Below are 72,089 nucleotides of genomic sequence, written 5' to 3' on the forward strand. Positions count from 1 at the left end.
TGGCCAGCCTTAGGATGTTGGGGTTGAGTCTCAGGTGAAGGTCAGGGCCTCCTCTATGGACAGGCCTTTGCAAGATGGCCCATCTGTTCACAAATGAAGCAACGATTTGGGAGGCTCAAATACTCCACACTCTATTGGAGCCAACCACCACTCACCCGAGGTAGTAGAATGACCTTTGGGAGGGTCTGGATGTCCCAAACCAAAATACATATTGTGGGCATGCCAGTTGTCTTAGCAGCTACAGAGGCTGCCGTGCGAGGTATCTCCAAGACAATCCCAATCTCTGAGCCAATTCTCAACAAGAGAGGAAGGTACTCCCTCCTCAAGCCGAGGAAGCAGACAAAGATAGGAAGGTCTTCCTCCTCAACAAGAACATCAGTAGCTGGGTCAAAACCATGGTGCCACTGTCAAAAATGAGCTCGAACTGCTCGGATGGCCAGGGGGCTCATTGCAATGACCTTGGATGCCTTCTCAAGGGTCTCAAACTCTATCTGGTAGTATCCACGTCCGAGAAGCTGAACGTCAAGGATCTTGCCCACCTCTACTATAAGGCGGGCCTGGAGAAGATCAAGCATCTCTCCTTTGCTAGGTCGGGTGTCGATGATCTTGTAGATGATGAAGGTTGCATGGAGGTGCTCCACCTCTACTGTGAGGCTTGCTTGCTCTTTTGGCAAAAGAGCAAGTATGATGGTGGGCTCTACAAGGTCGAGCAAAGGGGCTTCTTGAGATTCCCTCTAGGGTGGAACATGAGCCTCCACCTGTGTCTGCTATACTCTGTAGGAACAAGAAGCAAAAGGAGACTACCCTTTGAAAAAGCCCCGACAAGCAATGTCACAAAACCAAACCCTTTGGAGAAGGTCAAGAGATGCCTTCAAGGGGGAGAGGTGTCAGCGAATGAAACAAGGGGAGGGGGGGGGCAATGCACAAAGGGGGGGAGTGGTAGGCAGGATGGCAGTGAACGAGAGGGGCAGTGCAAGGGGGGAGAAGGCAAGGGAGCAGGGGGGGAGGGGGATCAAGGGGGCAGCACGAGAGGCTTGAGCGAGGGGGGTAGCGCAGCGCAACATAGGACTGTGGACGGGACAGCAACAGCGAGCTCTTCCAACGTCATCATGCTCCCTTAATTTTCCCCAAGCATAAGATAGTGGTGCTCCTTTGCAATTGCCTTCCTCTTTTAGAGGTTCCACCATGGTTGCTCTAGGAGGGTCCTTACTTTCAATTCTCTTTGGAAATTCTCTTTTAGAGCCTCCACCATGGTTGCTCCTTTGCAATGGCCTTCCTCTTTTAGAGCTTCCACCATGGTTTCTCTAGGAGGGTCATTACATTCAATTCTCTTTGGACGTGCTCAAGAAACATGTACTTGCTCCCCATCCTTGAAACACTTGTTATCTTTACGATAACATTCAACCTCTTTAGGTGAAAGTTTGTGTTTACCTTTGTAGCCTTTTTCCTTCACCTTTGCTTTATTGTTGTTGTTGTTGTTGTTGTTGTTGTTGTTGTTGTTGTTGTTGTTGTTGTTGTTGTTGTTGTTGTTGTTGTTGCTAACCTTGGGAGAATTCTACATTGCATTGTTCTTCCCCTTTGGCTCAGCTGGTTCCTTAGCTTTTGTTGGCTTGGAACCCTTCTTACTCCATGTTGGAAGTGAATCCTCAAGGCAACCACAGTGTGATGTATGACTGCCGAGATAGTTTTAGATTTTTGCGAGTTGACATACTCATTCATCTCCTCAATTAGGCCGGCACAAAATTGTTGCTTTTGTTCTACAAGGTCTATCTTCTTGTAGACAGTGGCTTTGAGATGTAACTCCCAAAAATTATCCACATATCTTTTAATAGACTTGTATGGGGCCATCTTCAATCTTTGCCATTCCGTGAGTACTTTATCTTTGGCATCACTTGCAAGTAATTGCTTCATAATAGCCATCATCAAAGCTTTCCATGTCTTTGGAGCTTTACCTTGAGCATGTAGGCCCACGATTGATGGGCTGACTTTTGGAAATGCATGGAAACATTTTGAAGCTTTGAAGATTCCAAGAAATCTTCATTTCCAAAAGCCGCATCAAGTTGTTGGATAAAAGCAAACGCTTTATCAGTTGCTCCAAAGGTTGCATCATAGATAAGGAAAGTGATGTTCTTTCCTTCCTCTTTCAAATTTTTCAACTTATGTGACCTCTTCAATGCTGCATAAATCCTCCGTTTACCCCCTCTCTTTTCTTCCTTAGGTTGTGAGTCACTGCTCTCCATGTTTGAAGATGGTGACGACAGAGAGGAAGAGGAAGAAGAAGGTGAGGATGGTGAACGTTTTATTTGCTTCTTCCTACTTGGATTTCTCTCTCCCTTCTTTATATTTCCATTAAAGGGAGTGCTTGATGACTTCCTTGTATTTTTGGGAGGGCTAGGTGACCACCATTCCCACCATCTTCTTGGGGTGGTATCACTTTTAGAGGTAAGAGGGGTGTTGCTTTCATATCTCTCCCTTGAAAGTTCAAGAAGCACTTCTTCTTCTTGAATAGTTTTCCTTGAAGGTCCTTCCGGTATCTCCTCTTCATTATTACCCAAAGAGATTCCTCTTTTAAAGGTCTCACTAGGAGGCCTCGTAGGAACTCTCTCTTCTTGGGTACTTGGGAAAACTTGAAGGGTTTGTATTGGAGGTCTCACTAGGAGGCCTTGGAAGAACTCTCTCTTCTCAAATAATTTTCCTTGGAGGTCCTTCTGATATCTCCTCTTCATTATTTTCCAAAGAGCTCTTTTCCAAGTTTCACTAGGATGCCTTGTAAGAACTCTCTCTTCTTGGGTACTTGAGGAAATGTTAACCCTCACGGACACCCTATCACCTTCGACGGACGTCTTATTATTTATTTGATTGAGTCATGGACCGGGCTTGCCGGTCCAATAGGTGTGTAGGTGATTGCCAATGACAGGCACACCACTTATCTTATTTTTACAGTAGTTTGACAATGACCTGCCACTGTGGACGCCCATGTGTGAATGGTTCAAATTCTTACAAAAGGTCCATTTGACCTAAAAATAATCATTCTTTGAGGTGCAAGCTAAGAAGTGCTCTTGCTCCATCTCTATCTCCTTCTCTTTCGTGTGCCCATGTGTGTATGTGTGTGTGTATGCTTGAGAGAGAGGGAGAGAGAGTGTGTGTGTGTGTGATCGAGCATTGTGCCGGCATCGACAGCGGCGAGGCAGTTGAGCGTGGCATCGTTGGCGGCTCCTTCTTCTTCGCAGCACAGGATCCTTCACAACAAAATCATTGAGTGGTGAGTGACACACCATTGTTTCTTTGAGCTTGCTAGGACTGTTTAGTTGTGTGCTTGCAGCCTTTCGAGGCTCGCACACAGTGCACATGCAAGTTCCCAGCTTCCAACACGTGCTGTGAAGTGCACATTTTTGGCAACGTTGCTGGGGATTGCCTTGCACTAAGCTTGAGGAGCACTCAGTGCTACCTCACAAAGCCTTCACTTTTGTCATTTTTGGTTTTTTGTTGAGTTGTGTGAGAACTAATAAGTGGTTGCAATGGGTAGTATTAGTAGGTTTTTGTAAGCTCTGCTAAGTGTTGCAGTGTACTTGTTTTTGTTAGATTTGTTAGATCTGTAATGTGCAGGTGCTAGCAGTTATGTTAGTTAGTTATGTCAAATCGGTAATGTGCAGTAGACGGTGAGTAGATTGAGTACTCTGTGGGTGAGTAGTGTTGCTGTGTTAGGAAAGGACTAGGTCAGTAGATTGAGTACTCTGTGAGTGAGCAGTGTTAATGTATTAGGAAGTGTAGACAGTGTGTAGCTTACTGTGTTAGACAGTGTGTGAGCAGAGGTAATTAGTGTTAATTAATTGTGTTAGCTGCAAGGAGGATAGACAGAGCTACTAGGAGCTTTTGTGTGCGCGTGGAAGCTCAACGTCCACACAGCAACATTATTCACAGAAAAAAAATTTTGAAAATGACATGGAATACTGGAGCCTACATGGCCATGGAACCAAGACAAAACCCGAGCTAAACATGCCCAAACACAACCCAACATGAGAAAACAACCTCATGTTGGCTGAGCATAGCCACCAAACAACCCTCACTACTTAACACCTATCCCTGGGAGAAACTGGGACCGACTATATGAATCTAGAGAGATGCATGAAATCTAATACCCCCACTTAGCTCTCAGGAAGGCAAAGGGACTAGGAATCTGGAGAGAGTAATCTGCAACTGTAAAGAGAGGGTCTTGTGGACGAGGATATTTGTTATATAACTCCGAGGTCAAACAATACAAGGCGCCATGGTATCATCCAACCACTACCCTTGAAAGACGTTCCGGAAGAAAAATATTGTCCGTTGAAAGTAAATCAAGCTCTACTAAGAATCTCCTTGAGTCAACTTACTCACAAGTTGCACAACCAGCATCTCCAAAATGTATTGCTACTGACCACTCAAAGAGAATGCACCAAAATTGAGGGTAAAGGCATAAACTACTAGTGTTGGAATCATTTGCCAACTCTCAAGCGCTCCACCCTTGATGAAAGAGTAAAAAACCTACACCTCTGGTCATATACCACACGCTAGAATCTCCAAGCTGCTACGCAAAGTCCAAAGAATGGAACAACCAAAGCTACCGAGAAATCAAACTATCCGATGGCGAAGAACCAAAGAATTGCACCAATCACCATGTACAATGTTGAACTAAAAACTAAATCTTAAGGAACTTCATCAAACCTAAGAGTAAAAACTACTATTGATCTTCATCTACCTAGAAAACCATCGGAGAGTATTACCCCGCTCTCAAAGTGAATCGAAAACATACCTCCAACAGAAAGGGACACACATCAATATGGCTACTACAACTAATGCAGCAAGATCAAGAGACCTTGCACCAATCCATGTAAGAAACAAGGTGCTACCAAAAGCCACCAAAAGATTGTCAATCATGTCAATTGCACATGAAACCACTAGAACCGAAGGGAAGTAGTTCTGTGAAAATTGACTCCCAAGCTAGCTCCACATCCCCCTCCAAAAGGAGAACACCCAAACCATGGATAACTATCATAACTCTCCAACAGTCTCTACCAGTGTAAATGGATCACCCGAGGTAGGTGAATCCAAAAGGAAAATATACCTGTGGAACCTAGAACCAAATTTGAAAGAACCAACAAGATTGTCTCCCCACTGAAAAGAATACGTGCTAATTGTAAATGGTTCCTGCTCCAAGAAGGACAACTATCCACCTGTACGTCACAACAGGCCAGTCTAAGGATAAAGGAAGTAAGTATGTCCTGAATGGTACAGTCTCCAAGGATCAATCTGGAAGACAGGGCATAGGAAATACTAAGAAGAGCAATCGTCACATCACAAATCCGAAAGATGAAGCATCTACCGAAGTGGCCCAAGAAAACATCCGCCAAGATACTAACCACATTGTGGGTTGAAGTACACTATCCAAAGCCACAAAAAATAGTCAAAGAAACCAAGGATTAGAAGACACCATTCATGGTACTCCGCTGAATGGAGCATTGGTCATCGTCTGAACATAATAACTTGGAATCCCATTGTGAAACAAAGGTATCCTCAAAAGTACGTTCTGAGGTAAGAACCGACTCAACTCTCCGTCAAAATGGAGAAAACACTATCACTAAGCTCCATAGCTAAAGCCGGGAGTTTCTCCCAAGATAGAAAGCCCCCTGCTCGATCCTGGGAAAGAGAATAAGTACCATAGAAAGAAATCCGAGACAACCAAGAGTAATATTGTTTCCTCTATAATTGATTAGCAAAACATGAATCTCAAAGAACTCGAGACTCAAAGAGAATCACACCATTGATAAATTCGAGCTGCTAAGAATAGAAAGATCATGTTTGCCAACGAATCTGTTGGGGTCCAAAAAGGACACAGCTACTCAAGAAAACTCCGTAAGATCAAACCAAATTTCTGCCACTCCTTTGCATCTGTTAAGATCAAAACTATAGGCACAATCCAATACAATATGCCAAACTCTATACAAACTCGGAAGAGCACATATACTCCCATTGTCATAACTAAATTCCTTAAATTCTTTACCAAATCTGTCCTTTGTACTTCTATTGAAGAGAACATACCCACAACTCAACTATGCAATCAATATCCAATACACCACATGACACCGATACTCAAAGGAAGAGTAAAGGAACCAGCTAGGGAAATTACAACGAGCTAATGAAGAACATTCGGGCTGATCTATAATATGCCAAAAAATGGGCCAAACACCATGAGGAAAGTACCTCCTATACTGCTAGCAGTGGCCAGATCTCACTTGAAGGATTGTCCCGAGGTTGGAGCTCTCCAAAGGGATGTATGGAAGAAGCATTCAAATGTTACTGACTACGGGAGTAGGAACTAGATGCCCCCGCTAAGTGTCAACATTACGTGCAAACCTGTCAACCAAAGGATCTTGACAAATTTGTTGTCGAACATCAAGAAAACCGCCCATAAGAGGTTGCAAACCTGTTCAAAAATTGGTGCTGACAAGATCACAACATATTGTAAACTTCTCCCACAAGTGGTACTGACAAGCTCACAAAAGGGCAAAGGAATGACCAAATCTGTAGGGCAAGAGAACATGGAGATAGGACAAGTCCACACTCCAATAAAACCTCCTTTGTCGGGGATACTCAAAAGTTGTCTTATCCCCCTCTGCCTCTCAAAGACGACTCCAACACATGCACTGAAACATGCACTTGAATTTTTGCATACCGGATGAAAAATAGTCACCTGATGCTGAAAGTAAATGTTCCATCCTTAGATAGACAATGAAAAATTAAAGAGCATCCTCTGCTTCAAGAATGAAAGAGATCCTCCTCTATCATCCACAATCCACAATCTAGTACAAAAGTACAACTAAATCATCAACCTGCTACCAATGAGTTAGGTAGCTCCGTCGACAATTCCAAGACGTGCATTTGCAAAAGGCATAGCAGATCTACCAATCCATCTCCTCGAAGCAAACAGAGCCATAGAAACCTGCTCCAAAAATGTTGAAGAAGATCCTACTGTTGTCCAAACACTTCTCTCTGAAGAAGAAGCTCAAAATAAATAGCTCCCCCTTTGGATCTTACAACCGCATGCTTGCTCCCCTTGCGGAAAGGCACGGCAACACAACTCCATCCGGGAAGATCAAAGAAATATGGCATTGCTACACATCCTGCAACCTCCATTGGTTCCCATCAATGAAGAGAGGTCGAGGAAAACAAGGGTAAAGACAGGGAAGTTGTAGACAAGGGTCCCTAGCCTCCACATACCCAAATTTGCCCCAACCTTGGAGAAAAACCAAGAAAAACAACAAAATTCTTCTATCTCAATCAAGTCCAAAACGGCACCGGATTGGCCAAATTTGAGCATCCAAGTTGGTCGTGTCACCTAGGGCTCTAATATCATGTGAAAGGTGGCAGCGGAAGATGCAATGAAGACAAGAACTGACTCGTGATCCGGTGGACACCTCAACTCGATCTAGAACACCTACAATGCCACACACGTGAACAAGGCACCTGTGGAGAAGAGAGATCACATGAACAAGGCACTTTTGGAGAAGAGAGATAACTAAGGTAGAAAGAGGCAAGAGAGAGAGAGAGAGAGAGAGAGAGAGGAAAGACTCTCTATGCTAATAACAAGATGCTCATACAAGTGACCAAGGGTGATCCCACATGCCCAATGGATAGACCCATGGTACACACAACTGTGATAGCTACTAACACCGCCATCTGCTCAAGCACACGAGACCATTGACACAGTCTCCACATGGGTATCACCTCCAACATACTCTGAGAACAGGGATTTGGTGCACCACCTCCTCATGGCTAGATCTAGATCTTGATCTAGATCTTAGATGAGAAACTCTGCCATTGCATGATCACAAGCCCTATAAAAAGCTTCCATAAGGAGGTGTTGCACCATAGAAACAATATCCAAGCACTGCCTCTACTGCCCATGAAAAACGTTGGGACTGAGCTGCTGAGAAAAAACGTTGGGTTGATCCACAACAAAATGACAGCTAACCTGCAGCAAAACGGTGGCTACCTTGCATATACTACCAACCCCTCTTGGGGCACCCAAGGGAGGGTGCATCCCTCTGGACTCTATTACTATGTTGTAAGAGGTGAAACCCCCCCCCCCCCCCCCCCTCCTCTCGCAGCCCGCTCTACACATATAGGCCTAATTGCAACCTACCCGGCCTAGACTCTCAGCCCACGACCCTAGAAAATGCCCCAAAAACAAGAAAAATACCAAAAGTGGAGACTATTAGCGCATAGGGTCCTAGGAAAGTGGGCGGAAAATGCTTTAGGGGTGTTGGAGCCTACATGGCCATGGAACCAAGCCAAAATCAAAGCTAAACTTAGCTAAACACAACTTGACATGAGAAAACAACCTCATAATGTTCAAGCAGAGCCACAAAACAACCCTTACTCCCTAAAACCTATCCCTAGGAGAAACTGGGACCGACTATACAAACCCAGAGAGATGATTGAACTCTAACAAAGTTACATCTACTTGGACACATCTATGTCTCCTTTGACAAAAATATCAAAAATTAACATAGAAAAGTGTCTCAAGGCAAGATAACTGTTGCAATGAGATCCCAAATGACAACTAGGAAAGGATACTAGCGTACAAGGACATGACTTCATATGGGTGATTATAGAGTGGTTGACCAAGATGTGTACATTCATATCCATGGAGTCCATAGGACTTTCAAAATAGCATGGTTATTTGTAGAAAATATGTAAAGGTTTCTTGGTTTGACTAATAATAAAAAAAAGTGATCATGATTATCCAAAATTTAAAACTGACTTTTGAAGGGTTGTATCTTATCCAACACATTATTTAAAATTTGTCAAACTCCCTTAGATTCGCCTTAACAATTTTCAAAAATTGGGGTCCCCTACTACTGAAGTTAGCTCGCCAAAATGTTCGGCAAGCACGAGATCGACGCAAAAAGTATGCTAACGAGAAGCATTGTCAAGTGAAGGCACATGGAGACAATCAAAACTTCTAAGGACCAAGACAATTGGGCGTAAAAGCTTTGATCGAGTTCATCCTGATTCCTAAGGCAAGGCCCCGGGCAAGTCCCGCTAGCTAGGAGCAACACAGACAACATGGATGGAGACATCTAGTAGCACGAGTACAAAAATTGGTCAAGAGGAGCGGTTGCTGTCACGCAGTTATTCCAGACCAGGGAGCTTGCATGGTCGTGTTCCTCTTACCCTCTCCCCCACACACGTGATGTTGAAGTCTTAATCCAAATTCATGAGTCATCTGCCATGAATCCTTATTGTTGGTGTCAGGTGAGAAGGGCAGAGACTCATTTACCCATGGGAAAATCGCCGTAGAACGTGATGCTTCGAGGCCGGAGTCACCTCACAAATTTGGATCAGAAGAAACATAAAGTATTTCAGCTGATGAGTCCTTAAAGTGATCATGGGCTACCACAACTGGCCATTGTCTCCAATCAGGATTCTAGATTCTTACGTGATGTGTGCAGAAAACTACTCAAAATACTTCATACTCAGCTTCATTTCTCATCCTCATATCACAAACTGATGGCCAAACGGAGAGAGTTAGCCAAGGCACTAAAGACTCGAAACAGATCAGAAGGATTAGGTAGAGCACCCCATCTCAACAGCATGCCGCAATGAACACTTAACCAACGTCTGAATTTGACAACAAACACTATGCAAGGCTCAAAATTTACAAGTTTAAGGGCTCCATACAACCTCACATCCTAATACAAGGAAAACCAGTTGCTTAAGATCTTCTACATAGCTAAAGAAACTTTACCAGTCAATTTGATCGACCCCAGTATGTAGCTATGTAAGTACACGTATCATTGGGTATGTTCTACAGTAAGAATTATGATGTTTGATGCTATTTCATCAGATTATCCAAGGAGAGCTCGCTCTATTTGGTTTCTGCTGTGTGAACTTTCTCCGTAGCTTTCTGACCCACTTCGCCAGCAGCCTTTGTGACTTTGCTCAAGGCACCAGAGACCCATGCTGCACTAGTAAAAATATACTTGTTTTTCATGAGTGCCGAGCCAGCACTGCTCACCTTCTGTTCAGCTGCCATCAATGCTGAACGGGTCTTCTCCAAGACCTGATATTTTTCATCAATTGCCCTAACATGCTCATTCACCACAGCTGTCCCCGTGCTTAGCTTTTGAGAAAGCCCTATTTTCCTGTCTAGAGATGATACAGTGGCAGTAGCATTCGCGGACAACTGGTGCTTCTCATCAAAAGTTTTGGCCTTGTTCATGGCATCCTTCCCAAGATCGTAACCTTTGGCTAGCATGCTGTATATAACATCTTGAGCTCGCGTAGCTGCACTTCCGACACTACCAGCAGGTGGCTGCACATTGTTAAACATGAGCAATGTCCAATGTCATCAATTGGAAATCATAACCAGGTTTAGCAAGTGGCTACCACATCTGAGTTTGCATGCTCAACACTAGCCGATGGATGATAATCCTCTACTTCTGTGATACTCACTACCTGGTCCACAATTGTCGCCCCCTGAAGTCCAAAGCACACAAATACACTTAGAAATTGATGAAGCAACAGCTTGAAATCTGTTGACCGAGGCAAAAAGGGATTGAAGAGCAGTGTTTTCGCTCAAAGACAAACACATCCACACACACACACACACACACACACACACACACAGGTATGTAAGTGTCTATTAGACACCAAAGTCGGACTCTAGGACAAAACAATGTCCATGTGTGTGTCCTCTGGGTATTCAGAAAAATAAAAAAGTTGCTAGATGAATTACTACTTTGCAAGCAACCGTTCTTGTATATTACTAGATGACTTGCTAGGACAAACAAAAATTGCTAGTTGACTTACTAGTTTGAGAACACTGATATGTAAGATCAAACTAGTAACTGAGTCAACTCCTACATTGAACTAGCAATTTTCTTACCATATTGAGACTTAAATTTCCATATGGCTATTCAACTCTCCATATAGTAAGAAAATCACTATATGTAGCATGTAGGAGTTGTCTCTTTTTTACTAGTTTGCACTCTTACTAGATGTGTGTGTTGGAACTAGTAAATCATATAGGCAATTCTCTATTTTTTACTACATAGTAAGCTGTCCAAAGCCCCTTGTGTATGAATGGCAATGCGAGGGCATCTTCAAAGGCTGAAAGTCCTGAAAATATTACCTGCTACAAAATAAACTACAATAGATAGAGAAAAGAAAGAAGGAAAGCTTTATTAACGTCTTCTAAAGGCCAGATTTGGCCTATGGTACAAAAAAGTACATGTGTGTGTCCTCTGGGTATCTAGCATAAAGGAAAAAAGTGCAAATAAGCCTGCTACAAAACAAAGTAGACTGACGTGGGGATGTGTATGTGTATATGAGGGGTGAGGGGGATGGAGTCTAACTGTAATGGATGTTGAACTATATGCCTAGAGAGAGAGAGAGAGAGAGAGAGAGAGAGAGAGACTTACGGATAATAGAACTGCTGTGTCCAATGACTCTGGATCCTTAAATGTCACAAATGCAACTTTCAGTCCCTCCTCTAAACTGTGGTATCAAAGCATCCCGAAGGATGAAATGGAAGTTAATAATCTCTTCTGTCAACTACATGCTGATTGAAAAAAACCAGTCCCTCATAAAATAAACCCATGATAAATGCAGCACTCTCTACCAACCTTCTTACCTCTGCACATCAATGCTTTCTATCGCCCCTGAAAAAGAAAAGAAGTCATGGATATCTCGATTCGTCGCCTTTTCTGACAGATTACTGACTTTAACTGTTCTGGTCTGTAGAAAACAAAACATCTAGAGTTGAAGTTCCAATCATACAAACTTCACAACTTTTGAAGGCAGATAGCAAACATATAATTAAATATATAGAGAGAACCCACAACAAAAACTGGCTTCTCTATAGACTTGCATGTACCCACTATTATCAACACCACTCCCAAAATACCATAAAAAGAGGAAGTTGAGACTCCACTTCCCTTTTGATATTGTTTTGCCCTTTGAGTCACAAGAGGGACTACAAAAACACTTGAATGCACTAGAGCTGTTTTGTACAATCAGAGATCTCATAGCAAGCCTTGGTAAAACCAAGACCATTACCATCCACACATCAGCCAAGTTACGGATACTAGTTAAATATAGGTCTCTGCTTCATATCTATATTTGGGGATCATTTCACCAGCCCTACAGGGGGAGTCTCCATGTGTCAGGCCTCTGGACTAATTGACGTGAACATATGCCTTCATCAGCCCTGCTTGAGAGGCAATGCCACCAGGCACACTCCCAAGAGCCACACACAAAGTGCTGGCTGACACCTGCATTGCTGTATGCGGCCCACTCTTGACACCTTTTTCAAAAGTGGCAGTGGAAGATGCACAGGGATGGCTGAGAACAGTGGAAACAAGTGCATAACTCTCGTCTCCGATGACGGACAGTAGTAATTCTCCAAACCTGGAACCTCCAAGACAGTCCATAACCAAGATGTGCCATCTAGCTGCAGTAGGCCTCACGCCATCTCAAGTGAATCTCATCAATCGGGTAATCCTTCAGGTGTTTCGCAAATTTCAGGTCTCTGGAGTACTTGATCAATCTTTTCACACACGTGTAAACCTGCAGTTGACGGTTGTACTCCACTCTGTCAAACTCCCCCGACTTTGTCTGCCCCCCCCCCCCCCCCCCCGACTATGCAAAGGTCCAATAAACCAAGTCTTGGATCCTATGATTGAGGTTCTACCCTTGTATCTACTCACATTTTAGGTTTCAAAATTCAAAACTTCTACTTGAGCACTTAAGTTTACATCCTCTTCTTTATATCATTCTTCCTCGTGAGAAATATCTATCGGTGGTAGTGCAAGAATGTAGTTTACATGAGCACATCGTTTGTTTACATCCTCTTGCTAAAAATACTTGTTTGGGTTCATCGCCATAGGATATGCTTGAGCAAAGTCCCAAACACATCTTGGCTTTTCATATTCATCAAACGTGATAATGACATTGTGAGAATTGCACTTAAGAATAGGGCCATAGACTTTATAAACTATTGGGTTCTTTATGGCTTATGCCCCTTAAGACAAAGCGATGAAGATGGAGCACGCCCGATGCACGATAGACTAAAAGTAACAAGTCCAGGGCAAGGACACGACGATTCTTTGCGAGAAAAAAATATTGACTCCTCTGTCTCTATCAGATTCTCTGCGAGAACCATGTGTGTTGCAGAAGGGATCAGATCCTTCGTAGAAGAAGAATCTTTCTAAGCTCTAATACCACTCTTACAGGCTTGGACACTCCCAAGTGAGAAATCAATAGCAGCACACGAAGAGAAACTGCAAAATCATTGAGCTTTACGAGAGAGAGAGAGAGAGAGAGAGAGAGAGAGAGAGAGAGAGAGAGAGAGAGAGAGAGAGTCGACACGGCACGGCGGAGTTCCACACCCAGAAGCATTGGCCCCAAAGACTGGAGCCCCTTTCGGTATTTCTTTAGTATTATGCTCGCAACAGTACAACTCCCAAGGGTCCTCTGCTCTCAGACTCTGCATCCAGATGCTCTGCAAAGTGAGAGGCCCAAGTGCTCTTTTAAACTTACATGGGATGCCTAAAAGCAGAGCCCAAACGCTCTTCGGTTCAAAAGCACAAACCCCCAAAAGCAACTGCTCCCGAAAAGCCCACGAAAAACTGCTAAAATCTGCCAACGGATTTTACGAAAATCCGTACAACCTGCCACATCAGCAGAACGCCACAATTTTCGGGTTTCTGCCACGTCAGCATGTCAACACGATTTACGAGACATAGTTCAAGCTTTCGATAAACTGGGTTTAGGCCCTTGGCCAGTGCTCTTTTAATTCATAAATTCTTTAGGGCCCCATCAGCCCATCTTCTCAATTCACTTTCTCTTGTCCTCTCGGCCATTCCTTTCCAGTTGAGTACGCCATGTCATCACTTTGTGACAGCATCCCTTCTACTGTTTACAAGTGCCAAGAGGACCACTCTCAAGGAGCATCTAGACACAGACTTTCAGAGAGCTGGACCCTTCGGGAGTTGTATCTTTGTGAAACAATAAAAAAGAAATACCAAAAGGGACGTCGATCTTGGGGCCAGTGCATCTGGGGACAGAACTCTGCCATTCCGTGTGGACTACTAACCATGGAGGAAATTGATGAGATTCGCCAACGACCGATGCTAGATTTTTTGTGATTCGGCTATCCCAACTAACCGCCCTTTTTTTTTTTTTTTGCTTAGTTTTCGGCTTAGCTCACATCGACCAATCTAGAGTCCCATAATATATATCTTTGTCTTGTACTGTTGATTAGGTTATTTTGTTACTCTGACTTTGTATCAGATCCACCACCTTGTAACTTTTTGGTCTCATAGGTCACTATGGCCTTTTGAAGACGTTAGTATAACATTTCATTTCATTTCTCTCAACTCAGTTATTTGCAAATTTCGTTTGTGTGTGTCTCTCTCTCTCTCTCTCTCTCTCTCTCTCTCTCTCTCTCTCTCTCTCTCTCTCTCTCTCTCTCTCTCTCTCTCTCTCTCATCAGTTTTAGTTTTAGTTTTAGTGTTAGTTCTTTGTAAATTTGTAATTTCTGTACTTAGACATGATATCAGATTCACCAATTGTAACTTTTTGGTCTCATAGGTCATTTTGGCCTTTCGAAGACGTTAATATAACATTTCATTTCATTTCTCTCTCTCTCTCTCTCTCTCTCTCTCTCTCTCTCTCTCTCTCTCTCTCTCTCTCTCTCTCTCTCTCTCTCTCTCAGTTCAGTTATTTGCAAATTTTGTTCGTGCGTTGCTATTGATTTATCGCTTGGAGTGTCAAAACCTGTAACACTTAACAGGTTTAGACAGCTTTGTGGGAGATTTGTCGAAGTGTCCGATCGTTTGTTTTCAATTGAATAAAGAAATACCGCAAGGGACACGAATCTTTGTCACGCGCATAGTGACAATCTAGTTCTTGGAAGCATTCGTGTTCGCTTTCTCCTCACTATTCTATGCATAATTAACAGGTAATTGAAGTTATACCGCCCTCTACTGTGTACTGGCCGGTTTTTTTATAATCTCTGAACTTGACCACATATTTGTGGACCAGCAACCATGTCACGATTGTGACTATGTTAACAGTATTACATCTACTCCTAGTTGCAGATACGCGAAGTGCCATGCCAAGGAGGACCCCTACACTTGGATGGTCACACCCCTTTGCCCAAAAGACGTGTCTCTTTGCCAAAAGCCGCACTCCTTCGACTGGTCACATCCCTTCACTATACGGGTACTGGTGCGACTCTTCGCCCAATGGTTGCAGCTCTTCGTCGAAAGGATGTTGTCTGTAATGAAATTGGCCTATTTAATTTGAGAGTAGCGAAAATTAATGAGAATACTTTTGAGAAATGACTTTGTGAGCATAGCGGGTGAACATAATTGAAGATAGCAACATAATCATAGTAATTAGTTAACTTGGCATGAACAATACTTTTGCAAGAGAGAGAATTTAGAGAACATGACAACAGTTGAGAACCGGATTTATGTGGAGCCGGTCCCCCCTCCAATAGGCATTTGTATTATGATTTCTCCCATTAAGAGAGACTTGTTACAATACAATCTTTGTGTTCCTTGTGACCTAGGTGATGCAATGAAGATGGAAAGCTTCATGCATCACAAACATAACATAAACTTGAAGAAAGCTTTAACTATCCCAAGCCTCAGTCCCAAGACCTCAAACACCTTCGAAGGTGGAGAGAGCTAGCAGGGAATGAGGGTAGGGAAGAGGAAGAAGAAACATTTCGTAGGAGAAAGAATTAGTTCCTCACTTATCATAACTCTTGTTGCTAGCATACATAATAGCATAGTAATGAAGAAGAAGGAGATGGCAAGCTTAAGCATTGAAGCATGGCTCTTGGTTGGATTTGCACTCCATTTCCAAGAGTGTTGGTGTAGGCTCTCAACCTCTACTTGCTTGGAGAAGGAGAGGGAGCTCTTGCACTTTGCATAGCACACAATGAGAGTGTTTGTGAGTGTGTGTGGGTGAGTATACCCCCTAAGCAACCCCCTAGCTTGCTTGGGTCAACCCCCCCTTGTAGCTCATGCTTGAAGCTCATTGGACCCCTCCAAGCCTAGCCAATCACAAGCAGGAGGCATTACAAGCAGCAAGGGTAACCTTGAGACGAGTGTCCCCCTTTCCCCTTTGAGAGAGAGGGCTAGATAAATGCTAAATCAATTAATTAAATCTCCTAAATTATTATTGGACCCCTTGGGTGGCCAACCAATAGGCTTCAGGCACACCATGAGGGCAACATGAGGAGGAACTTGACAAGTGTCCCTTTTGCTTTCTTTGTACCATGCATGCCTTGTGTGAGTGTGTGGGTGTTCTCTCTCATCCCCCCTCATGTAGGGCTCGCCCCCTCCTTATAGGGATTGAATCTTTGACTTTTTGACACCTCAACCCCTCATGCATAGGCCCAGTTCCCACCACAAGCTTGGCTCATAAGCACTTTAAGCTTGGGGTGGGTTCTCACCTCAAGTGCAACCCTAGCATCTCAAGCATGTCAAGCACCTCAAGAATCTCAATAATTAAGCACCTCAAGCACCTTAGTCATCAAGCACCTCAAGAATCTCAATAATTAAGCACCTCAAGCACCTTAGTCATCAAGCATGACAAGCAAGACAAGCACCTCGAGCTAGGTCGGGTTCCCGCGCCTCAAGCTCAACCCTAGGTTACCTAAGGTCAAAGGCCTTTTACACACATTATTGGAGGTCTTCAATGAAGCTAACCCTAAGGTCTTATGCTCCATTTGTTAGCCTTGCTCTTTGATAGACCATCTCTCATTTGGGCCCCTTTACCATTGGCCCCGTGTTGAGATAGATCTATAAGCACATGTCTATATCTTAACACTTGTTTCCGTTTATTCTCCCACATTAAGTGATCAATTTAATATGAGAAAATCATTTGGGTTGGTTAGATATTAGATATTAGATTTTATGGCATGTCTTTACGTCTAAAGTCGTGTCTCTTCACCAGGAGATGTGTCTTTTCATTTGTCTCTTCGTCTCCTATATAAGGAGCCCTTGTGTCACACATTCAATCAATCAAACACAAAGTCTTCTGAGTCTTGTTTCTGAGTTCAGTTTAAGTTTCTAAGTCTTAATCATGAGTTTAAGCACTTAATTAAGGATTAGCACCTAGAGTCCTTACAGTGATATCAGAGCAAATTTTTTCCCAAAACCGAAGGTTGCGAGCCTCTCACCCTTGCCGCTACACTCTACCCTCTCCCGGAGTTGCATGGAAGCCGAGGAACGATGGTACACACCCAACTATGAGCATGAGGTAACATAACCTTTTTCGTTCCAATTCTCTAAATAAAAGACAGCACAGAGACGTGTGTGTGTGTGCGGCGTACCCGAAAAGTTCGCACCCCTTCGTCAAGTTACAACTCTTGGCACCCGTGTGCTCGCACTCTTTCATGTGAACAGGCACACTCCCGATAGGCAAGTGTCTCCTCGCTGGCTAGACACCCCTTCGTGATGCACCTCTTCGTGATGAACCCCTTCGTGATGCCTCCTCACCAAGCATTGCCTTCTTGCACTGGCTGCTTGTGACGCTTCGTAGAGTTTATTTTTACGCAAAGTACAATACCCAGCAGCGTTAAAACAAAAGACCCTTAATTTTCCAAGTTGGCCGGTCAGCAACCCATTAATGGGTTAATGCAAACACCCTTCTCAGGACCCACAACTTCCAGCCTATGTTGCAAGAAACGGCTGCTAAATGGGAGGAAGCGCGTTTCTCCGTTTCTAGCAGCCTCTTGCATTTCATCTTGCCTCGAAACGTGTTGAAACGTGTTATTAAAAAAAACCTAAGGTTAAAAATTTAATTTGTCTGCCTCTCTCTTTCAACGTGTTCGAACTCGGCTCCCTTGATAAAAAATGGAGCCCTCTTTTAAAAAATAAGTGAGCCCTCTTATCCACTGTCACCTGAGAAACACAAAACGTTTTCCAGAGACTGGAATTCTTTCTCTGCACAACACTCACAGAGCTCCAAAGCTTCACAGAAGTCTCCTCTCGGTGCGATTGCATGCGAAGAAAGCTTCCATGTGTACGCATTAATGAAAGAGGAAGACCCTATGGCTTTTGATTTATGTAGATTATGAATCTAGTTATTGTTTCATTCATGTGTTGATGCAGATCTTGTTAAAAAGTTTGCTTCAATGTAGGTGTCGATATATGTTTGAATTTTTATGTTGTTGGCTACTCTCAAATGGGTGTATCCCCGCCGTTTCCTTGTTCTATAGAATGCGTTTCTGTTCTTTTTGACAGGTCGACGTTTCCAGTTTGGAAACATACTGTGTAACACAGCTTCCAACAAACATTTACATCTTTTTTTTTAAAATGCATATATCCCAACGATTGCAGAATTCCTACGCTGCTCTCATTCACATCGCTGGCAATTTTGGTCCCCTATTGCTCCTTTCCTGCACGCGGTACACTCCCTTGCAATGGCCAACGTGAACCGGTGGACACCTTTCCCCTACTTCTCGTACATAGACGAGATACCAAAGAAGAATTACGAGTGTACCTCTCCTGCACACAAAGTGTTCGTGATTCCATATTTTTTTTCCGAAGCCTTTTTCAGAGTTGGTACCCAGACCCGTTCATGCCGAGCCGGCTCTTTAAGATCCATTACCAGCACCAGATGCAAACCCCATCTAGCAGAAGTATTGTGGATATGTGGCATATCGTCACGCCACACAGTTTCAGTTACTCCCACTGAGCAATCAAAATGGCCGCGGAGGACCCGATAGCAATTCTCAAAGTGCAGATGGCAGCACTTTCCAGGAGCCTCGCATCAATTCACACTCGCTTCGAGCAGATGCAGACACAAAACACTTCTCGGAGTCATCCTACTGCTTGTCGGACGACTACTGCTGCTTATCCACCATCTTCTTCTGACGCTTCAGTGGTTGACCAAGAAGAACCACTCAAACCAAAGGCTTCGAAACTCAAATTTTCTCACCCAAAGCATGGTTTCTCAGAGACAACTAGACACAAAGTACCTTCGTGCAAGCAATAAAAGTCTCAACATGAATATTCTTGGAAATGCTACAGTTCTAAGCAACCAACTTCTTATTAAAATCATCAGCAATAGAAGTAACAACATGAAGCTTCCAAAGGATCGTTAGCGATATCAAGATGGGCTTACTTAGTTGTAAGGTGCAGTGGAATGAATGTTGAACTTTGCTCAAGATGAGTGCTCCGAACTGTGCTCAAGGTTTTTCTTACTTACGGAAGGGAGAGCCTTCCGTTCTTTAATGAGAGTGTGCAATGGACACAAACAAAGTGAATGGACATTGTGCGTGAAGGTGCATGAGACTGAGAGATAGAGAAGAGAACACGACACCAGAGACGTTGTAAAATCCTCCTCCGAAGGCCCCACTTTCTATGGCGAGAGCGGTCTACTTATGATTGCACAAATCTGCCGACGATGTCGACGACGATGAGGACGACGACGAGCTAGCTGAAATCTGAAAATGCTAAGGGCTGAAATTTTCAAATGTTTATCTGCTGAATTCTGACTCTATGTCGGTGACGATGTCGATGACGACGATGCAACGACGACGCGCTGAAAACACAGATGCTGAAATCTGCGTTTTCCGGGCTGAATCTGTAAACCTTGCGGAATCTGACTGTGCGGCGAGGATCTGCTGCGGGAAGGTGAAATCTGCGAGGTTCGGGACTTGTTCTATGATGTCTAAGTGCTGAAAACTGAAAATGCTGATGCTTGTGTTGGTTCCATCGCCAAGATCTGCAAAAACGCTTAAGTGCCTTGCAGATGCAAAAATGCTAGGGCTGAAAATGGTCAGGCTGTGGAGAATCCGCTAACGCTGGGGTTTCTGCTTGTTTTGCTATCGCCGGGAATCTGCAAGTGCAAAATGTTGGCTGATCTGGTGCAAAAACACTAGTTTCTGGTGAGAGAAAACGCCAGAGTTGTCGCGGGGGTCTTGTTGAGAAGTTGCCTGTTGAGCAAGGTGCTCCTGCTGCCTCTTCTGCCAGAAACTGCTAGCTCTGGTTTGCTTATATATTATCTTAGCAAAATTGCCCTACCTACTTTCCAACAAAAGTCACTTAAAAATAATAAGTGAAAAATGTCAAAAATAGGAGAAATAGGTTTTATGCACTAGAAAATTCCCTTGATGGATTCTGATGGATTCTGATGGGAATGTTGATGATCATGTTGTGTGCAACCAGAGGATATACATCTAATCTCAATGTGAAACAATAGACTAAGGCATCTCGATAGCCGAAAAATGTGTGAGAAATAATTTTGCCAAATGATCAACCTTCACTATCTTTTTTACTAGTACAAAATGCGCTTGTTTGTTGAATCTAACCACAATAGTCCAAATACCATGATGCCCACTCTGAGCCTTGGCACAATCAAAGATGAAGTCCATCATTATACTCTCCCTTAATAGATCTGGAATTGGTAAGTGTCGCCTCGATACCCCTATGTCCAACAAAAGGAAGATCGTGACACTTTGCAACACCTTTTGCCTCAAACCACATGTCACACACAATATAGTTTTTCGCATCAAGTAACCTTCCTTGAGAGAATATCATGTAACTGTCTCCCCACTCTGTACCCTTTCGACGATCTCACCAAAATCTGGGTCTGTCGCATACTACTCCCCCATCACATCAAAGTCCGATGATGCACTAGTGTCAAAGCAGATATTTGTGGCCTGGAAGACAACGCATCTGCCACTATGTGGAAAGATCATCTTTATAAGTCTGAGTACAAGAGAACCATGGAGATGCCAAAAATAGCCTATCTCACAAGATGTACAGGGCTCAAAGAAACCAAGGGTGGATATGAAAGAATCCACCAAATGCACCTCCTCAAGGTGGGGTATGAGAGGAGTGCAAGATGAACCACTATGGTGGGGAGCAATGCCATTAAATGTTACCTCCTCACAAAAGTGAAAACATATGGGAGTGAGCCCATCATCCGAGAAAAACAAGCAAGCGCTCCCCGGCTTCCCTTGAGGAACCTGCTACATCCCACTTAGCTACGTTGAGTGTGGGTTCTTCTTTCCCTTTAGATAGACAATTTGAAAATGAAACTGTGATAATATGTTTCCTCGTCTTATATGCTTTTCCAAAAACTTGGAATGACTTCTAAGAGCTGCTTTTCGAAAAACTGTGCAACCCTCTCTCGCTTTGCTCCTCACTTGATCACTCCAAAGGCTCTACACGCCATCGGCTTTTCACCTTGTCTACGCTCCCTTCCCACTTTAAGCATTGAATTAGATGATTTGTACAATGGGAAAGAGATTGCTTATGTACATTCCAAATGAATTTGCTCGACACAATTTAACTCGTCAAATAACTAAAAATAATAAGTTAATAGTTAAGCTAAACTTTGGGCATCCACTCGAGTGTTATTATTCAACAAGTGTAAATATTCAAGCAAGCACAATATTTTAGCAAACCATGGCCAAATTTTAGGTCTTAATCCTTGATAGTTCAGGTGTTCACATTGTGTGTGTGTGTGTGTGTGTGTGTGTGTGTGTGTGTGTGTGTGGATGCATGTGTGTTTGAGTCCATCAATCATGACGAGTAGATGTAGGTGTGTGTGTGTGTGTGTGTGTGTGTGTGTGTGTGTGAGAGAGAGAGAGAGATAGACATTGATGTGTGCATGCAAATGTACGTGGTCAAATGACAATCTGTGGGACAATCCATGGAGGAGGAAGGTGTGTGACAGTGTGCAAAATTAATAAATGAGAACGACATGGCTGGTATGGTAGGGGGAGGCCTGACAATCAGGTGTTGTGTTATGCAAATTATCAGTGTTTGGGCTCTCTCTCAGTGTGCTAGAGTTTGCAGTTCACCTCTCTCTAGCGTTTTTGGTTGCAGGCATCAATCCTCTCTCTGGCATTTTCCTTTGAGATCTCTCTCCCATTCACTAGCGCTCCCTCTCCCAGGTTGTCCTCACTACTTTGCGGTGGTTGTGCACCTTCAGCGAGATCCAGTGCCCCTACGGTGGGCGGTACGCACTTGTGCCTTGACGGCGAGGAGATCCACCGTGATAGATTCAAGATCTATTGGCTGCCCGTGACAGAGAGGTGTCTTGATCGTGGTTGCAGACGAGTCTCTCATCCAATTCACCTTCTTTCCTTTGCAGCTTTGACATGGTATCACAACCACGGCGTGCTCTTTAATCGGATCGGTGATTTGAGAGAATTTGTGTTGCTGTTTCTTCGCGACGAAAGAGGCAGTTTGCTGTTTTTTCTGCGTTTTTCACTCTTTTGGGGCTAATTTCGGCTGTAGTGGACAGATTTGCAGAATTTTTTATCTTCTACTTCAACCTAACCGTATCACATGCCCAAATTCAACGACACCATCGAGAAGAGTGATGATTCTAACACATACTCAGCCCATGGTGACGAAGGACACCATGAGGATGGGATCGGCGGCCGCGGCAACATTGTCAATGACGAATGGGGAGATTGGTCCCAGTTCTATTCCGGCATAGGTGTCAACCAATCAAGATACCTATACTCCCTACCTTTCCCTCGGATCAGTGATTGAATGGAGACAATTATGCCATTTGGAACACAACCATGATGGCGGTCTTTGACTCTTACGAGCTTGGAGGATTTGTCTCGAGCAACTTGCAAAAGCCAAAGGACCCAAAGGGAGGGAAGTTATGGGAGCTGGGAGCATGTCAATGCTCATATCCGGTCCTTCATTATCCTCAACAGTACACCCGTGGTGGTTTCCCACATACGGCTAATGCAAGATGCGAAGCTGATGTCGGATCAGCTTTCTTCTCTTTATGATCGAGTTTCTCCAATGAAGCGGATAGCCCTAGAGGTGCAGTTGAGAACATTGGATGCGAAGCACACTTCCATGCAGGATCATATCAACAAGATGCAGCAGCTTCAAGGGGAGATACTTCATATGGGAAAGCTTATCAATTCAGAGGACATGGCCATTCAGCTTTTGGCCCAATTTCCTCCCCGGTACACCGACTTCTACTCTTCCTTGATTACCACTGGACGATAGAATACTATCACTTGGGAGGAGTTAGTTCCAATGGTTTTGGACCAAGAGGAGTAGTTCCAAAGGCAAAAAAGTCAAGCTCCGAGGCCTTGACCAGTTCTTCCAACAACAACAAGAAGCAAAAGGGTAAGAAGAAAAGCACCGACACCAAAGACAAGAAAAGTGATGTCGAGCGTGACGCCTTAAAGGCGGAGCGGCATTGCAACAATTATAGTGAGAAAGGACATTATTGGAGGAAGTGTCCAAAGCGAGTTGGAGAGGCTTCGACTTCCTCGGTGGCAGTAGTACAGTCAATGGTCTTTGTTCATTTGGAGATTCTCCCTTCGATTAACTCTCCGAGGACATCAGAGGCCATGGTGACACATTCGGGTCGAGATAGTCGTGATTGGATTCTTGACGGTGGTGCCTCCCGGCACATGACACCCTCGAAGAATCTATTGTCCTACATGCGACGACACTATGGTACCATCTTTATTGGCGAGAAATCTGAAATTCCCATTCACAAAGAGGGTTTCCTAGAGCTCATTTCCGATGGCAGAGAGGGTATGCATACCTCCAAGGTACTACATGCTCCAAAGCTAGGTTTTCGTCTTATGTCAGTGCACGAGGTGTGCAAGCTTAGCATGGAGGTGATCTTCTCAGAGGACTCGGTATCTATACGGGATCGACACATTGGTATAGAAATCAGAGGGGGCTCCGTAGAGAACGGCCTCTATCAGCTCCATGCTCTTTCTTCATCAACTCGGATACCCACAGGTAATTTATGGCATTACAAGTTTGGCCATTTGAACAATGATGCCCTTCCACTTTCTTTTCGTGAGCAAATACTTCAAGGCTTACCAAGTGTAGGGAGTAAGCATGGGAAATGCATTACTTGCATTCGTGAGAAACAACATCGTGAATCCATCCCGAGGCTTTCTACACGCCGAGCCACTACCGTATTGGAGTTGGTTCACTGTCACAAAGTGATGACGTGGCTGCCAGAGAAACCCTAATTCTGAAAACCCTAATTTTTGCCAAAAAACCCTAATTCCAGAAACCCTAATTGCTGAAACCCTAAATTCTGCCATAATCAGTAACCCTAATTTTAGGCATGACACGTGGCAGCAGTGCGGACACCCGCAGATTGCGGCGGAAATTGCGGAGGCTGATTTTCTGCGGCAGATTTGCTTTTTTGACAGTTTTTGGATACTGCTTTTTCCTACGCAAAGGATGGGGGAGAGAGAGAGAAGCTTTTGCTTTATTTTTTATTGGCTCAAGAGAGCTTGTGAGAGAAAGAGCCTTTGTTTTATTTTTAGGCTTTTTATTTTCAACTTTTGGGGCTTTGCTTTTGGCATCCCTTGTAAACAAATAAATAAGTGGTTTGGGCTCCCACTCTGCGGAGCATCTGGACGCAAAGTTGAGAGTGAGACCCAACCACTCTTGTACTTTGAACTCAGATTAATACAAAAAGAAATACCGAAAGGGGTGCCAGTCTTTGGGGCCAATATCTCTAGGCATGGAACTCCGCCGGGCCAGTGTAAATCAATTGTGAACTGTGAACTGTTTTGAAGTGGTTATTTGGTGCTGTTGCGGTAGATTCTTGACTTGGAGTGTCCAAGTCTGTTACAGTTTTCACACTGACGTTTGTGGACCTATGCAGACCCCTTCCCTCGGCAAGGCTCTTTACTATGTTATTGGTAGATGACTTAGCCGTTTTACTTGGGCATATTTTCTACAACATAAGCACGAGACATTTGGCCTCTTCAGGAATTGGCGTACTCTTGTGGAGAAGGAAAGCAATCATGTTTTGAAGACCATTCGGTCGAACAACGGTGAGGAGTTTACCTACAATCAAAGTAACCAGGAATGCGGAATGGGAACGGCGACGGGCCTCCCCGCGGAACGAGGGAACGAAGAGGGGTCCGAAACAGGAACGGTGCCAAACGAGGCATAAAAAACATCCAAATATTGCAATTTTAGCTTTGTGTGATTGAAAACAAGTAGTATTAGAGTCCTTTGACTCTAATACTCACAAAAAACTTGATTTTCACCATTCAACATTACTATGGCAAACGTGACACGTGTGCCGTGTAGACTTGAGAGCTTGAGAGGGAGAGAGGGGGAGAGGGAGAGGGAGAGGGAGAGGGAGAGGGAGAGAGAGAGAGACAGAGGGACAGCTTGAGAGAGATAGGGAGAGAGCTTGTGCTATGTAGACTTGAGAGTTTGAAAGAGGCTAGAGCTTGAGAGTTGAGACTCGAGAGGATAGAGCTTGACTCTTGAGCCTTGGCCCTTGAAAGCTTGTGTGCATTGTGAAGGTAAGGGGTGGGGGGAGGGGCATTTTATAAGCCAGAGGCTAACAAGATAGAAAACCAAAATCTGAATATTTGGCTCACAAGACCAAAATCTGAAAATTTGGCCGTTACGGTTCGTTCCGAATCGTCCCGCACGATCTGTTCCAGTATAAACTGCTTGTCCTGAACGGCCAGCCGTTCTGAAACATTCCCTAGCTTGCTTGAGGCCTGGAACGCCGTTCCAATGTTCCCCTCCCCCTAAATGGGCGTTCCCCGATAACTATGCCTCCAATGCTTTCATTCAGTTTTGTGCAGACCATGGTATCAAGCAAGAGCTTGCGAATACCAATACACCTTCAGAGAATGAAGTTGTGGAGCGGAAGAATACGACAGTGGTCCAGATGGCACGGACCATGCTTGAGCATCGAGATTTGCCTTAGTCCTTATGGGCTGAGGCAGTTGCAACGGCTCTCCACACTATAAACTGATCTCCAACCTCTTCAGTTCCAAAGATGACACCATTTAAAGCCTACTTTGGTAAGAAGCCCGACGTCTCCCATTTTTGGATTTTTGAGAGAGATGCTTATGTTCATGTACCGAAGGACCAAAGGGGAAAGTTTAACCCCAAGACCCGAAGAATGTTATTTGTCGGCTACAACCCTCTTTCAGTGGGATATCTATCGCCTTTATGATCCAGAGAAGAAGGAGATTTCTCTTAGCCGTGATGTTGTCTTCAACGAGACATTAGCTTCAAAGGGGGCTTCCGCTTCCAAGCCTTCCACGACTCCTCCCGATTTGCCGATTCTTGGAGACCCAGAGTTTGATTTTCCCTATGATGAGCCCTCTTCTCCTACCCCTGTCCCTCAGGCTACAGAGAAGCATGCACCCATTCCCGATGATGCCATTGACAGTGGTTCTCATCACAGTGCCAAGGTAGAGACAGATATGCCAGTCATAGTTACCCGGAACGCGGAACGGGAACGGCGACGGGATCCCCGCGGAACAGGGGAACGGCTAGGGGTTCGGAACGGGAACGGCACGGAACGGGAGGTATAAAAAACACCCAAATAGTGCATTTTTTAGCTTCTTGTGTTTAAATACAAGGAGTATTAGAGTGCTTTGACTCTAATACTCACAAAAAACTCGTTTTGAAGACCATTCAATCTTGCTGACTAGATGATGTGTGTGTGTGTGTGTGTGTGTGTGTGTGTGTGTGTGTGTGTGTGTGTGTGTGTGTGTGTGTGTGTGAGAGAGAGAGAGAGAGAGAGAGAGAGGGAAAGACGAGAGAGAGTGAGAGGGAGAGGGAGAGATTTGAGAGAGTGGGAGGGAGAGGAAGAGAGCTTGAAGGCTTAAAGCCTTGAGCCTTGAGAGAGTGAGTCTTGAGAGGGAGAGATCTTGAGAGTGTGAGAGGGAGAGAGCTTGAGCCTCGAGAGAGTGAGAGGGAGAGGGAGAGATTTGAGAGAGTGGGAGGGAGAGGAAGAGAGCTTGAAGGCTTAAAGCCTTGAGCCTTGAGAGAGTGAGTCTTGAGAGGGAGAGATCTTGAGAGTGTGAGAGGGAGAGAGCTTGAGCCTTGAGGATTAGCTTGTGGAGAGAAAGGGGGAGGGGGGTGCATTTTATGAGTCCTTGAGGCCTTGCACACTTCAAAAAGAAGCCCAAACATTTACTTCAATTTTTTCAATTTTTGCCAAATTTGTTTGTAGCCGTTGGCCGTTCCAGGGGCATTCCGGAACGTTTTGGGGGCGTTCGGAACGTTCCGGAACGGCCGTTCCGGTTTGCACTGGCCACCCGGAACGTCAAACGTTTCGGGACGTTTCGGAACGTTCGGGAAGGGAACTGCCCCCCCGGAACGCCGGAACGGGGGCTAGGGGGCGTTCCCCGGTAACTATGATGCCAGTAGCTCCTCCCATGGGGAGAAAGCCCAACAAGTTGCCAAAGTGGCTATTGGAGACCTTGCGAGATTCAGCAACCTCAGATTTTCCACCCGATAGACGTGAAGCCGGTACCACACAACGCTCCCAGTTCGATTGGCTCGATTGGCTGAGGTGGATGAACCTCTACTTCAGGTGAACTATGCATTGATATCTACAGTGATCAAGGATAGAGTTCCTCTTACAATTGAGGAGGCACTTTCACAACCAAAGTGGAAGTTGGCCATGCAGAAAGAGCTTGATTCCATCAATTCAATAGTGAGACCAAGTCGACAAAGAAGCTACCATGGACACCCCAGTAGTGACCACCAACTGGATACACCTCGGTGTTGCTCTCCTCCACTTTGTACCGGAAAGTAATGCCACCTTGAGCATCGGTTGCCTTTGTAGAAACTTTGAACTGTAGACCATACTATGTCCAATAATCCCCATTCGTGAACTCTGAACACATCACATCCAAAATATAAAACTCCAAGATAATGAACTGTTGGAACACATCCTATCCATAATCTGACCAACAACAATAAATTGGCGCACCCATCCATAGTGTTTTAGACGTCTGATTGGTTCCTTGCCAGATACATGTGCATTGAACTCCGACCTACAGGTCCAAACACCAATAACTTGAACTCCAACACAAGGGTCCAGATTAATTATAGGGAGCATTGATTGCTTGCCCCTCTCTGCCCCTCACAAGCCTCTCTCAAGTTGAAGCTAGTGGTGACACCTGTCGTTTGACTAAAAATCTGACGTCGAGGCCGCTGTGGCCACTGCCACGAGTGCCATGCCGATCTCCTCTGTCAAATCTTCATTACCGTAATCTCTTTCCAGCTTGCCTTTGTCGTTGTCTTCAAGAAAATTCTGGCTCTGGTAGCCAGCATTTCAAAACGTTGCAGGGACTAGTAAGAGGGAAAAGTACACGCGCCGGCTAACAAAAACGCTGGCATTTGATATGACACTGCAGAGGGTGGTGGATGCCGGCGATGAGATCTCTTCCTCTTCTCTTCTCTTCGCGAGCTGCTCCTGCACGTCGAAGGCCTTCGTTCACCGAGCTACAGCAAGCTCTGATACCATGTCAAAGTCGACGATGCGGAAGCGTAGAGACCAAGGGGAGTGAGCACACGAGAGAGAGAGAGAGAGAGAGTCTCCTGAACCAATCAACCTTGGCAATGAATAACTAAATATGTATACAATGGAGGCAAGGGGTTGCTTATATAGCAATCCCAGTAAATTGCCTTACCCAAGACTTTGACAAATAAGTAAAATAAATACCTAAAAGCCAAACTAAATAATGGGATCACATTGGGCAGTTCACTTGAGATGCCAAAACTTTAACAGGACCAAGTGATGGTTCTTTGGATAAGCACAAGGCAAGGCTCGTTGCCAGAGGCTTTTCACAGAAACCCAGTGTAGACTACAAGGAGACCTTTACACCCAGCGCACAAATGGCAACCATACGGATTGTTTTTACCCTTGCTGCCTTTTTTGGGTGGCCGATTTTTCAAATGGATGTAGTTTCAACTTTCGTCATTCCTCAATGGTGATTTAAAGGAGGAGGTTATGTGGAGCAACCTCCAAGGTTCGAGGATCCGGACTTTGCAAATATGGCTTGTAGATTGCTCAAGGCCCTCTATGGCCTCAAGTAATCCCCTCGAGCGTGGTCCCAGAATATTGATTCCTCTCTTTTCACAGATCTTCTGCTGATCCAGACTTGTATATTTACCGTGAGGGAGAGTTAGTGACACTTATTATCCTCTATGTCGACGATTTTGTGATTACATGTAGCCATGTTGAGCACATCTACAGTATTATGGCAACCTTGGCAGAGGAGTTTGAGATGACAGATCTTGGCTTGCTTCATCGTTTTCTTGGATTGGAGGTGTGGCAGACAGAGGGGAGCATCTTCCTCTCTCAAGAGTGGTACATCCACGAATTATCGGAAGCATTTGGTATGACCAAGTGCAAATTTATCTCTACTCCCATGGATCCCAATTAGAAGTTGTCACAGTTTGATCTTCCTCTTTTAGCAGATGCGTCAGAGTATCAAAAACTGGTTGGTTCTCTCATTTGGGTTCTCAACACCTGATTTGATGTCAGTTTCCCATTTCCTTTATGCAGAAACCGCCAAGTTACACTTACAACGGGCCCTTAGGATCCTGCAATATTTGAAGGCGACCAAGTCATTTGGCATTCAGTATGCGGCTGGAGGTTCAGATTCCCAGGTCATTCTACGAGGATGGAGTGATTCAGATTAGGGAGGTGATCCAGATGGACGACGGTGAACCACAGGTTTTACCTTTTCTTTTGGCTCAAGAGCACTTTCATGGAGCAGCAAGAAACAGCCAATTGTTGCCTTGTCTTCCACAGAGGCAGAGTACCGTGTTGTTTGTATTGCTACATGCGAGTCAGTGTGGATTGGAGGCTACTTTTGGAGATGGGCTTTCCGTAGCAGCCAACCATTATATACTCAGACAACCATAGTTGTATTGCCATTCAAGGAACCCGCCCGGTGTTCACGCCCGGACCAAGCATATAGAGATCCAGTATCATCTTGTTCGTGAGAAGACCAAGGATGGCTCTATCTGACTAGAGTACATCCCGACTTCAGATAACCCTACTGATATCTTCACCAAACCTCTTCCACAGGCGACATTATCCAGCTCCCTTGAGCTGCTTCCACGTCCTAGAGCTGAGAGGGGGTGTTAGAGTTCATCTTCCTGTCCAGTGATAGCTCCAGTGTCTCCCAGGAGCAGATTAGGGAGTGAGGGCTGTTTTGTGGCTGTGCCCGGCCGTACTTGAGGTAGACGTACCTGTTTCCAGCGGTGCACATCACAAGTTTGCTCACCCAGTAGGCTGGCACGAGACGGGACCCTCGTTCCTAGGGTTTTCCGGGGTCGGAGTCTCGAGACATCTACAGTCGTGCTACTAAATGTGTCATTGGTCACTTTTAGTGAGTCTATATATTTATTAGCTATTTTAGCCATTTTCAGGATCGTGGGGTTTTCTGGCTTGGTAGGGCAAACTAGAGTTTGTCCTATATAGGCAGCCCGTCACCCCCTACCCCTTGTACTTTTGGCATGTTGTGTTATGCAAATTACCAACGTTTGGGCTCTCTCAGTGTGCTAGCTTTTTCTCTCTCTAGAGTTTTTTGTTGCATTTTCCTCTGCGATCTCTCTCCCATACACTAGCGCTCCCTCTCCCAGGCTGTTCTCAACTCCTCGCTGCTTTGCGGTGGTTGTGCACCTTCGGCGAGATCCAGTGCCCATACGGGGGGCGGTATGCACTTGTGCCTCGATAGCAAAGAGATCCATCGCGATAGATTCGAGATCGATTGGTTGCTCGGCACTACGAGGTGTCTTAATCATGGTTGCAGACAAGTCTCTCATCCAATTCACCTTCTTTCCGCTACAACTTTGACAATTTATTCCCGATTCACCTTGAGAGTGAGGTGATATTCTCTCGGGTGGTGTTCCAAACAATCGAAGATCAATTACAGTTTCATTCTCAATTTCAATGAAGTTCCTACAGATACGGTATGCATTGTATCATTGTATATGATGGTTGGTGCAATTGTTTGGTTCTTCGTCCTCGGACATATAGTTCCTTAGTAGCCTCAGTTGCCCCTTTCCTTGGACTTCCGTAGCAGCTTGAAGTTTTTGGCATGTGGTATAGAACCGGAGGTGCAGATTTCTGACTCTTTCCTCGAGGGTGGAGCACTTTAAGAGTTGGGAAATGATCCGGATACCTAGAGCGGTCAGCAGCAGTACCCTATCTTCCCTAGAGTGCGGTTCATGCTTCTGTGCTCATCCGTGAATGAATCATGTGCATCGTGCAATATGGATTTCCTATGAGAAGGTAACACACAAAGACGGTGACGAAATACAACAAACCATCACGAATGAGACTCGAAAAATGCATACTGACTCTTCATGCAAACAAAAGATACTTCTTGAATGGGTACTACAAACCTTGACTGAAGAGCCAAGATCTGTCCTTCGTGACTGATCGTATTTGCAATTGGGTTAACTTTACTAGGAACATAAGCAATCAAACCACCAAATTTTTCACAAGACTGGAACCATCTAGCTTAAAGGTCGCTCTAAAGTGTACTCGGTACAGACTAGAGCCACTTGAAGGCTTGATGACCCTTACAAACAATTAAAATCCCTATCATGCCAAAAATGTGTTGGAAATAGGGTTGTAGGGAAACACACACAACTTGGAGAAAGACGAAGAAGCTCAAGGCACGCAACAAAGAGTATGTAATGCTTAGTCCACAATGAAAGATAAGATAGCCCTAGAGTGATGGACACGTATACAATGCATGAAATGCCGAGGCGATCCTAAGTGTTTTCACACATATCACTACCACATATGTATCGTAACAAACCCCCTTGGGAGTGATGGGCACATAAGAGTATAGGGAAGTGCCATGCCCTGAGGACATGATCAGTCCACAAAGGGGAGTAAGCCCAAAGCTTTACAAAAAGCTTCAAACTTCTCACGAGCCAATGCCTTTGTGAAAAAATCTGCAAAATTGTCCTATGTTGGCACATAATTCAAGCTGATCTCTCTTGTTGAGGGTCTCTCACTGACGTAGTGATAATGCACCTCAATGGGCTTTGTGCGAGCATGAAAAACTAGGTCCCTTGCAACTGCCGATGCGCTCTGACTGTCAATGTAAATGATGTTGGCAATGTCCTGTCCAACACCCAAATCAGCCATAAGGCATCTGAGCCATACACACTTAATTGTAGCTGTGAAGACTGCCCTGTACTCAACCTCACAACTGGAATTGGCCACATTAGGTTGCTTCTTGCTCAACCATGATATACATGAACTGTCGAGCATGAAACAAAAACCGCTCGTAGACACTCACGTGTCATAACAACCAGCCCAATCTGTGTCCAAAAAAGCATGTAAATCTGGCGGCAATGATCTCCCCTTGGGATAAAACAACCCAAGACGTAAAATGCCACTCAAGTAGCGAATGATCCGCCAATGCTTAGACCCTAGGCTATGCATAAATTTGCTGACCTGTGAGACTGCAAATTGAATATCCAGCTTCATATTGCATACATAAATAAGGCATCTAACAGCAGTTTGGTAAAGAGTGACATCGGCAGAATCACCAGCATCATGAAGACTCAAGTTCAAACTTGTATCCATGGAAGTGACAATAGGCTTGCAGTCTTAAGTCCAAACTTACATAGCAATGTCTCTATGTAACGTGTTTGACACAAGGCAATATGTGTCTCATTCGTATGTGTCTCATTCGGACCAGTGATCAACAAATCATCCACATACAAAACAACAATGAGAAGTACATCACCCTCACGCTTTACATACAAAGTACTTTCTGTTGAACTGTTACGAAAGCCTCGTTTGACCAAATGAGTGTCAACTTTCTTATACCAAGCACGAGGAGACTGCTTCAACCCATACAAAGCTTCTTACATTTGCACACTTATCCTCTTATCCTTTCTTGACAAAACCGCGAGGCTGCGTGATATAAACTTCCTCAAATATGTCATGATTCAAGAAAGCAGTAACAATGTCTAATTGATGTACATCCCATCCAAAATGGGCTGCAAAGGCACATAGAAAACGCACATTAGTCATACGACAAGTGGGAGCAAAAGTCTCTTCATAGTCTATACCTTTTTGGTGCGCAAAACCTTTTGCAACAAGTCGAGCCTTATAGAGATCAATCTCACCATCCCACTACGTTTCAACTTGTGAACCCACTTCGTAATAATGGCGTTTTTGCCAGGAGGCAAATCACATAAAGTCCATGTGTCATTCTCTATAAGTGCATCATATTCTGATTGCATGGTAGCCATCCAATTTTCTGAATTGAATGGCAAAAGACGAACGTTCCTTAACACCACATAAGCTAGAAACAGCCAAAGTATACGAATCTAATACATAAGATGCATGGCGAGAATCTGAACGAGTACGACTAAACAAAGGTGCATCCAATTTATTGTCACGCAAAGTATGCCCCAGCCATTTTGGCATACCTCTAGCCTGCTCATTCCCAGTCCTTTCCATATCAAGTACATATGTACATCTGCATCAATAATAGGTTGATCTCTAACAGAAACCCCCATAGGCTGTATATTTGCCTCATTCGAATTTACATTCAAATTTCCACCATTGAAAAGAGACAATAAACTGTCATAAATGTCATGTGAGCTTACATTACTGTCTCTAGTACATGACAGTAAGGGCTGAATAGAATCTTCCACAAACACATCCCGTGAAACCAAGATACGCTTTGTTTGTGGATGGTACAACTTATAACCTTTGCTTTCAGCACTATAACCAACAAAAATGCATTTGACAGCTTTATCATCCAATTTTCTACGCTGCGTTTGTGACACCAAAGCATAAGCCAAACAGCCAAAAACGCGCATGCGATGGCTTTCAATCATGCCATTCTTCATAAGGAGTCATAGAGTGCAAAGCTATCGTAGGACACATGTTAAGTACATAAGTAGCACACACGATGGTCTCACGCCAAAACGAACGTGGCCGTCACGTGACACACCCAACCCTATGTGTCCGTGGACAAGCTACAGCATGACCAGGGTTCAATTCAATCAAGTTACTCTAGAATAGGAAGTGATCTGGCACTTTTGTGAGCCTGTTCGCAAACCGTGCATGTCCAGACACTTAGATTAGATGCATATCCTCTGGTTGCATACAACATGACCATCAGATTCCAGTCAGATCCCATCAGTAGCACTTTTACAGTGCATAGACCTATTTTTGACATTTTTCACTTATTATTTTTAAGTGACTTTTGTTGGAAAGTACGTAGGGCAATTTTGCTAAGTTTGTATATAAGCAAACCTAGCGCTAGCACTTTCTAGCAGAAGAGGCAGCAAGAGCACCTTGCTCTGTCATGTGACACATCCAACCCTATGTGTTCGTAGACAAGCTACAGCACGACAAGGGTTCAGTCAGTCCAGTCAGTCTAGATTTAGAAGTGATCTGGCACTTTTGTGAGTCTGTTCGCAGACCGTGCATGCCTAGTCACTTAGTGTGGATACATATTGTCACAAACAGGAGCGCATAACAATATAAAAATATACTCGGATAAATAGAATTTATCACTTAATACCGAAGCCAAAGGATATAGAGAGAAATAGATAGAGAGAGAGAGAGAGAGAGAGAGAGTGAGAAGATCGACACAGTACTGGGGACAGAAGATGAGCTGGTCCCCCCCCCTTAAAGAGCCACTAGTTAACATCCAATCCAACCTAAAAGTAAGCGACCCCCCCCTTAAAGAGAATTATTTATTAGGGAGAATCTTTTTTACAAGCACAAGAACACGAGAAAACCCCTCCGTTCTAATTCTCTGACTCGATGGTTGTTCCTTCCCGTAAGGGAAATCCGAGAGACGAGCTCTCAATCCTTTTTCCGTCTGTACTCGGAGTCGAGACTCCGCAGACAATTTCCGAATTCCATTCCCGGAATTCCCAAGCGTAGGCCGAAGCCTTCTCGCTTCTCCTTTGCGATGAAGTACCTGCAAACACACACGCAAACACGCGACAACAATTCGTATGGCGAATCCACAATAGATACCTGTCGCTCTTACGCGGGAAAAGCGACTTCCATGCTTCGTAGTCTTGCGATCTCTCGCGTTATCTGGCGGCAGAGTCTTCTCTTGCTGACGTTGGTAACTCCTTTTCAGTGAGGACATGTGGTGCTTTTATAGCTCCTTGACCACGGCACGAAAAGCTGCTCGCGTAGAGATCGCGGCCGGGTTTTTTTTTTTCTCAAAACAAAAATTCGATTTATTTTTTTTTTTGTTCTACCCGAAATAAGGAGAGAGAATTCGCTGGCTGGTTTTGTTGCTTTATTTTCTAAGTGGCTGCCCACTTATTACGTGGACAGCCAGCATATTTTAAAATTGGTTTGAACCGGCCCAAAAACTCAATAAAACCTTATAAAACTCAATAAAACCTTATAAAAACTCAATAAAACCTTATAAGTTTAAAACAATGCTTTTCACAACACTTCCCAGGCGTCCCTGGATGCAGCCACATGTACAAATGCAATGCAGACATAGATTCCTCGCCGGAAAGCGTTTGCTCTTCCCGGAAAACTCGTTAAAATTTTTCGCTTTTTAAGAAAAGCTTCTCAGAACCCATCTTTATTCTTGTGTTTGCGTCCTTACGCATATTCCTCTTTTCCAGTTCGAATTTCCTCTCGACTATGGATATCCCCTTTCTGATGCACCCGTCATCCACCTTGTGACGCATCAGGAATATCCATCACCTAGTCCTTCCCTACCGAACTTATGGTACAATCCCCTTCACGATGCTCTATGTCACCCATCCTATGACGCATCAGAGATGTCCGTTCCCGGATGGTCGAATACTTATTCCCGATGCTCCCTGTCACCCATCCGATGTGACGCATCAGAAGTACCCGTTCTTGGTGGCCTTACAGATATTCCCGTTCACAGTGCTCCCATCATTATTTTGAATGACGCACTAGAAATACTCTGTACTCGAATGTCTCCAGTGAGAAAAACCCTCTCACTTATAATTCCAATAATTCATTTAGAATTATTTTGCCTGGTGTTCCAAGCGAAAAACCCTCACTTATAAATCCAATAATTCAATTAGAATTCTTTTTATGTCAGATAGAGCCAATTTAGCAACATCCCTCTCACTTATAAACAGTTGTCCTCAACTGTAGAGGTCCAACTAAACTGCCGGGGAGAAACCGGAAAATTTCAAATCTTGCTCAATGGTGAGTTGAGCTGGTCCTTTCTCAAAAGAGAACTTAGAAATTAAATAAACAAAAATTCAATAATTCAGTACTTACCTTACCAGTTCATGTCCTTCCTCTAGTACCTCGAGGATATCCTTCACCATTCATTAAACTTACGAGCCATGTAAGAACTCGTCATTCGCGTCTTTCCGAGAATCTGTTAACTCAATTCCACGTTCTCAATCCCGAGAAGAATCATCCTCCTAAAAATAAATTTAGGTCTATGTCCTTGCGCATAACGTTGTGCTATTAGTCCTGAGGATATTAAACCTCTTCTGTCCTCCCACATAGGGAATGCCCAAATCATAAGAGTATTAATCTCGATTTCACAAACAAAGTCTGCGATCACTTGAAAGATGGTTCTTGTTTAGGGCCTTCGCTCAACGTAGGCGGACGGTTCCAATCCGAAGATTCCTTGTGCACGGTGGCACTTCCTTCCAATCGTTTCCTCCTGCGAGTTAGTACCACTAGCAGTGTTTGCCCGACGCCCATTAGCGTCTCTTCCTTACAAAATCATAAAAAATGATTCACCTTGCGAGCATCAATGACGACTTGCAAAATCTCAGGCAGATAGGATTCTAGCCATAGCATTTTCTGAACGTACGTTCCAACCCGGTTCACAATAGAGCGAATCCTCTTTGATTCTCAGGGATGTTCTCCCATATGTAATTCTTACCATTTTGAAACGGTTGGCGAACTATATTCTTACGAACATAGTAGTTCGAATTTATTCCAAGAGCATGTAAATGCTACTTGACCTACTTATGGAGAAACATATACCGCAACCAAAAGTTGCTACTGTAATGGTAAAAGCACATAGCGTACTCAATGATCAACGACCATAAGAAAACCTCTTCTCCGTAGAGAAACTCAAATTCCTTCTACTGAACACATCTCAAATAGAGATTCTCGTGTTGGAATATCCTTGCGTGCAAAAAGGCGCTCAAGATAGTATAACAAACTCCCGTCCAGTTCCTTAGCATATGTCTGCATCTTCGTGTGTTATCCATGTACCCAAAGGTGTACATAAGTTTCAGTGAGCCTGGGAAATTACCTTCCCTTCGTAAGATCCTTAGAGTGAAGACGCTCAACCTGACGATCCCTTGGCTCAATCTCAGAGCAAAACCCGCTCATCAAATAAACTAGGATTTCAATCCTTGGAGTCCTCGAGCACAAGCCGTAGCTGTCGCTTGTTCCTTCCCTCATAAAGAGAGTGTTCATTCACTTGTGCGAAAAGCACTACCATATCTTCCCTTACCGGGTAGGAGGTGTGGGCTTAAAGAGTATTCAAGCTTAATGAAAGCTTTTCTTTGTTAGAAAGCTCAGAATGGTTCCTTCATAATTTCCTACCCGCAGTAGCAGGTAATCTGTTCGAGAATTACCGGATACCAGATCAATAGTTGACCTTCCAGCTAGTTAAGCAAACCAATTTATCTCAGAAACAATGTTTCAATTTGATCCTGCTCTCATAAACACTCAAGAGTGAGTAGTCCCGGTTAGACATAACCATACCTCGTGCAAAAGAGCAAACAAGCACAATGCACTTTATGATTTCCACAAAGATGTAACTTTGATCGAAAACCTGCTCTCTCACTTAAAATTCGAGGGTCTTCTATCCAAGAACTCGGGAGTTAGATCGAATTCCCTTACTCCAAACTTTCTGTGTCCAATGGTTCCCGTCCCACTACGGGGATTGGATTCTATGTACACCAAGGTGTACACTTTCAACTTTTATTGCTAACTCTACCATCTGCTGCAAAGTATTTTGCACATGCGTCTACAAAATTCGGGCAAAAGTCCTTTGTTGAATTTTTTCATCTTTCCTCCCTCAGAGAGGGTCGAGAGTGGAGCTACCTTGGCAAGAGTGAACCACTACTTGCTTTGACTCACTCGTGTTCCTATTGGGCAAACCGATCCCAATCTTCTTTGATGCCTTCCTCAAAGCGTAGAGGAAAAAAAATTTGTTGGAAAATTCAGCCTTGAATTGAATCCAAGTCTTGTTGTAAATTCCTTGCATAGCTTTGGTATACCACCAAGTACTTGCAATCCCCTTGAGGTGTTTGGTCACATGCCTCATCTTCGACGCTTCTCAGAAATTGCCGTTTGCAAAGGCAACTTCAAACTGTCAAATAAAAGCAGTAGCTTTCGGGACATCTTCTCTTCCGTCACAAGTATCAAACTTGACCGGAGTGTTCCTAGGTCTACATACCTCCTTCATATCCTTCCCGAAATAACGGAATTTCGTGGTGTATTGATGTTCATGGATATGTCCTGGGTTCGGAAGAATCTTGAGCATTTCGCTCCTTGATTCTCTAGGTTCTTGAGCATCATGCTCTTGTCGCCTTCTCAGAGAATCCCGAGTCTTGTGTCGACTTCTTGCAGAGAGAAAAAAAAAATTAAAAGAGAGAGTGAGAAGATCGAAATAGTACTGGGGACCAGAAGATGGGCTGGTCCCCCCCCTTAAAGAGAATTCTTTATTAGGGAGAATCTTTTTTACAAGCACAAGAACCGGAGAAAACCCCTCCGTTCTAATTCTCTGACTCCATGGTTGTCCCTTGCCGTTCCGAGAGACGAGCTCTCAATCCTTTTTCCGTCTGTACTCGAAGTCAAGACTCCGCAGACAATTTCCGAATTCCGTTCCCCGAATTCCCAACCGTAGGCCGAAGCCTTCTCGCTTCTCCTTCGCGATGAAGTACCTACAAACACACACGCAAACACGCGACAACAATTCATATGGCGAACCCACAATAGATACCTGTCGCTCTTACGCGGGAAAAGCGACTTCCGTGCTTCGTAGTCTCGCGATCTCTTGCATTATCTGGCGGCAGAGTCTTCTCTTGTTGACTTTGGTAACTCCTTTTCAGTGAGGGTATGTGGTGCTTTTATAGCTCCGTGACCACGGCACAAATAGCTGCTCGCATAGAGATCGCGGCCGGTTTTTTTTTTTTTTTGTTCAACCTGAAATAGGGAGAGAGAATTCGCTGGCTGGTTTTGCTGCTTTATTTTCTAAGTGGCTGCCCACTTATTAAGTGGACGGCCAACATATTTTAAAATTGGTATGAACCTGCCCAAAAACTCAATAAAACCTTATAAGTTTAAAACAATGCTTTTCACAACACTTCCCAGGAGTCCCTGGATGCAACCACATGTACAAATGCAATGCAAACATAGATTCCTTGCGGGAAAGCGTTTGCTCTTCCCGAAAAACTCGTTAAAAGTTTTCGCTTTTTAAGAAAAGCTTCTCAGAACCCATCTTTATTCTTGTGCTTGCGTCTTTACGCGTATTCCTCTTTTCCAGTTCGAATTTCCTCTCGACTATGGATGTCCCCTTTCCGATGCACCCGTCATCCACCTTGTGACGCATCAGGAATACCCATCACCTAGTCCTTCCCTACCGAACTTACGGTACAATCCCCTTCACGATGCTCTATGTCACCCATCCTATGACGCATCAGAGATGTCCGTTCCCGGATGGTCGAATACTTCTTCCCGATGCTCCTTGTCACCCATCCGATGTGACGCATCAGAAGTACCCGTTCTTGGTGGCCTTACAGATATTCCCGTTCACAGTGCTCCCGTCATTACTTTGAATGACGCACTAGGAATACTCTGTACTCGGATGTCTCCAGTGAGAGGATGTCTCCAGTGAGAAAAACCCTCTCACTTATAATTCCAATAATTCATTTAGAATTATTTTTCCTGGTGTTCCAAGCGAAAAAACCCTCTCACTTATAAATCCAATGATTCAATTAGAATTCTTTTTATGTCAGATAGAGCCAATTTAGCAACACATATCCTCTAGCTGCACACAGCATGATCATAAGCATTCCCATCGCAATCCATCAAAATCCTTCAGGGGAATTTTTACAGTGCATAGACCTATTTTCCTTATTTTTGACACTTTTCACTTATTATTTTTAAGTGACTTTTGTTGGAAAGTAGGTAGGGCAATTTTGCTAAGTTTGTATATAAGCAAACCAAAGCTAGAACTTTCTGGTAGAAGAGGCAGCAGGAGCACCTTGCTCAACAGGCAAATTCTCAGAACACCAACCCCCGCGATAACTTTGGCGTTTTCTCTCAACAGAAGGCCTAGCGTTTTTGCACCAGATCAGCCCGTGTTTTTGCATTTGCAGATTCCCGGCGATAGTAGACAGCAGATCAGCCCTAGCGTTAGCAGACTCCCACAGCAACACAGCAGATTTCCTAGCGTTAGCAGATTTCCCTGCAAGGTCAGTTTTCAGCCCTAGTGTTTTTGGTTTGCAGATCAAACTCAACGTTTTTGTAGATCTTCGCGACAAATTCACCCCTAGAACCAACGTTTTCAGTTTTCAGCAGTCAGACATCGTAGAGGAACCCCCGAACCTCGCAGATCTCACCTTCCCGTAGCAGTTCCTCACCGCACGGTCAGTTTCCACAAGGTTTACAGTTTCAGACCGGAAAACGCAGATTTCAGCATCTGCGTTTTCAGCGCGTCGTCGTCATCAACATTGTCACCGACATAGAGTCAGAATTCAGCAGATAAAGATTTGCAGATTTCAGCCCTTAGCATTTCCAAATTTCAGCTCGTCTCATCGTCGTCCTCATCGTCGTCGACATCATCAGCAAGTCCAAGCATTGTAGAGATTTGTGCAATCACAAGTAGATCGCTCTCGCCATAGAGAGTGGGGCCTTCGGAGGAGGGTTTTACAACGTCTCTTGTGTCGTATTCTCTCTCTATCTCTCAGTCTCGTGCACTTTCACGCACAGTGTCCATTCACTTTGTTTGTGTCCATTGCACTCTCTCATTAAGAACGGAAGGCTCTCCCTTCCATAAGAACAAAAGGAACCTTGAGCACAGTTCGGAGCACTCATCTTGAGCAAATTTCAAACATTCATTCCGTTGCACCTAACATTGGTATCAGAGCTTTGGCAGTGTTCTGTATCACTCAAAAGAAGAACAACAAGAATCTCAGAATTTTTTTTGCTTGTTGAGGTCGCACGAACCCAAGTTCGCTTGGGCGTGTCGATTCCTAATCGTTTTTTGAAGAGTGACATGAATCCCAAGAAAGAAGGGCTTGTCCAACCTCCCCTTGTGCCTCTTTTCACTAAATGAGAGCGGACCGTGCACGTAGCGGCCGGCCAATCGACGTGAGGTGGGAAAAAGCAACCTTGGTGTGAGCACAAGGCCGCCAAGGAGTGCACCCGCGGAAAAGAGTAGAATTCGGGTGAAGAGAAGATCCTTCTCTAACACAGATTGCAAGCGAAAGAAGAACCTCAAGAACCTCAAGACCCTCAAGAACTCAAGACCCCCAAGAACCCAAGTTCCTCGTGAACTTAAGAACCCAAGATCCACAAGAACCCAAGTTCTTCGTGAACTTAAGAACCCAAGACAAGAACCCACGACTTCAGGATGGTCATCACTCGAAGCGGAATGGATACTTCCCTTGGAGGTGGTGAGCATGAGAGGCGAAGAAGAATTTTCCCCACCAAGAGGTTTTTCCGACCCTCCCCCTTCCCCATCTACGCCAAGGATTGCACTAACTCCTATGGAGGAGTTGGAGCAGATGCTTATGGACAGGAACTTAGAACGGGAAGCAAGACGAGCAGAAAGAAAAGTAAAAATGGAGCGCGAACACCAAGAAAGAATGGTAGCCATAGCGTGTGAGAGCGCGCAAGCACGCTTGGAAGCCAAAGAAAGACAAGCTGAATTTGATCGCGAGAAGAAAGCAAGAAAGGCAATGAACGACCAACACATGGAAGAGATGTTGCGACTCTTTTCAATTTTGCAGGTGCAGTTTGAACAGAATTAGGAGAAGGAGACTCTCTCAGTCTCGTCTTTTCCAAACCATGACACACAGAATTTGCATGATGATTTGAATGACAATGATTTGCATGATGATTTGAATGACAATGATAAGCATGATGATTTGGATGATAATGATGAGCATGATGATTTGCATGATCAAGATGTGATTTCTCACAAGCATGATGAGTTGCATGAAGATGATGTGATTGTTCACAAGGATGATGTGTTAGTTGATACTTTCTCTAGTGAAGCTAACCTCATTGCAGATTCGATCAGTCACGAAGAACCGATCTTAGCTATCAAGCCTAGGTCCAAAGAACCCCCTCAGGAAGAAGCGATCTTGGCTCTCGAGCCTCGGTCCAAAGAACCTCACAGGAAGTACTATGTGTTCGAATGATTAGTCATCACGCATTATACGAGTATTTCATTCATGATCGTTTTCTGTATTTTAATCAGCGTCTTTATGTGATCCCTTTTCATAGGCATGACATATTGTACGATGAGCAAGTTTCACTCATGAATGAACACAGATGTATGCGGATTATTCATGAAAAGCTGAAAAGTATGCATTCAAGGAAGTCACATTCCATGTCTCTTCCTTCGCATGACACAGTTGTAGAAAGAGCACATGAAAGTATGAGCACCAAGCATGAGCATTTCCATTGTGTTTTGCCACAGTGGATTGATTTAGATCAAAAAAGAAAGATTCAATCTCATTGTTTGCGTGTGTATGGTGAACGATTTGGCACTCCATCTCTTTGTTCATCTACATCGCATGCACAGTCTTTGAGGAAGACAAGATTGTTTCCGCTCACTTTACATAAAATAGGTATATTCATGGTTTAATGTTGGAAATGGTTTCAGGAATTTTTAGCCATGGAGATTCTTGAAGGAGAAAGAAGCATGACTCTAGACAAAGTTGAAGCATTGAAGGATCCACAAAAGACTTTGTGTCACTTTCGGCGCGGCCCAAAGAAGCAAGCGTTGCAGACCTTTATGAAGTTCAAGTACCGCACGACCCACAATTCAGAGTGGGCCGACGAAGAGTCCCTTCCAGGATTCCGGATGCTATTCACGATCTCCCTCGACGCCATACAATTCGGTACTAGTACCTCACTTTGAAAAGGAGGGGATGTCACGTGACACATCCAACCCTATGTGTCCGTGGACAAGCTACAGCATGACAAGGGTTCAGTCAGTCCAATCAGTCTAGATTTAGAAGTGATCTAGCACTTTTGTGAGTCTATTCGCAGACCGTGCATGCCCAGTCACTTAGTGTAGATGCATATCCTCTGGTTGCACACAACATGATCATAAGCATTCCCATCAGACTCCAGCAGAATCCTTCAAGGGAATTTTTACAGTGCACAGGCCTATTTTCCCTATTTTTGACATTTTTCACTTATTATTTTTAAGTGACTTTTGTTGGAAAGTAGATAGGGCAATTTTGCTAAGTTTGTATATAAGCAAACCAGAGCTAGCACTTTTTGGCAGAAGAGGCAACAGGAGCACCTTGCTCAACAGGCAACTTCTCAGAAGACCAACCCCCGCGACAACTCTGGCGTTTTCTCTCAACAGAAGGCCTAGCGTTTTTGCAGCAGATCAGCCAGCGTTTTTGCACTTGCAAATTCCCGGCGACAGTAGATAGCAGATCAGCCCTAGCGTTAGCAGATTCCCACAGCAACATAGCATATTTCCTAGCGTTAGCAATTTTCTGCGCAAGGTCAGTTTTCAGCCTAGCGTTTTTGGTTTGAAATCAACCTCAGCGTTTTTGCAGATCTTCGCGATAGATTCAGCCCTAGAGCCAGCGTTTTCAGTTTTCAACAATCATCGTAGAAGAACCCCCGAACCTCGCAGATCTCACCTTCCCGCAGCAGTTCCTCACCGCACGGTCAGTTTCCGCAAGGTTTACAGTTTCAGACCGGAAAACGCAGATTTCAGCATCTGCGTTTTCAGCGTGACGTCGTCATCAACATTGTCACCGACATAGAGTCAGAATTCAGCAAATAAAGATTTGCAGATTTCAACCCTTAGCATTTCCAGATTTCAGCCCGTCTCGTCCTCGTCCTCATCGTCGTCGGCAAGTCCAAGCATTGTAGAGATTTGTGCAATCATAAGTAGACCGCTCTCGCCATAGAGAGTGGGCCTTCGGAGGAGGGTTTTACAATGTCTCTCGTGTCGAATTCTCTCTCTATCTCTTAATCTCATGCACTTTCACGCACAGTGTCCATTCACTTTGTTTGTGTCCATTGCACTGTCTCAATAAGAACGGAAGGCTCTCCCTTCCATAAGAACAACAGGAACCTTGAGCACAGTTCGGAGCACTCATCTTGAGCAAATTTCAAACATTCCTTTCGCTGCACCTAACATGCTCAGCAGGCAACTTCTCAGCAAGACACCCCACCTCAGCAAGGCTAGCGTTTTTGCATATGCCAGGACCTAGCGTTTTCATCCACAGGCAGCCTGGCGCTTTGTGCACAGCAGATCAGCCCCGGCAGGCAGCAGCAAGACCAATCAAGAAGCCTAGCGTTTTGCACTTGCAGGACAACCGGCAACAACAGCAGGACCATTTTCAGCCCTAGCATTTTTGCATCAGCATAGCGTTTTGCAGTTTCACCGCGACAAAACACCAAGAAGCATCAATGTTTCCAGTTTTCAGCCCTTAGACATTGCAGAACAAGTCCCGAACCTCGCAGATCTCACCTTCCCGCAGCAGTTCCTCGTCGCACGGTCAGATTCCGCAAGGTTTACAGATTCAGTCCGGAAAACGCAGATTTCAGCGTCTGCGTTTTCAGCGCGTCATCATTGCATCGTCGTCATCGACATAGAGTCAAAATTCAGCAGATAAAGATTTGCAGATTTCAGCCTTTAGCGTTTTCAGATTTCAGCCCGCCTTGTCGTCGTCGACATCATCGGCAAGTCCAAGCATTGTAGAGATTTGTGCAATCGATAGTAGACCGCTCTCGCCGTAGAGAGTGGGGCCTTCGGAGGAGGGTTTTACAACGTCTCTGGTGTCATATTCTCTTCTCTCTCTATCTCTCAGTCTCATGCACTTCCACGCACAGTGTCCATTCACTTTGTTTGTGTCCATTGCACTCTCTCGTTAAGGAACAGAAGGCTCTCCCTATTATAAGAAAAAAAGGAACCTTGAGCATAGTTCGGAGCACTCATCTTTAGCAAAGTTCAACATTCTTTCCACTGCACCTAACATTGGTATCAAAGCTTTGACAGTGTTCTATTTCACTCAAGGAAAGAACCACAAGAACCACATAATTTTTTTTGCTTGTTGAGGTCGCACGAACCCAAGTGCACGCCCACTTGGGCGTGTCGATTCCTAATCGTGTTTTTGAAGAGTGACAAGAAACCCAAGAAAGAAGGGCTTGTCCAACCTCCCCTTGTGCCTCTTTTCACTCATTGAGAGCGGACCATGCACTTAGCGGCCGGCCAATCGACGTAAGGTGGAGAAAAGCAACCTTGGTGTGAGCGCAAGGCCGCCAAGGGGTGCGCCCACGGAAAAGAGCAGAACTCGGGTGAAGAGAAGATCCTTCTCTAACACAGATTGCAAGCAAAAGAAAAACCTCAAGACCCTCAAGAACCTCAAGAACCCAAGACCCACAAGAACCCAAGTTCCTCGTGAACTTAAGAACCAAAGATCACAATGCATGGTCGTCACCCGAAGTGGAATGGATACTTCGCATGGAGGTGATGGACATGAAAGTAGTGAAGAAGAATTTTCTCACCATGGAGGTTTTCCTGACCCTTTCCCTACGCCATCTACGCCCGGGATTGCACCAAATCCTATGGAGGCCTTGGTGAAATCAATGATGGACATGATGGCGCGACAAGAAGCGACTCGCATTGCCTTGGAACGCGAGCGCGATGAACGAAATGAAAGAAAAGCACAACGAAAGGAGGAAGTCGAAGCAAGACGAGCGGCCTTGGAGGCTGATCGGGATGTTGGGGTATAAAGCCCAATGTGGTCGCCCAGGTAAGTGGGCGGGCCGCCAGGTATGTACACATATTCTTTTGTAAAAACCTAATAAGAACTCACTATGCTCTACACATTACAGTAGAGCGAGTTCACCATATCGTCGTGCTCTTCTTCTCGCACTCTCTCTCTCGCGTCGCACTTCCGCTCGTACTCCTTCAACTGGTATCAAAGCTCAGATCGAGGCTCGGGGCAGCACTGCAAGAGGCTAGAGTCACCAGCTCAGATTGGAGTGAAATTCGACAGGCGAAGACACGGCCACCGTTCGGCTTCGACAAAGGTCTGCGCAGGCCATTTTTGACTACGTGGTCTCGGCGGGTGCAGATCCGACTCTGCAAATTTTGGGTTTTCGGCCTACGACTGCAGGTGCTGAGGATATCGACACTCCCAGAGTGTTGATTTGTGGCTGTCTACACATCGAAGGACGGCTCACAGTTCTTGGAGGCGTGTCACATACGACACGGGCGCATCTACACACAGACTGTAGGAAACATCCACTAGTTCATCAGGTAGCTTGTGTTTGTTGCTTGATATTCCAGATTTCATCCTGACATTGCAGGTACTTCCACATGGGATGTATTGTCAGAGATGATGTATGTCTGTTGAGTGTTTGCTGGCTGTGAGTCACGCAGCAAACAACCGCCGCAGCGGTTACAGCATACAGTGGGAAATTTGTGGATGTATGACTTTGTGGGAAGTCTATGTACTGTCAGATTTACTGCAGCCTTTGTTGAGGGTCGAGTGAGGTTTTATTGAGCTGGGGGATTCTCGAATATTGAGATCCTTTCGGTGATACAGGTCTTGGAGCGATCCCTCGAGCACCCTTAGATAGGCAACTAGGATGTATTGACTGTGAGTTAGACAGTTGGGATTGCATCTTTGCTTTACTGCCGTTGAGGCATTGTCGCAGTCTATGCTTATAGGACAGTGACAGGACAGTGAGAGACAGTACAGGTGCAGGACAGGTTTACCCACAGCTTACAGTGTCAGAGAAACAGTGTTTTTTGAGCTGTTTTTTGGTACACCAGAGCCATTTTACAAAGGACACTCTGCCGAAATTTATGTAGAATCTGAAGCTTTCTTGGTTCATTTGACAGATTGATATTGGTTCAGAGGTCAGTTTACAGGGGAAACTCTGCCGAATTTTTCCCAGGAAAGTAAACCACTATGAAGCGTAGCTATGGCTGGATCACAGGACACTGCTCTTTACAATATCAAGAAGCTAGATGGAACCAATTTCCCATTGTGGAAGAAGCAGATTTGGCACGTGTTGGTACAAAAGAAGCAGATAAAACCTATAAAGCTCAAGGGGATAAAACCAGAAGATATGGACGAAGATGAATGGAGCGAAATGGATGAATTGGCACTTTCTACCATTATGCTGACTTTGGCAGAAAGTGTTTACTTCAATGTAGCAGACGAGATGTCGGCTTATCAAGCATGGTTAAAGCTCAGTGATCTTTATGAGAAGCAGAGTGCAGCTTCACAGGTATACTGGCTTAAGAAGCTTGTTGACTTGAAGATGAAAGAAGGGACACCTATATCCAATCATTTGAATGAATTCAACACAATCTATAGTCAGTTGTCAGCTCAAGGTGTCAAGTTTGATGACCTATTAGAGCTATGTTCCTGTTGATCACATTGCCGGAAAGTTGGGACACTTTTCGCACAGCTTTGAGTAATTCTGCACCTCCAGATGGTTTGAACATAGCAGGTGTAGAAGGAAGTCTGCTTACTGAAGAAACCAATAGAAAGACAATGGACAAAGGCAAAGGAACAGCCTTAGTTGTCAGGGGAAGGACCAAAGAAAAGTACAAAGGTGGAAAGAGGAATCAATCTCGTAGCAAGTCCCGCAGTGCTAAAGGCAAGAGTGACATAGAATGCTACCATTGTGGCAAGAAGGGTCACATGAAAAGAGACTGCAGAGAATGGAAAGCAGAAAAAAGCAAAGAGAAAGCTGAAGACCATGGTGAGAAGAACAAGTCCTCAGTGAAGATTCAAGAAATAAATGTGACAAACACTGTTGCAGAGGATGACAGTCTAGTGTCAGGAGACATCTACTTCTTGAAGAATACAATAGACTCAGCTCTTCTTACAGCATCTGATGGAAATGCACTGAGTGACTGGATTATAGACTCAGGGGCATCACTTCATGTGTCTCCAAACAAGGAGTGGTTTACCTCTTATGTGACCACTAAAGATCATCTTCGGCTAGGCAATGGGCAGACATGTGAGATCTTAGGTGTTGGAGATGTTCAATTGAAGTTTCAGAATGGCTCTTCTTTCACGATGAAGAATGTGAGACATGTTCCCGCAATTACAAAGAGCTTGATCAGCACAGGTTTACTTGATGATGCTGGCTACGTCACCACTTTTGGACAGAACATGTGGAAGATATCCAAGGGTTCTATGACAGTAGCACATGGAGTAAAGTCTGGAGGACTTTACATGATTTATGTATCAAATGTCTCTAAAAATGTAATCAATGTAACCGAGCAGCCGAACGTTTCTTTGTGGCATAGCCGGTTAGGACATATGTCCAAGAAAGGAATGGAAATCTTGTCTCGTTCTGGTTATTTGCCTGGATTTTCATTTAATGATTCTGAATTCTGTGAACATTGTCTGTATGGTAAGCAAACACAGCAGCCACATAAGCATAGAAGCAGTAGAAGAGATACACAGTTGGCACTTGTTCATAGTGATTTGTGTGGACCTATGCCTAACCTATCTCTAGGGGGAGCTTCTTACTTTATGACATTTATAGATGATTACTCGAGGAAAGTATGGGTTTACTTTCTCAAGCACAAGGATGAAGCGTTTAGTGTTTTCAAAACAATTGTGACACTTGTGGAGAATCAGAGTGGCAAGAAGCTTAAATGCTTACGCACTGACAATGGTGGAGAGTATGTTTCAAAGGCCTTTCAGGACTTTTGTGAGTCAAAAGGTATAAAACGTGAACTTACTGCTCCTTACAATCCTCCTCAAAATGGTGCTGCTGAGAGGATGAATAGGACCATACAAGAGAAGGTTAGAAGTATGTTGTCTAATGCACAGCTGCCAAATGGGTTTTGGGCTAAAGCTGTATCAACAGCTGTTCATCTTGTAAATAGATCTCCTAGCAAGGTTTTGCAGAAGGATTCAGTGCCAGAGATGGTATGGTCAGGCAAGGTGCCCTCATACAAGCATCTCAGAGTCTGGCTGTGAGGCATATACTCACGCTCTAAAGGAATTTAGGAACAAACTTGAGCCAAAGAGTAGAAAGTGCATCTTTCTAGGCTATGGTAATTCTGGTGAGATGGGGTACAGACTTTGGGATCCCGAATCCAGAAAGGTTGTCCACAGCAATGATGTTCACTTTAATGAATCCAAATATCATTCTAAACCAGAGAGGGTTGAGGAGATTAGAAGAGTTGTCTTCCAAGAAGATGGATCTGCACGTGCAAGACAAAATGTCAGGGCTCAAGAGGAGCAAGGACAGGATAGATTGGAACCACAGGTTGTGGCTGAGCCTGAGCCATCTATTGTGCGTAGATCTGGACGTGTCACGCGACCTCCTGATAGGTTTGTTCCATCTATGAACTATGTCATGTTGACTGATTGCAATGAGCCTTCATGTTACAAGGAAGCAGTGCAAATGAAGGACTCCGGGAATTGGCAATTGGCCATGCAGTCAGAGATGACAGCTCTGCATAAAAACCAGACATGGAAGCTAGTTAAATTACCACGGGGCAAAAAGGCTCTACCTTGTAAATGGGTTTATAGGTATAAGATCACCGCTCATGATAGTCAGCCAAAGTACAAAGCAAGGCTTGTTGCCAAGGGCTTTAAGCAAGAACAAGGCATTGACTTTGATGAAGTCTTCTCTCCGGTGGTCAAGATGACTACATTGAGATGCTTTCTTGCATTGGTTGCCATATTAGATTTGGTGTTGCACCAAATGGATGTCAAGACAACGTTCTTGCATGGTGATTTAGATGTGGAAATTTACATGCAGCAGCCAGAAGGGTTTGTTGAGAAAGGCAAAGAAGATTGGGTATGCCAGTTGTTAAAGAGTCTTTATGGCTAAAAACAATCACCGAGGGCATGGTACCATAAATACCACAAGTTTATGCTTTCTCAAGGCTACAAACGTAGTGAGTTCGATCACTGTCTATATACAAAGAAGGCTAAGGATGGCAGTTGGCTGATCCTTATTTTGTATGTGGATGACATGTTGATTGCTGGCAAGCACTTGGAAGAAATTTCAGCTTTGAAGTCAAAGATGGCAGAATCGTTTGACATGAAAGACATGGGTGAGGCAAGTCATATACTTGGTATGCGCATTGAGAGAGACAGATCAAGGAAGTTGATTTGGTTATCTCAAACAGAGTATATTGACAAGGTTTTGCAACATTTCAATATGGAGAAGGGAAAGGCATTGAGTGTTCCATTGCCACCATATGTGAAACTTAGCAAACAAGATTGTCCTGTGTCGGAGGAAAACGGGCTGAAATGGATAAGATTCCATATGCGTCTGCAGTGGGTAGTTTGATGTATGCAATGATTGCTACTCGCCCAGACATTGCATTTCCAGTGGGAGTAGTAAGTCGATACATGTCAAACCCAGGCAAGAAACATTGGGAGGCAGTGAAAGGAATATTGAGATACCTGAAAGCTACAAAGAGTATGCGTATATGCTATGGGAGTCAGGAGCTAAGTGTAAAGGGTTTTACAGACTCAGATTATGCAGGTGACTTAGACAACCGAAGGTCTACGTCAGGGTATGTCTTTACATTGGCTGGTGGAGCAGTATCATGGCGTTCTAGATTACAAGATTGTGTTACTCAGTCTACTACAGAGGCTGAATATGTTGCAGCATCAGAGGCATGCAAAGAATCAATTTGGCTTAATCGACTAGTAACAGATTTGGGAATCAAAGAAGAGATGCCTGTGTTAGATTGTGATAGTCAAAAAGCTATACAATTGGCTCGCAATCCAGTTTATCACTCAAAGACAAAGCATGTGGATGTGAAGTATCATTTCATCAGGGAAATGCTCGAGGATAAGCAACTTCAGCTTGTCAAAGTTCACACCACAGAAAATCCTGCTGATATACTTACAAAAGGACTTCCCTCAGAGAGCTTTGCGCATTTTCGCAAGCAGATAGGTGTAGGGTAGTACATCACTTCTCTACATCTCTTGTATATTAGCTTGTATAGTAGCTTCTCTCACACTTAAAGTACCACATTGGACTTTAAGTGGGAGGTTGTTGGGGTATAAAGCCCAATGTGGTCGCCCAGGTAAGTGGGCGGGCCGCCAGGTATGTACACATATTCTTTTGTAAAAACCTAATAAGAACTCACTATGCTCTACACATTACAGTAGAGCGAGTTCACCATATCGTCGTGCTCTTCTTCTCGCACTCTCTCTCTCGCGTCACACTTCCGCTCGTACTCCTTCACGGGAGGTTCAACGGGACCTCCGCACTCAAGAGTTGGTTCGACAGGTTCTTGCCTCGAAGTGTGAACCAACCAAAGATGTTGGTAGTTCCTCAAGTAGCGCAAGCCGAGATGTGGACTCCAACAACCCAGTCATAAAGAAGTTGACTTTCAGTAAGTATGATGGTAAGATGGATGCTACAGTTATTCATTCTTGGTTGCATCAATTTAATGCTTATTTTGCGACAACTAAGAAGACAGGAAATAGCAAGGTTTTGACGGTAGCTATGTACCTTGTCGGTGATGCCATCAATTGGTACCACGCATGGCAAGAGTCACAGTTAGCCATGCACCTAGAGGAAGCCGACGAGTTCAAGCCCCTTTCCTTCAATTGGACTGATTTCCAAGACAATCTCAAGGCGCGGTTTATGCCACCTCAGTCCCTCGCACGATTGAAGGATGATTGGCGCGCTCTCAAGCAAAATGGTATGCCAGTTATGTCTTTCTCTAATCATGTTTTGCAGCTAGGTACCCAATTACGCAAGTCGGATGATGAGCGCAAAGAGGCATTCCTTTATGGATTGGACGAGTATATCAAGTATGATGTCGAGGTGCTCGATCCAATCGATCTCAACAAGGCGGTAGCAATAGCTCTCGCACAGGAGATGAAGCACAACAAGGGAAAGCCTAAGGAAACCAAGACTTCCACAAGTACCTCTCAGACTTCTCAGAACCATCAGAATGGTAAGAATGGTAAGAAAGGTAACTCTTCTAACCAATCTTCCGGTAAGGCTAACACAATTGCTAAACCTAAGCTCACTCCAGATGAAAAGGTAGCACAAGGAATTTTAGGAGGATACATCACGTCGGAAGAGCAAAGCACTTACTCTAAGGAAGGTCGTTGTTTTCATTGTCACATTAAGGGTCACATAAAAAGAACATGTCCTAAGCTTGACTCTAATGAATCTAAAGAATCCACAGAACCCACTTCCTCTGTCAATGCAATCAATGATAACACGAGTGTGCCCCAAGTTTCTCCTGACCCTCCCATTGATGAGTCTCTCATTAAATGTTATGGTCATATGACGGGGCAACGTTTTGTCATATTGTTTGACCCAGGCAGTATGCATGATGTGATCAGTCCCTCTCTTGTTGAGAGAGCCCGCCAAGAGGTTAGTCAGAAATCTCCTCTCAAGTCTCTGGCTTCCCTCCCGGTATGGACTCTCTCATCACGAAAGAGTACCTTGATGTGTTGTTTACAGTTCAACAAGCTGCTTTCCGTAGAAAAAATTTTGTCTCTCCTCTCTCAGGATGTGATATGATTTTGGGCATTCGATGGTTTCGTGAGCATAACCCTCTCATTGATTGGGCGGAAAATACGTTCACTTTCAATGCCAAAAGTGACTCTCCCATTGTCATTCGTGGAGAGCAAGTTGTTCATTCTCCATCTCTCGTTTCTAATGTGCCGACGAAGATTGAACGGATTCAGGAGAAGGAGACTCTCTCGGTCTCGTCTTCTCCAAAGCATGATACACACGATTTGCATGATGATAAGCATGATGACTTGAATGATAATGATAAGCATGATGATTTGAATGACAATGACAAGCATGATGATTTGCATGATGATCACGATGTGATTTCGAGCATGACGATTTGTATGATCAAGACGTGATTGTTCACAAAGATGATGGTTTAGTTGATGTTTTTTCTAGCGAAGCTAACCTCGTTGCAGAGTCAATCAATCACGAAGAATCGATCTTCGCTTTTGAGTCGAGGTCCACAGCGCCCCCCCCCCCCCCCCCCCCCCCCCCCCCCCGGCAGATTTGATCAAACATGACGAACCGATCTTGGCTCTCGAGCCTAGGTCCAAAGAACCCTTACAAGAAGTACTATGTGTTTGAATGATTCGTCAGCACGCATTGTTCGAGTGTTTCATTCGTGATCCTTTCATGTATTTTAGTCAGCGTCTTTATGTGATCCCTTTTCCTAGGCATGATATATTGTACGTTGAGCACGATTCACTCATGGATGAGCACGTGCCGATTTCTCATGAAAAGATAAAATATTGTATCCTAGGAGGTCACATTCAATGTCTCTTCCTTGGCACGACACAGTCGTAGAAAGGGCACAAGAAAGATTGAGCATCAAGCATAGGCATTTCCATTGTGTTTTGCCACAGTTGATTGCTTTAGATCAGAAACACAAGATTCGATCTCATTGTTTGTGTGTGTGTGGTGAATGGTTTGGCACTCCGTCTATTTGTTCATCTACATTGCATGCACAATCTTAAGAGAAGACGAGATTTTTTCCAGTCACTTTACATGGAATAGGTATGTTCATGTTTTTGTGTTGGAAGTGGTTTCAGGAAATTTTCAACCTCGGAGATTCTTGAAGAAGGTGGACCTACGTCCATAGAAGAAGTGGAAGCATTGAAGGAGACTCAGATGATTATGTGTCGCTTTGGGTGCGACCCAAAGAAGCAAGCGTTGCAGACCTTTATGAAGTTCAAGTATCGCACGACCCACACCTCAGAGTGGGCCGACGAAGAGTCCTTTCGAGGATTCCGGATGCTATTGGCGATCTCCCTCGACGCCATACAGTGACAAGCTGAAATCCGTTGATGCTCATCTGCTGGAGAACGCCATGCAAAAGGAGGGCGATTTGGGGATTCTGGAAACGCTAGGGGCTGAGGTTGTCTTGTGGGGAAGTCTTGAAGAAAAACGCCAATGCTAGTGAGGCTATGGCGATGCTGATGCTCGGAGGAAAAACGCTAGGGCTGGGACTGTCTTGCTTGGAGGAAAAACGCCACCAAGCGAGGTTCTTGCTGAGAAGTTGCCTGTTGAGCGATGGTGCTCCTGTTGCCTCTTCTGCCAGAAAGTGCTAGCGCTAGGTTTCTATATATACAAACTTAGCAAAATTGCCCTACATAGTTTGCAACAAAAGTCACTTAAAAATAATAAGTGAAAAATGTCAAAAATAGGAAAAATAGGTCTAATGCACTGGAAAATGCTCCTGATGGAATCTGATGGTACTGCTGATAATCATGCTATATGCAGCCAGAGGATATGCATCTAATCTAAGTGTCTGGACATGCACGGTCTGCGAACAGGCTCACAAAAGTGCCAGATCACTTTCTATTCTAGACTGACTTGACTGAACTGAACCTTGGTCATGTTGTAGCTTGTCCACGAACACATAGGGTTGGATGTGTCACGTGACACGTGACACATGATCATCAACATTCCCATCAGAATCCATCAGGGGAATTTTCCAGTACATTGAACCTATTTTCCCTATCTTTGACATTTTTTACTTATTTATTAAGTGACTTTTGTTGAAAAGTAGGTAGGGCAATTTTGTTAAGTTTGTATATAAGCAAACCTAGCGCTAGCACTTTCTGGCAGAAGAGGCAGCAGGAGCATCGCTCAGCAGGCACCTTCTCAGCAGGACCCCCAACAGCATGGCCTAGCGTTTTTGCAACTCAGCATCAAGCTAGCGTTTTTGCAAGAACAGATCAGCCTTGGCAATTTTGCGTTGCAGAGGAGCTTCGGCATCAACAGACACGACAGAACCACCTCACGACAGCAAATCAGCCCTAGCGTTAGTGGATTTTATCCAGCAATAGATTTTCAACCCTAGCGTTTTTGCATCTGCAGACACTTCAGCGTTTTTGTAGATCTTCGCGACGGAATCCCCATAAGCATCAACGTTTTCAGTTTTCAGCAGTTAGCACTCGCAGAAGAAGTCCCGAACCTCACAGATCCTCGCCGCACGGTCAGATCCCGCGAAGTTTGCAGATTCAGCCCGGAAAACACAAATTTCAGCATCTACGTTTTCAGCGCGTCGTCGTCGCATCGTCGTCATCAACATCGTCACCGACATAGAGTCAAAATTCAGTAGATAAAGATTTGCAGATTTCAATCCTTAGCATTTTCAAATTTCAGCCAGTCTCGTCATCCTCCTCATCGTCGTCGACATTGTCGGCAAGTCCAAGCATTGTAGAGATTTGTGCAATCAATAGTAGACCACTCTCGCCATAGAGAGTGGGGCCTTTGGAGGAGGGTTTGACAACATTCTGATGTCGTATTCTTCTCTCTCTATCTCTCAGACTCATGCACTTTCATTCAGAGTGTCTATTTACTTTGTTTGTATCCATTGCACTCTCTCACTAAAGGAACGGAAGGCTCTCTCTTCCGTAAGTAAAAGGAACCCTTGAGCACAATTCGGAGCACTTATCTTGAGCAATGTTCAACATTCATTCCGCTGCACCTTACATTATGCCCTTTTTACCAGTAATTCTAGACGAAGTGCTGCGAGTAGAAGTATTAGAAACAGGTGCCTTTTAACTCGCAGAAGAACCATGAGAAGTGGCTACATACCTGTTACCACGTTCTCTTAAAGCAACAATAAAGGCATGTTCAACTGCACATTGTTTAGCCCTGTTTTTGCTTGAGAGCGACTCTTGCAACAGCAATGTGCATAATGCATCAAACTTGACGACTTTATGATTTCCTTGGGTCATAAGTCTCCAAGTACTAGCAAAAGTCCGGTAAGAATCTGGCAAAGCATCAAGAACAGTCTGCACAACGGAACTGTCAGAAATGACTTCGCCTGCAGAAATAAGTTGCTCATTAATATCCTTGATACCAGCAAGGAAAGTGTCCGTCTCATCCTCCTCATGCATAATCTTTGAGTCCAACTCTTTACGTAGCAACGCAATTTTAGCCTCGTTTCAACTTGCACCAAAATATCCCAAGTCTGTCTTGCAGATTTAGCTGAACGAATGTGAGGAGTAATAGTGCGCTTCACAGACAACGCAATCAATGCATGAGTTTGCACATCTCTAATATCCCAAGGAGTCTAGTCAGGCAAAACAGCTCTGGCAGTAGCAACCTTGTCCCCAAAGCCTGCAACATCCTCAACATCGCATGTATCCTCTGAACCAGGGCGTACATCAATGCCCTGCACAACATTCCAAATGCCCTTTGACACAAGAACATGTTACATGATGTAAGCCCACATTGGGTAATTGTCACCATCCAATTTATCCTCAGCAGCAAACATCTTGAACACATCTGTGTCGTTGTCAATCGTGGCAAATGCTTGCATCTAATTTGAAAACTGTCCGAAAAGAGGAGAAATGAAGCGGGACTAACGCGTGCTAAATAGCACAACCCGAAGAAGACTGTAAGAGACCTATTATGTAGAAAATGGCACTGACAAAAATTTTGCACAAAATGAAGAAATTGTCTGCGCAATACTGCCTGGGGTGGAACAAAAGCCGAAATGCCCGAATGGAAAATATGAGCAGACTAAGCTCTACGAGCTTACCCGAAGTATTTGTCGACCTGCTAACGCTCACCAAAGCTGACTGAAATCTGAGAAAGTGAGCAAGCATGTGTTCGCGATAAAATGAAAGATAAGATAGTTGTAAGAGTGATAGGCGTATATACAATGCACAGGGAAAAAAACCTCCTAGTGAGGGAAAAAATGCCCCCGACGGTCCTAAGTGTGTTTACACACATCACTATCACATATGTATGGTAACAAAATGCTTCTCAAGCTGTAAAGAACGAGTGATAGAGAGAGATTCCTTTTATCCTCCTTCAAGCCTACCCACCCTGCCCATGGCTTGTGCTCACCTGCTGCAGCCAATCAGAAGGCTCGGCAAACAGCAGCTGCGTTCTTTTCCACAGCTGTGTGTGAATGACTCAGTGGACAAGCCTGATGTTGACGTTGCTTCCGGGTGGAAACGCGTACATTTTGCCACGTGACAGTCTGAATCCTCCCTAAGCAGCCTAACTAACAATTGTAAATGATGCAGTCCACATGAAACCTATCCCAATTGTGAAACGCAATCATTCTCCAATCAGATCGGCATGTTTTGAAATTAAACTGCACCAAAAATCCTGAAGCTCGAGAAAATGGGAAGCACAGAAATGAGCTGAAATGAGCCCACATGACGCACAGGTACTCACCGGCATGTCCACGATGAAGAGAGGGCGATGACAATGCGGATGACACTTTCAGTTCAAAACCCTCCCGCGCCACGCTCTCTCTCTGTCTGTCTCGTATGTACAATGGGTTGCAAATCTGTCAACTACAAGCTGGGTGCACGTTGCTAAATTTGAGCTTGTCTCGCATAATTCAAACGCTAGGAACTTCGCTAATGCCAGCATGGCATGCTCAGCGACCCATTCACATCTCAAGCCTTTTTGCATTCTCAGGTATGTTCGAAAAGTGTGCATGGGCGCAACCTATGTGACTTAGCTTGTCCTCCACTTGATGTGTGATACACCACCAAGAAGGTGGACCGATGTACTTATCTAGCTCATCATGGTATGTGCCCATCCATATGCAAGTGACTAGTGCCTAAGTGATACTTCCAAAGAAACAAGAAATCAAACTCCTTGACTGAACTATGGGAGAAGTGATTGTTGACTACTTCACATTAAATTGATGAATATTAAATGTGAACTAAGTAAGTGGTCACGATTTTTCAAAATCATGTTTTAGTGAAATCAAGCTAGATTCAACCGAGAAGACGTGGAGAAGGGTGGATTGGAAGGGTCGTCATTGCTAAATATTATGCATGCATGGTATTTTCTTGTCGCCCTTGCTACATGCTACCCGTTTTGCGTGCACAGATAGAGATAGAGAGAGAGAGAGATCTTGTTTTCATGTTCTCGTTGTGTCAAAGTCGATGATGCAAAAGCGTAGAGACAAAGGGGAGAAAGCACACCCTGAAGAAGTCCCTTTGCTACATGCTGCTATATTTTGTCCACGTTTTTTTCCACCATTGGGGGTGCCACTACATGTTACACGGTTGCCATCAAGAGGAGTTCTCTTAATCACCCACATAGCTTCATTGACCTTTTGTTCCAAAACACAAACCTTTGCCTTGTCTTTAGAATTCTCAATCTCATCTCCAGTCCTTGAATCCTCCCTGAATTTTCTCTCCTTGGGCCTTCCACGGAATGTACGATCACGTGTTTTTGCATTATACTCTGGTCTATCTGTGGATTCATCCTCAATATCAAGCACAATCGATGGCCCTAGCTTCTGTCAAACGGTTTTTGTCTCCTTGAAGAGTTGTGCAAGCTTTATACATGAGTGTTCCAAATGTAGCCTCATTTACTACTCGTCACTTGCACTGTTGGACTAGAGGAAACTCTCCTTGAGTCTCTTTTATGAAGAACCCTTTCTAATATGTTTACCTTGAGAGTAAGAAACTACCTTCGTGCTTTGTATTATTGCATTAGCTAGATCTAAAGTGCATGCATCATATAATGAAAAAAAAATTGAATCCTTTGCCTACGAGCCAGCTCCCATGCTTACTTTTGGCCATGTTTGTTCTTGGAGTGTTTGCTCCATCACTACTTCTCTCCACTGCTGTCATGATGCTCCCCAATGTGCAATACGCACCTCCCACTCAATCATCCAAGAGTCCATTGCAAGGATGTTTTTATCCATGCAATGTCCATTGCACCACCATTGTCGAAGGAGATGAGCCTCTGATGTCATTGACTCTCTAGAGGAGACTAAACGCCACTTTTCGCACATTTCTTTTTGAGTTTCTTGAGATGAAGAAACAATTTATTTTGTTGTGTGCACCACCATGATTTTCTTCCAATAAAAAAGGCAAGATTGCTCTTGATCTTATGGAGCATTGCCTTTCCCACCATTGAACTCTCTCTCTCTCTCTCTCTCTCTCTCTCTCTCTCTCTCTCTCTCTCTCTCTCATATATATATATATATTCCCTCTCTCTATACACACATGCACCCTCTCTCACTCTACATGCGCCCTCACTCTCTCTCTCTTTCTCTCTCTCTCTCTCTCTCTCTAGGGCAGCTATTTTTTGACCTAGTAGACAGCAGTTCAATCTTTTGATCATAACTTCTTTATCTGAACTCCAATTGATCTATAGCTTCAATTGAAGAGCATGATGCTCTCTACTCATTGATGTAAAGATAGAAATTTCAATGTTGTGGAAGGCGTTTTTGTAGCAGCATTTTTGAAGTGAATAGGTTCAAGAAAGTTGACTCTCATCTCTTATTTTACATACAATGTCTTCCGGTACTCGCAAGGGTTCTTCTTCTTCAAGAAGGTCCACAACCATTGTGGAAAATGATCCAAAATCTCGTAAATGTGGAGATAGCAACACAACCACTCAACCAACGACATCGAAAACTATGATCATGGCATACTTGGTATCGTTGCAAGAGACTGTAAACAAACAAGGCGAAGACTTACGGGTACTTGCAATGGAGAATGGCACGCTAAGGGTACTTGTGGTTGAGAATGAGAATCTCAAGAGGACACTCGAGATGCAAACAACACGTTTGATGCAACTTGAAGAGGAAGTCAAGGAATGTAAACGCTCTCTTGTGGACTTGAATGCTTTGAAGGAGCGCATGAGCAAAGTAGAGCATGATCATGTATTGAAAGAGGAGAAATTTGACACCGTGAGGGCTGATGTATGTGGTAACAATGTGGTTCCTAATTCCTCATTCATGCAAGCTATGTCTCAAACAAAGAATGTTGAGATTGTGGATGTGGAGGAGTTGAAGGAACGGGAGCGACGTTCCAAGAACATTGTTATTCGTAGAATTCCTAAAGAGAAGTTAGAGACGCCTCCTCTTGCCATTGTTATCAAAGATTTCTTCAAAATCCACTTTGGCATGTCCGGAGTTATGGTCTATGGAGCACATATAGTGGGTAAGCAAGGAGCTCCTCGCTCAAGAGAACGGCCAATTGTATGCACCATGCCGAATGAGACTAAACGAAAGATTATCCTTGATAATAGATGCACCATTGGAAACTAAATGGGAAGCTTTCAAGAAAGTTACTTGTTATTGTGCGGAAGAATGCTTTGCCATAAAGCATCTCCATGGTATCAACAAAGATAGATCACGCAAAAGGTGGTTTGATAAAAAATGTCAAGATGCTCAAAAGTCCTTGATAAAGCTTAATGCAACTATGGACAAAGACAACTATCAAAGTCATTTGCATACATACAAGTCATTGATTCAAAAGAAGAGAAGAAGATGGGAAGCAAAGCAACAACTTTTTCAAATCCAAGAAAGGCATGTGCATGTGGAAGATTAATTTAGCATGTCGTTTCGTCAGTCGGGAACATCCTTGTAAATTTGCATCCATGAAACTCCCAAAATGTTTTTCTCTTTGAGATTTGTGTCTATTATGATGTGGAACCAATGTGGGTAGTGGTTGCCATCTATGTTAATCGAGACATTGTCTTGTCTCAAACTAGCCATGTTATTCCTGTTGGCCGCTTTTAGCTCAATCTGAGTTGTTTCAATCATAGACTCCAATAGTTTTAGTTAGGTTGAATATTGCATAATGTTGATACATGCTCCAGTGTCCACAAGTGCTCGTTCCATTGTGCCACCGGCGGCTAGCTGGACATTGATCCGAACATCCATACCGCCTAGCCAATTTTGCTCGACCTGAACTGATATAATAGGAGGTGATGGCTGATGTTGTTCCTTTTTCTTTAAACTCCGCAACCTAGCTTCCTCACGTGCTTGATTTTTAATCGCTTGAGTTGTACCAAATGTATTTTCTCAAGCTTTTTCGTAGTGAGAGGTTGATGATAATTCTTTAATCTACAACCATTTATCCAGTTAGACATTACCTTTTCCTCCAATATCGCAAGTTGGACGGCACTACTTGGTGATATGTCATTGATCACAAATGGATTGTTACCCCGCTTTTTGAGTTTCTTGGAATGTTGCTTAAGGTTGTATACTAAAACGTAGTTTCCCTTTTGAAATTCTTTGTTTATAACATGTTGATCATGGAACTGTTTCATTTGTCATTTTTGCACATACATAGCTCCAATTGATTTGAGTTTTATTTTGTCCAACTGTATTAGTTGGTCCAATCTATCAGACAACTCATGTCCATCCATCCTAGGTCTTGCGCTATGCGTAGTGTAGGAATTAAGAACTCTACAGGCAGTATGACATTTATCATGAACACTAAATTGAAAGATGTTGTGTTCTGTGGTGTCTTGTATGCTACCCGATATGCCCATAACGTTGAGTGTAGTTTCTGATCCCAGTGCGTTCTAGATTGATTGACAATTTTTGTGAGCATTGTGCGTAATATTTTGTTGGTGCTCTCTGCTTATCCGTTCGCTTGAGGGTGATATGGGGCTGATTTAGAATGAAGCACCATAAATTCATGCAACAGATAATCAATCGTGTCATTGAGGAAATGAGTTCCTTGATCACTGACAATTTTAATTGAAAGGCCATATCTTGTGAAAATGTTCTCATACAAGAACTGCGATGTTGTTCTGGCATCGTTCTTTTGTGTTGCCTTGGCCTCCACCCATTTGGTCGATGCAGCCGGCTACCAAGCCTCACCATATTGATGCTAGAAAAGTGAGAACCACAAACATAAAATGTCAATCCATGGGACGTAGTTGACCCGACTAGTGCATGCAGGCTACAAGAGAAATCTAAACTCTTGGAAAACCCAAGTTCAATGTGCTCTTGCCTAAATCGGTCTCAGTGTGTGTCAAACATCAAAAGCTACTTTTCTTACCGCAAGCTTCACTTGAAAATTTTGTATAGCTACGATAATCCAAATGCAATGAAACTTACTACCTAGAATGTGCAAAGTATCCTCAGCCTCCCTATATGCTCAAAAGTCATTTTTGACACCAAACAAAAATCGCGGATAAGATAAACAGCCTATTTTGGGTATGTCGATTTCAACCTCTTAAGCACTCTATAGCTTCCTTAGAACGTGCTCTATCTATCCCTATGGTCAAAAATCAATTTAGATGTGTGTATTGTGTGTAGGGAGTAAAAATAGCTCATAGATTAACACGCCTAAAACACAGCTTCATCGCGAGAAACTTACGTAGAAAGAGAGAGCTTCCACTTGTGAGTGCGTTGGTATGCTCACATTCACAATGCAATACCGCACGAGGGACACACGAGCAATTGAAAGAAACAAAGAACTCAGTTGCAACATACGCTCACTTTCATTATCCAAACTTAGGTCTAAAGCTACAAAAATTGGCTTCTATACCTTAGCCAAGGTTGAAGAAATGGATTCCTAGCTAATTGGGCTCAATGATAAGGCTCAAAAAAATTGCACATAATTACAAGTTTGGAAGCCCTCGGTCCTTTACACTCTTTGTGTCATTAAAATCTAATATTTGACCAACCCAAATATTTTCTCATATTAAATTGATCATTGTGGGAGAATAGACGGGAACAAGGGCTAGAATATAGAGTGCTTACAGATCTATCTCAACACGGGGCCAATGGTAAAGGGGTTCAAATGAGAGATGGTTTGTCAAAGAGCAAGGCTAGCCAATGGAGCTTAAAAGACCTTACAGATAGCTTCATTAAAAGACCTCCAAAGGTTAGTGTTAAAAGTCCTTTGACCTTAAGTAAGCTAGGGCTGAGCTTGATGTGGGAACGCGGGTCAAGCTTGAGGTGCTTGTCGTGCTTGATGACTAAGGTGCTTGAGGTGCTTGCCGTGCTTGATGACTAAGGTACTTGAGGTGCTTGCTGACTAAGATGCTTGAGATGCTTGTCGTGCTTGCCGAGTAGGGAGCTTGAGGTGCCTGTGGGAACACTACCCAAGCTTGAGGTTGTTGGGGTATAAAGCCCAATGTGGTCGCCCAGGTAAGTGGGCGGGCCGCTAGGTATGTACACATGTTCTTTTGTAAAAACCTAATAAGAACTCACTATGCTCTACACATTACAATAGAGCGAGTTCACCATATCATCGTGCTCTTCTTCTCGCACTCTCTCTCGCGTCGCACTTCCGCTCGTACTCCTTCAACTGGTATCAGAGCTCAGATCCAGGCTCGGGGCAGCACTGCAGGAGGCTAGAGTCACCAGCTCAGATTGGAGTGAAATTCGACAGGCGAAGACACGGCCCCAAATCTCGTGGGAAAGCCCAAAGGGCTGGGTGTTGTCAGAATTTCAATCTGAGGTCAACTCTGCGACCGTTCGGCTTCGACAAAGGTCTGCGCAGGCCATTTTCGACTATGTGGTCTCGGCGGGTGCAGATCCGACTCTGCAAATTTGGGGTTTTCGGCCTACGATTGCAGGTGCTGAGGATATCGACACTCCCAGAGTGTTGATTTGTGGCTGTCTACACATCGAAGGACGGCTCATAGTTCTTGGAGGCGTGTCACATACGACACGGGCGCATCTACACACAGACTATAGGCGGCATCCACTAGTTCATCAGGTAGCTTGTGTTTGCTGCTTGATATTCCAGATTTCATCCTGACATTGCAGGTACTTCCACATGGGATGTATTGTCAGAGATGATGTATGTCTGTTGAGGGTTTGCTGGCTATGAGTCACGCAGCAAACAACCGCCGCAGCGGTTACAACATACAGTGGGAAATTTGTGGATGTATGACTTTGTGGGAAGTCTATGTACTGTCAGATTTACTGCAGCCTTTGTTGAGGGTCGAGTGAGGTTTTATTGAGCTGGGGGATTCTCGAATGTTGAGATCCTTTCGGTGATACAGGTCTTGGAGCGATCCCTCGAGCACCCTTACATAGGCAGCTAGGATGTATTGACTGTGAGTTAGACAGTTGGGATTCCATCTTTGCTTTACTGCCGTTGAGGCATTGTCGCAGTCTATGCTTATAGGACAGTGAGAGACAGTACAGGTGCAGGACAGGTTTACCCACAGCTTACAGTGTCAGAGAAACAGTGTTTTTTGAGCTGTTTTTTGGTACACCAGAGCCATTTTACAAAGGACACTCTGCCGAAATTTATGTAGAATCTGAAGCTTTCTTGGTTCATTTGACAGATTGATATTGGTTCAGAGGTCAGTTTACAGGGGAAACTCTGCCGAATTTTTCCCAGGAAAGTAAACCACTATGAAGCGTAGCTATGGCTGGATCACAGGACACTGCTCTTTACAATATCAAGAAGCTAGATGGAACCAATTTCCCATTGTGGAAGAAGCAGATTTGGCACGTGTTGGTACAAAAGAAGCAGATAAAACCTATAAAGCTCAAGGGGATAAAACCAGAAGATATGGACGAAGATGAATGGAGCGAAATGGATGAATTGGCACTTTCTACCATTATGCTGACTTTGGCAGAAAGTGTTTACTTCAATGTAGCAGACGAGATGTCGGCTTATCAAGCATGGTTAAAGCTCAGTGATCTTTATGAGAAGCAGAGTGCAGCTTCACAGGTATACTGGCTTAAGAAGCTTGTTGACTTGAAGATGAAAGAAGGGACACCTATATCCAATCATTTGAATGAATTCAACACAATCTATAGTCAGTTGTCAGCTCAAGGTGTCAAGTTTGATGACCTATTAGAGCTATGTTCCTGTTGATCACATTGCCAGAAAGTTGGGACACTTTTCGCACAGCTTTGAGTAATTCTGCACCTCCAGATGGTTTGAACATAGCAGGTGTAGAAGGAAGTCTGCTTACTGAAGAAACCAATAGAAAGACAATGGACAAAGGCAAAGGAACAGCCTTAGTTGTCAGGGGAAGGACCAAAGAAAAGTACAAAGGTGGAAAGAGGAATCAATCTCGTAGCAAGTCCCGCAGTGCTAAAGGCAAGAGTGACATAGAATGCTACCATTGTGGCAAGAAGGGTCACATGAAAAGAGACTGCAGAGAATGGAAAGCAGAAAAAAGCAAAGAGAAAGCTGAAGACCATGGTGAGAAGAACAAGTCCTCAGTGAAGATTCAAGAAATAAATGTGACAAACACTGTTGCAGAGGATGACAGTCTAGTGTCAGGAGACATCTACTTCTTGAAGAATACAATAGACTCAGCTCTTCTTACAGCATCTGATGGAAATGCACTGAGTGACTGGATTATAGACTCAGGGGCATCACTTCATGTGTCTCCAAACAAGGAGTGGTTTACCTCTTATGTGACCACTAAAGATCATCTTCGGCTAGGCAATGGGCAGACATGTGAGATCTTAGGTGTTGGAGATGTTCAATTGAAGTTTCAGAATGGCTCTTCTTTCACGATGAAGAATGTGAGACATGTTCCCGCAATTACAAAGAGCTTGATCAGCACAGGTTTACTTGATGATGCTGGCTACGTCACCACTTTTGGACAGAACATGTGGAAGATATCCAAGGGTTCTATGACAGTAGCACATGGAGTAAATTCTGGAGGACTTTACATGATTTATGTATCAAATGTCTCTAAAAATGTAATCAATGTAACCGAGCAGCCTAACGTTTCTTTGTGCCATAGCCGGTTAGGACATATGTCCAAGAAGGGAATGGAAATCTTGTCTCCTTCTGGTTATTTTCCTGGCTTTTCATTTAATGATTTTGAATTCTGTGAACATTGTCTGTATGGTAAGGAAACACAGCAGCCACATAAGCATAGAAGCAGTAGAAGAGATACACAGTTGGCACTTGTTCATAGTGATTTGTGTGGACCTATGCCTAACCTATCTCTAGGGGGAGCTTCTTACTTTATGACATTTATAGATGATTACTCGAGGAAAGTATGGGTTTACTTTCTCAAGCACAAGGATGAAGCGTTTAGTGTTTTCAAAACGTTTGTGACACTTGTGGAGAATCAGAGTGGCAAGAAGCTTAAATGCTTACGCACTGACAATGGTGGAGAGTATGTTTCAAAGGCCTTTCAGGACTTTTGTGAGTCAAAAGGTATAAAACGTGAACTTACTGCTCCTTACAATCCTCCTCAAAATGGTGTTGCTGAGAGGATGAATAGGACCATACAAGAGAAGGTCAGAAGTATGTTGTCTAATGCACAGCTGCCAAATGGGTTTTGGGTTGAAGCTGTATCAACAGCTGTTCATCTTGTAAATAGATCTCCTAGCAAGGTTTTGCAGAAGGATTCAGTGCCAGAGATGGTATGGTCAGGCAAGGTGCCCTCATACAAGCATCTCAGAGTCTTTGGTTGTGAGGCATATACTCACGCTCTAAAGGAATTTAGGAACAAACTTGAGCCAAAGAGTAGAAAGTGCATCTTTCTAGGCTATGGTAATTCTGGTGAGATGGGGTACAGACTTTGGGATCCCGAATCCAGAAAGGTTGTCCACAGCAATGATGTTCACTTTAATGAATCCAAATATCATTCTAAACCAGAGAGGGTTGAGGAGATTAGAAGAGTTGTCTTCCAAGAAGATGGATCTGCACGTGCAAGACAAAATGTCAGGGCTCAAGAGGAGCAAGGACAGGATAGATTGGAACCACAGGTTGTGGCTGAGCCTGAGCCATCTATTGTGCGTAGATCTGGACGTGTCACGCGACCTCCTGATAGGTTTGTTCCATCTATGAACTATGTCATGTTGACTGATTGCAATGAGCCTTCATGTTACAAGGAAGCAGTGCAAATGAAGGACTCCGGGAATTGGCAATTGGCCATGCAGTCAGAGATGACAGCTCTGCATAAAAACCAGACATGGAAGCTAGTTAAATTACCACGGGGCAAAAAGGCTCTACCTTGTAAATGGGTTTATAGGTATAAGATCACCGCTCATGATAGTCAGCCAACGTACAAAGCAAGGCTTGTTGCCAAGGGCTTTAAGCAAGAACAAGGCATTTACTTTGATGAAGTCTTCTCTCCGGTGGTCAAGATGACTACATTGAGCTGCTTTCTTGCATTGGTTGCCATATTAGATTTGGTGTTGCACCAAATGGATGTCAAGACAACGTTCTTGCATGGTGATTTAGATGTGGAAATTTACATGCAGCAGCCAGAAGGGTTTGTTGAGAAAGGCAAAGAAGATTGGGTATGCCAGTTGTTAAAGGGTCTTTATGGCTTAAAACAATCACCGAGGGCATGGTACCATAAATTCCACAAGTTTATGCTTTCTCAAGGCTACAAACGTAGTGAGTTCGATCACTGTCTATATACAAAGAAGGCTAAGGATGGCAGTTGGCTGATCCTTATTTTGTATGTGGATGACATGTTGATTGTTGGCAAGCACTTGGAAGAAATTTCAGCTTTGAAGTCAAAGATGGCAGAATCGTTTGACATGAAAGACATGGGTGAGGCAAGTCATATACTTGGTATGCGCATTGAGAGAGACAGATCAAGGAAGTTGATTTGGTTATCTCAAACAGAGTATATTGACAAGGTTTTGCAACATTTCAATATGGAGAAGGGAAAGGCATTGAGTGTTCCATTGCCACCATATGCTAAACTTAGCAAACAAGATTGTCCTGTGTCTGAGGAAGAACGGGCTGAAATGGATAAGATTCCATATGCGTCTGCAGTGGGTAGTTTGATGTATGCAATGATTGCTACTCGCCCAGACATTGCATTTGCAGTGGGAGTAGTAAGTCGATACATGTCAAACCCAGGCAAGAAACATTGGGAGGCAGTGAAAGGAATATTGAGATACCTGAAAGCTACAAAGAGTATGCGTATATGCTATGGGAGTCAGGAGCTAAGTGTAAAGGGTTTTATAGACTCAGATTATGCAGGTGACTTAGACAACCGAAGGTCTACGTCAGGGTATGTCTTTACATTGGCTGGTGGAGCAGTATCATGGTGTTCTAGATTACAAGATTGTGTTACTCAGTCTACTACAGAGGCTGAATATGTTGCAGCATCAGAGGCATGCAAAGAATCAATTTGGCTTAATCGACTAGTAACAGATTTGGGAATCAAAGAAGAGATTCATGTGTTATATTGTGATAGTCAAAGTGCTATACAATTGGCTCGCAATCCAGTTTATCACTCAAAGACAAAGCATGTGGATGTGAAGTATCATTTCATCAGGGAAATGCTCGAGGATAAGCAACTTCAGCTTGTCAAAGTTCACACCACAGAAAATACTGCTGATCTACTTACAAAAGGACTTCCCTCAGAGAGCTTTGCGCATTTTCGCAAGCAGATAGGTGTAGGGTAGTACATCACTTCTCTACATCTCTTGTATATTAGCTTGTATAGTAGCTTCTCTCACACTTAAAGTACCACATTGGACTTTAAGTGGGAGGTTGTTGGGGTATAAAGCCCAATGTGGTCGCCCAAGTAAGTGGGCGGGCCGCCAGGTATGTACACATATTCTTTTGTAAAAACCTAATAAGAACTCACTATGCTCTACACATTACAGTAGAGCGAGTTCACCATATCGTCGTGCTCTTCTTCTCGCACTCTCTCTCTCGCGTCGCACTTCCGCTCGTACTCCTTCAGAGGTGCTTTGTCATGCTTTCCGACTAAGGTGCTGGAGGGTAAGGTGCTCCTCAAAGTCAAAAAGATCCCTACAAGGAGGGGGTGAGCCCTACAAGAGGGGGCTAGAGAGAGAGCACGCACACCCTCACACAAGGCAAGCTTGGTACAAAGAAAGCAAATAGGAAACTTGTCAAGCTCCTCCTCATGTTGCCATCATGGTGTGCCTAAAGCCTATTGGTTGGCCTCCCAAGGGGTCCAATGATAAATTAGTTAATTGAATTAATTGTTTTTGCATTTATTAAGTCCTCTCTCTGAAAGGGGAAAGGGGGACACTTGTTTCAAGACTACCCTTGTTGCTTGATATGCCTCTTGCTTGTGATTGGCTAGGCCTGAAGGGGTCCAGTGAGCTACAAGCATGAGCTGCAAGGGGGGGTCGACCAAAGCAAGAAGGGGGCTAGCTTGGGGGGTATACTCTCCCACACACACTCTCATTGTGTGAAGTGCAAAGTGCAAGAGCTCCATCTATTTCTCCAAGCTAGTAGAGAAGTTGAGAGCCTACACCAACACTCTTGGCTATGGAATGCAAATCCAACCAAGAGCCATGCTTCAATGCTTAAGCTTGACATCTTCTCGATCTTCATTACTATGCTATTAGTATGCTAGCAAGAAGAGTGATGATAAGTGAGGAACTATTCCTTTCTCCTATGAAATGTTTCTTTTTCCTTTTCCCTACCCTCATTCCCCGCTAGCTGTTTCCACCTTTGAAGGTGTTTGAGGCCTTGGGACAGTTAATGCTTTTTGCAAAGTTTATGTTATTCTCGTGATGCATGAAGCTTTCCATATTCATTGCATCACCTAGGTCACAAGGAACACAAAGATTGTATTGTACCAAGTCTCGCTTGATGGGAGAATCTATAATACAATTACCTATTGGAGGGGGGACCGACTCCACATAAATCTTGTCCTCAACTGTTGTCATGTTCTCTAAACTCTCTCTCTTGCAAAAGTATTGTTCATGCCAAGTTAACTAAGTACTATGTTTATGTTTCTACCATCAATTAATTTCACCCTCTATGCTCACAAAGTAATTTCACAAAAATGCTTTCTCTAATTTTCCTAATTCCGCTACTCTCAAGTTCATAGGCCATTTTCAATACACTTTGACAGTCAATCATAATACAACGGCTTTGGACTTTTACGGGATTTCTCATTAATACACGAAGTTGTGATACAATCAACGAGGATAAAAATAAGAATGATGTCCTTTTGTTAGCTGAGCAGCAAACATTCCCCCCCCTCCTTGACTGTGTCGTCCGCAACTACTTAGGGTGCTAAGTAGTGGTGGTGCTTTCTAGCTTTAGTCTGCTTTACTTGTTCCATGCATTATTGATACTTTAGGCAGAGCTCTTTATCTGCGGTGGACATGGATTGCATGGTGATTTTGTTCCTCTGCTCGACTGCTAAGTAGCTTACAAACCTCGCTTAGAGATTTGTGATGACGGGGCCAAAAATCTTGGATCTGTAAGTGAGGAATCCCGAATAGAATGCCTCTTCAAAAGTTTGCATATAGTAGGATGGCAAGAACATCACCCCTGTCATAAAAGCCATGAGCACTTGCTCCGAAGGTTAGCCTGATAGATCATAACATAACCCTTTGTTACCTTCGAGGAAGGACATCCATGTTGCTTCTGTTTGCTCCGCGTGGTGGAAGTTTTGTAAGCAGGTAAGAAGCATTATGAAGATGTTGACCAACATTATCCCAAAGAATAATTGAATTGTCGAGGAAAGGCTGTCCACCTTATAATCTTCAGTGGGTGTACCAGTTGGTGGTGGTGGAAACTTGGGATAATTCAGCCAGATTGGCCGCTTTTGTTGGATGATAAAGTGATGTTGCCAACTTTGTACTCTTGGTACCGGACACCACACACGATCCTACTTGATAATTGCCGATGCATTTGTGTACCGGATGAGATACCTTGGTGGTCGGTTTAACCAGGTCTCCTGCCATTTTGGATGTACCATTGCATAGTTGGCTTCAATTTCTTAAAGCAGCCTTTCCTTGATGAGTGGGAAGGGGAGAGCCTGCCGATTCCATTCTTCATTGATATTGGTCGGTGTGAGAAGATTGACATTAATTGAATGCAGGATGCGCTCTTCCCACTACATTGCCTCTTTCTATATGTGCTTTGTTTCCTCTTCCACTTGCTTTTTTAGTGCAGTTTCTTCCTTGTAGTAAGGCTTTTGGGCGGAGCGAAGGGTCCAGCTTCCTCTTGGGGAATTACTAGCTCTAGGAGATTGCCTTCTTGATTTGTCTCTTCTTAAAAATTCATAAATTGCAAGGCATTTGTATCTCCCATTGCCATGTGTGTTTGTTCTTCCCCCAAAGTGGATCCATGTGCCTTAGCTGCCTCTCAAGCTTTGCTAAGTTCTTCTTTTAGTTGTGCAATCTCCCTTTGATATACTTTATCCCGTTGCATAAATCCAATGGAAAGTTCCCAACGTTGCATTTGTTCCAGCTTTATCTCCATCTCAAGGTCTTTAACCTTTTGCTATTGGGCTTTGTAGGCCTCATGCGTGCCTTGTAGTGTGGCCATGATGGGGTTACCTTTGAGTTAATTTAGTAGTTTGTTTAGTTCTTGGCAATGAGATTTTGATTGTGCCAGTTGAGTATTGGCAATGTTTAACTGTGTGAAGACTTTGAACTGTTGATGTGGAGTCTTGTAACACGGTGGTTACCTCTGGAAGATGCTGCTCTTGTTGCTTGTTTTTTGCTCTTAGGGCTTCCAAGTCCGCTTTGAGCTTTGCAATCAGTTTGTCCACTTGCTTGTTTTTATTTCCATGGCTTCTTTGTATGCTTCATTAAAGGAGTTTTCCAGGTTGAGCTTTTCATTTGAATACTCCAGTTCACTGATACAGGTTGTGAAGCTGTTGATGGCGATCATAAATCTCTTCTTTCATTCTATCACAGCTTCATGCACATATTGGGCATATTCGTCAATGTTTCCAAGATTTCTAGCCTTTGGAAGTGTTCACTTCAAGCTTGTCCAATTGTGTATCATGAGCTTCTATCGGAGCGCTTCCAAGTCCGCTTTGAACTTTGCAATCAGTTTGTCCAGATGCTTGTTTTTTATTTCCATGGCTTCATTGTATGCTTCATTGAAGGAGTTTTCCAGGTTGAGATTTTCATTTGAATACTCCAGTCACTGATACAGGTTGTGAAGCTGTTGATGGTGATCATAGATCTCTTCTTTCATTTTATCCACAGCTTCATGCACATATTGGGCATATTCGTCAATGTCTTCCAAGATTTCTAGCTTTTTGGAAGTGTTCGCTTCAAGCTGATCCAATTGTGTATCCTGAGCTTCTGTCGGAGTGCTTCATCTGGCTTGTTAGCTTGTTCTTCTGTAGGTTTCTCGAGAGGTTCTGTCTGTTCTTCTAAATTTTCTACATTTGGAGCACTTACATCTTTTTGGGGTTGCTCACTTGGTGGAGTTGAGTGTGGAAGTTCCTTGTTGTGTACTTGTTCCTGTGCAGGCGGATCCTCTCTGGGTGGTGTTGAATCTTCTTCTTGTGCCTTTGCCTGTTCTCTTTGACACTCCTCTTTTTGATAGAGATATTCCAATCCTACCATTGGATCATCATGCAAATTGTACATGGGATTTTTTTTTTGAACCTTGAATTTCTTGGGTGAGGGTTTCCATTTCATT

General features: G+C 43.9%; 1 protein-coding gene across 1 annotated transcript; it reads right to left on the reverse strand.

The window, feature by feature from the left end:
- Positions 1–9,634: 9,634 nt before the first annotated feature.
- Positions 9,635–57,437, reverse strand: LOC147460312 (binding partner of ACD11 1-like). The gene is made up of 5 exons (XM_086511395.1): positions 57,214–57,437; positions 11,675–11,778; positions 11,463–11,538; positions 10,429–10,518; positions 9,635–10,354 (listed from the first exon to the last, which is right to left on the reverse strand). The coding sequence occupies exons 1-5, from the start codon at positions 57,217–57,219 to the stop codon at positions 9,908–9,910; spliced, it is 723 nt and encodes a 240-aa protein (XP_086367521.1). The 5' UTR covers positions 57,220–57,437; the 3' UTR covers positions 9,635–9,907.
- Between the last annotated feature and the right edge of the window lie 14,652 nt (positions 57,438–72,089).

Source organism: Adiantum capillus-veneris, chromosome 4, assembly GCF_014529385.1.
Source record: "Adiantum capillus-veneris isolate H3 chromosome 4, ASM1452938v2, whole genome shotgun sequence".
Lineage (NCBI taxonomy): Eukaryota > Viridiplantae > Streptophyta > Polypodiopsida > Polypodiales > Pteridaceae > Adiantum > Adiantum capillus-veneris.

Excerpts from the sequence above, each read along its gene's own strand:
- LOC147460312 (XM_086511395.1), bottom strand. Across the intron at positions 11,539-11,674 it reads GAAAGCATTGATGTGCAGAG|TTTAGAGGAGGGACTGAAAG; the intron begins GTAAGAAGGTTG and ends TTGATACCACAG. Across the intron at positions 10,519-11,462 it reads ACACAGCAGTTCTATTATCC|GGGGCGACAATTGTGGACCA; the intron begins GTAAGTCTCTCT and ends TTTGGACTTCAG.